The sequence below is a fragment of the Corylus avellana genome, chromosome 1 (assembly GCF_965113065.1).
Source record: "Corylus avellana chromosome 1, dhCorAvel1.hap1.2, whole genome shotgun sequence".
Classification (NCBI taxonomy): Eukaryota; Viridiplantae; Streptophyta; class Magnoliopsida; order Fagales; family Betulaceae; genus Corylus; species Corylus avellana.
The window spans coordinates 1,350,456-1,418,393 of NC_142490.1; the positions used below are offsets into that span (position 1 = coordinate 1,350,456).

The 67,938-nt window shown below is 35.8% G+C and overlaps 11 protein-coding genes and 1 pseudogene across 20 annotated transcripts in view; 8 read left to right on the forward strand and 4 right to left on the reverse strand.

Moving 5' to 3' along the window:
- Nucleotides 1–2,015: 2,015 nt before the first annotated feature.
- Nucleotides 2,016–6,329, forward strand: LOC132170659 (Transducin/WD40 repeat-like superfamily protein). Of its 2 annotated transcripts, none has more exons than XM_059581721.2 (11): nt 2,016–2,137; nt 2,211–2,302; nt 2,685–2,785; nt 3,516–3,616; nt 3,692–3,758; nt 3,878–3,977; nt 4,060–4,173; nt 4,270–4,407; nt 4,611–4,695; nt 5,169–5,218; nt 5,663–6,329. In XM_059581721.2, the coding sequence occupies exons 1-11, from the start codon at nt 2,131–2,133 to the stop codon at nt 5,804–5,806; spliced, it is 999 nt and encodes a 332-aa protein (XP_059437704.1). In that variant the 5' UTR covers nt 2,016–2,130; the 3' UTR covers nt 5,807–6,329. The 2 variants fall into 2 exon arrangements, with proteins under 2 accessions (XP_059437704.1, XP_059437705.1); XM_059581722.2 differs by having other exon boundaries at nt 2,223–2,302.
- Nucleotides 6,330–9,039: 2,710 nt separating this feature from the next.
- On the reverse strand, nt 9,040–10,337 carry WUS (Homeodomain-like superfamily protein). The gene is made up of 3 exons (XM_059584660.2): nt 9,932–10,337; nt 9,618–9,712; nt 9,040–9,405 (listed from the first exon to the last, which is right to left on the reverse strand). Exons 1-3 carry the CDS (start codon nt 10,320–10,322, stop codon nt 9,040–9,042), a joined length of 852 nt encoding a protein of 283 aa, XP_059440643.2. The 5' UTR covers nt 10,323–10,337.
- Nucleotides 10,338–17,131: 6,794 nt separating this feature from the next.
- Nucleotides 17,132–20,736, reverse strand: LOC132172056 (2-oxoglutarate (2OG) and Fe(II)-dependent oxygenase superfamily protein). The gene is made up of 6 exons (XM_059583488.2): nt 20,465–20,736; nt 19,639–20,223; nt 18,675–18,760; nt 18,164–18,474; nt 17,937–18,008; nt 17,132–17,831 (listed from the first exon to the last, which is right to left on the reverse strand). The coding sequence occupies exons 1-6, from the start codon at nt 20,640–20,642 to the stop codon at nt 17,474–17,476; spliced, it is 1,590 nt and encodes a 529-aa protein (XP_059439471.2). The 5' UTR covers nt 20,643–20,736; the 3' UTR covers nt 17,132–17,473.
- An 849-nt stretch (nt 20,737–21,585) lies between these two features.
- LOC132172096 (uncharacterized) lies at nt 21,586–22,301 on the forward strand. The gene has a single exon (XM_059583540.2). It carries the CDS (start codon nt 21,676–21,678, stop codon nt 22,207–22,209), a length of 534 nt encoding a protein of 177 aa, XP_059439523.2. The 5' UTR covers nt 21,586–21,675; the 3' UTR covers nt 22,210–22,301.
- Nucleotides 22,302–23,275: 974 nt separating this feature from the next.
- On the reverse strand, nt 23,276–27,267 carry LOC132171783 (zinc finger (Ran-binding) family protein). The gene is made up of 7 exons (XM_059583182.2): nt 26,934–27,267; nt 25,126–25,526; nt 24,971–24,998; nt 24,664–24,737; nt 24,386–24,561; nt 24,123–24,203; nt 23,276–23,659 (listed from the first exon to the last, which is right to left on the reverse strand). The coding sequence occupies exons 1-7, from the start codon at nt 27,097–27,099 to the stop codon at nt 23,611–23,613; spliced, it is 975 nt and encodes a 324-aa protein (XP_059439165.2). The 5' UTR covers nt 27,100–27,267; the 3' UTR covers nt 23,276–23,610.
- A 713-nt stretch (nt 27,268–27,980) lies between these two features.
- LOC132172763 (L10-interacting MYB domain-containing protein) lies at nt 27,981–29,755 on the reverse strand. Of its 2 annotated transcripts, XM_059584333.2 has the most exons (4): nt 29,652–29,755; nt 29,094–29,438; nt 28,331–28,589; nt 28,144–28,229 (listed from the first exon to the last, which is right to left on the reverse strand). In XM_059584333.2, the coding sequence occupies exons 1-4, from the start codon at nt 29,703–29,705 to the stop codon at nt 28,189–28,191; spliced, it is 699 nt and encodes a 232-aa protein (XP_059440316.2). In that variant the 5' UTR covers nt 29,706–29,755; the 3' UTR covers nt 28,144–28,188. The 2 variants fall into 2 exon arrangements, with proteins under 2 accessions (XP_059440315.2, XP_059440316.2); XM_059584332.2 differs by having other exon boundaries at nt 27,981–28,589.
- Nucleotides 29,756–29,992: 237 nt separating this feature from the next.
- Nucleotides 29,993–35,727, forward strand: LOC132172973 (endoglucanase 24-like; annotated as a pseudogene).
- A 2,386-nt stretch (nt 35,728–38,113) lies between these two features.
- On the forward strand, nt 38,114–42,341 carry LOC132171449 (polyamine-modulated factor 1-binding protein). Of its 3 annotated transcripts, none has more exons than XM_059582762.2 (3): nt 38,114–38,354; nt 39,472–40,334; nt 41,888–42,341. In XM_059582762.2, the coding sequence occupies exons 2-3, from the start codon at nt 39,475–39,477 to the stop codon at nt 42,063–42,065; spliced, it is 1,038 nt and encodes a 345-aa protein (XP_059438745.2). In that variant the 5' UTR covers nt 38,114–38,354; nt 39,472–39,474; the 3' UTR covers nt 42,066–42,341. The 3 variants fall into 3 exon arrangements, with proteins under 3 accessions (XP_059438745.2, XP_059438746.2, XP_059438747.2); XM_059582763.2 differs by having other exon boundaries at nt 38,114–38,304; XM_059582764.2 differs by having other exon boundaries at nt 38,117–38,354; nt 41,891–42,341.
- A 1,470-nt stretch (nt 42,342–43,811) lies between these two features.
- Nucleotides 43,812–49,742, forward strand: TAF14 (TBP-associated factor 14). 6 transcript variants are annotated; one of them, XM_059581429.2, is made up of 8 exons: nt 43,812–44,101; nt 44,712–44,800; nt 44,885–45,106; nt 45,174–45,361; nt 45,444–45,568; nt 46,120–47,709; nt 49,022–49,232; nt 49,314–49,742. In XM_059581429.2, exons 1-6 carry the CDS (start codon nt 43,985–43,987, stop codon nt 46,213–46,215), a joined length of 837 nt encoding a protein of 278 aa, XP_059437412.2. In that variant the 5' UTR covers nt 43,812–43,984; the 3' UTR covers nt 46,216–47,709; nt 49,022–49,232; nt 49,314–49,742. The 6 variants fall into 6 exon arrangements, with proteins under 6 accessions (XP_059437412.2, XP_059437409.2, XP_059437410.2 ...); XM_059581426.2 differs by having other exon boundaries at nt 46,120–47,442; nt 47,591–47,709; nt 49,022–49,742; XM_059581427.2 differs by having other exon boundaries at nt 46,120–47,442; nt 47,596–47,709; nt 49,022–49,742.
- A 1,824-nt stretch (nt 49,743–51,566) lies between these two features.
- LOC132173092 (protein SMALL AUXIN UP-REGULATED RNA 12) lies at nt 51,567–52,112 on the forward strand. Its single transcript, XM_088510905.1, has one exon. The coding sequence runs from the start codon at nt 51,643–51,645 to the stop codon at nt 51,967–51,969; it is 327 nt and encodes a 108-aa protein (XP_088367031.1). The 5' UTR covers nt 51,567–51,642; the 3' UTR covers nt 51,970–52,112.
- A 9,073-nt stretch (nt 52,113–61,185) lies between these two features.
- On the forward strand, nt 61,186–66,543 carry LOC148587839 (putative F-box/LRR-repeat protein At3g18150). Its single transcript, XM_088512422.1, has 4 exons — nt 61,186–62,373; nt 62,504–62,704; nt 63,282–63,518; nt 66,433–66,543. Exons 1-4 carry the CDS (start codon nt 61,189–61,191, stop codon nt 66,541–66,543), a joined length of 1,734 nt encoding a protein of 577 aa, XP_088368548.1. The 5' UTR covers nt 61,186–61,188.
- Nucleotides 66,544–67,034: 491 nt separating this feature from the next.
- LOC148587840 (putative F-box/LRR-repeat protein At3g18150) overlaps nt 67,035–67,938 on the forward strand; it is a 2,796-nt gene continuing 1,892 nt past the window's right edge. The window contains exon 1 of the mRNA XM_088512423.1: nt 67,035–67,938. This exon is cut by the window's right edge and continues 284 nt beyond it. Coding sequence (XP_088368549.1) covers nt 67,038–67,938 — 901 coding nt within the window. The 5' untranslated portion in view covers nt 67,035–67,037.

Sequence of the window (67,938 nt, forward strand, 5' to 3'; positions counted from 1 at the left end):
GATCCGCCGACGTCATACAACCGTGTTGTTATTACCCAAATGACCCTCACCACAGCGAAGCCGTCGCGGATTGTATCGAGTTTATCAAGAAGAAAGCGTCGGCGGACGATGAGAATGATCATCAGAACCGTGACTCTTCTGCAAGTAGTTCTTCTTCTATTCATGCCGCGCCCGAGGCCGTCATGCCAGTGCCTGTCATGTAGTTCTCCTACGTGATTTTTATTTGCCGTTTTGGTCTTTTGTTTGCGGGTGGGTGATTTGTCGTTACTGATCATATTGTCACAGGTGTGTGAGATACAGATACAGACTTGTAAATTGATGTGCATGAATTATTTCACAGAAAGTATGAATGATAAAGTTTGTTTAATTACTAATTAAGCTTTAATTTCCTTCTTTCATCAACGCTTTTTTAAATTCGATGATGATCATATAATTATATCAGGTAATCGAAATCCCAAATTATGCAGATTTCGTGATCTAGATCTGTGCAGTATAAAGTGGTGGGCCTGTTAAATCACCAACCTCCCCTTAATTAACAAGCTAAGCTTGATAAAATTAAGATGGTGTAAATTAGGATAAACGGTAAAGTTAAAGCTAAATAACCTTTACTATGATACAATAAAATGTGGGTTGTATTGGTATGTTTTATTGTACATCCTATCATATTCCAAATTTCCAATTGCGAAAGAAAAATATTAGACTTAGGTCTATGACTCTTTTAAAAGTTGTTGATGTGTCCGTACGTGATTGAATAGTAGGTTTAGCATTATTCATAGGGATGCTATATATGTGTTTGTACGTGTTTGGATAGTAGATTTAATATTACTCATAGGGAAAAGAACAAGAGAAATGTTAGTCTATTTCTCTTAATGTTCTCCACATTCGAGGTAGATATTGTTTTAGATAAGGAAAAAACTTATCCCACTTGTCCCTCATATTATTTTTAGAAAATAATATTTACATAAGATAAGGAGAGCACATAATGAACCATAATGTTTCTCAAAAAACAATTATTACATTATTTCGGAATATGATCAACAAACCCTAATAAAAGCTCGAGGACGAGTTGTTTTATGAACAGTTAATTTTGCGGATTTATTTATACACTATATCATGTGGTCCATTTTCAGTTATGGAAGAGACCACTACATAATAAATATATAAGAAACTTCAAATGAGATTATGGTAGGGTGTATATTCATCGAAGAAAGATTATGGTATAATAAGTCAGAATATTATTTTAATTTAAAAAATTAGATATATTAGTTTGGTCACTTAGATTATATCAACCACCTATTATCATGGCCCAGGAAAACTATCACGACTATTATCAAACGTGAAATCTCACCACTCGAGTCTGGCCCATTTTAATTTATTAAATTGAGATATATGTCTATGAAATTTTCACATATATTTTAAAAATGTATATAAAAATTATTAATCTTATTAAAAGGAGAAATGTTAGGGGTCAATAAATTCTCCATATTTAGCTTATATTCCTTTACAATCAACAATTTTTTTTTTTTTTTTTTTTTGACATGTTCGCACAAGAGGGAGGGAGGGGGATTCGAACTAGTGACCTTCACTTCATTAAGTATGGTCCCAGCCGATTGAGCTACCTCTTGGAAACCTTTTACAATCAACAATTGGATTTGTAAACTTATGTAAATTCCACATAAGTCAATGGTGGACTCTATAAATTATATGGTTAATTGTAAGGGAATATGAACAAAATATGAGAAACTTATTGATATCTACAGAAGTTTACAAATTCAATGGTTGATTGTAATGGAATATGGGCCAAATATAGAGAACTTATTGACCCCTCCTCTATTAAAAATATATGTGACAGTTACATATTTTAAAAATTAAAAAACAATTTGTAGGAAAAAAAAATCGAAAACAATCCAACTAAAAAGGACAAAAATATGTAAAAGGATTTCAGTTCGGGCTATGAGCTTGGGCCAGGCGAGCCCAACTCTACCGCCCTACCGCACAACTGAAAAAAAAAAACAAAAAGGAGGGTCCAACATATTTCCTGCTCCTGGTGCTCAATGCGAATATTTCCGGCGGTTGAAGACGTTGGCGGTTAGGGCTTCCGAGCTCTCACCGAATCAAAATCACTAAGAAATGGGCGGTATGTAAAGCTCTCTCTCTCTCTTTTGTGTGAGCAATTTGAAGTTGATGTTGATTTCGCTCTACATATGAAGGAACACAATCAGAGAGAGAAGACAAGGTTTCGTTGGAGCTCAGCGAGGAAATTCTTCAGAGCATGGAAGTCGGCATGACCTTCAGAGACTATGTATTTCTTTTTCTTTTTCTTTTTTTCACACAATTCTCTGATTGTTTACCCCTTCAAATACATCTGCTAGTTTTGTTAAACGCTGTGGCCTTAGCATGGTTTTCGATGTGCTGCGCGTTTAATTATCTGATTCTTATGAACACAAGCAATGGACGGCGTCTGATTTTTTTTTGGCGGTTTTTTATTGGAACCCTAATACTCTGCTTGGTTGCTGTCTAGCTGAGTTTAATTTCCATGTTTGTACATAATCAACGTGTTGTTGGAGACTACTTACTTTATGTATACAGTATCTGCTTAATGATTTCATTTTCCTTTTCATGTTCTGAAATTTTGGATGAAGAATTACTTTAAGTGTTATGTATATTTTTGTTGTTATTCACAGAATGGTAGAATTAGCTCCATGGATTTTCATAAGACATCAAGTTATCTTGTAACGGCTAGTGATGATGAATCCATTCGCCTTTATGATGTTGCCAGTGCAACGTGAGTTTAATTTGCCCTCTCTATCTATGTCTATAAGTTTTTTGGTTTGTCTAAGCACCATTTTTGGATGCTTTCTCATTGTTTATTGTATTTTGTTCACACTGAAAATTTTCCAGTTATGTACTAGCTATACCAAATTTCCCTCGATCATAGCAGTGATAGGGAATCTTTAGTTTTACCAAGACTTTTGAAGCATGATGAATACTAGATTGATCATTGCTTTTTTTGGAAAAAAAAAAAATTGAGGATAATTTAAAGTCATCCTGCTTGGTTATCTGCGCTGATATAAAATAAGAGTCTATATCGGCAAATACTCGGTAACTTTTGTGAAGCCTTGGCCCGGTAGTTTGTGAGATGTGTAAGTGGAAAGTTTTCTTAATGTGAACAACCATATACTCAAGACAATTTTTCAGTTTCTAGGATTCAAAATAGTCCTGATATTGAGTTTGGAAACCCATGGGCTTAGCTTATAAACTTATTCATTTATGGGTGACTTCGGCAATAGGTTTTATCGAGAGAAATAGAGGGAACTCTAACAAGACATCCTTGGTCCATGTTTTAGATGTCAGTCTTAGTGCTTGAGTCAATTGTGATTATAGCAACTTAAACAATTGTGCCAATGAAATTCTCCTGTTACCTCTCAAAATATTGTATTTCTGTTTTGCTTTATTTAATAGGCCTTTCCTTTGGTAGTGGCACAAGTTGTTGAGATCCCTATTTTTTTTGCCAGCTGTTTGAAGACAATTAACAGCAAAAAGTATGGGGTTGATCTGGTTTGCTTTACTCCTCACCCTACAACAGTCATATACTCTTCAAAAAATGGATGGGATGGTATGTTAATCCAAAATCACTTGTGCGTGTATGGTTTATTTAGAATCAATTTATTTATGTGATTAACATATTCAGAATCTCTGAGGCTACTATCATTGCACGACAACAAGTATTTGCGGTATTTTAAAGGTCACCATGACAGGTTTAGTTTCTCACACTACCAACATAGGCATTTTTTTTAATATTTGTTTTTTCATTCTCAAGTGACTGCTTGCTCTGAACATGTGTGTGTAAGAAGACTGCTTCTATTCTTGTTTGTAGGGTTGTGTCACTCAGCTTGTGCTCTCGCAAGGAATGCTTTATCTCTGGCTCTCTGGATCGAACTGTATTGCTTTGGGATCAACGAGCTGAGAAGTGTCAGGTGGAGGAATTTGCATATAAGTGCTCCTTTTCAGAATATGTTTGCTCTTTAACTGAGTTATTATACATTATTTGCGAGTTAGGGTCTTTTACGTGTACAAGGAAGGCCTGCTACATCATACGATGAACAAGGGCTCGTCTTTGCAGTTGCATTTGGAGGATATATCAGAATGTTTGATGCTCGCAAATATGAAAGGGTTAGTATTGATATGCAAGAGCATGAGAGAGTTAGGTTTGTCTAGATTGTTAAATCTGTAAATGACTATTATTTGGTGAAATTTGAATTCTTTTAGGGCCCTTTTGACATCTTTTCCGTTGGAGGAGATACATCTGATGCAAATGTTGTAAAGTTCAGTAATGATGGGAGACTTATGCTTTTGACAACTATGGATGGGCATATTCATGTGCTTGATTCATTCCGTGGCACACTTGTGAGTTTTCCCATCTCCAACACTCCATAGTTTTGCCATGAAGCTTTCCATTAATTGATAAAAAAAAAAAAAAAACAAAGGGTCACTACCCAGTGCTACTCCTGTTTAGGGTCATGTCAAAACTTAACTGATGATATTGTACTGCTAGCCTTGTAGACATGATTTAATCCTCGGATGTGCTTTTATGATCTCTGTTGATTCAGTTATCCACATATAACGTCAAGCCTGTTTCAAGCAAATCCACATTAGAGGCATCCTTCAGCCCAGAGGGAATGTTTGTTATATCAGGTACTGCTTGAATCCTGCCAGTTTTTTGGTTTTTATTTTTTGGAAACAGTAATTTGAATAGATTTATTCAGAACTATTTCCTTTTTTGGTTGATTGATTCCTGATGATATGCCTATTGCCTTTTTGGTCTATTGAGTCCTTGGATAATTTCCTTCCATCAACCACTGATCTTAAGTTTTGGAAGTAAGCTGCGGGATCTCATCTTACTGGTCCTGTGAATAACATGGCTTCAAATACAGAGCCCCTCGATGGCTCTGTTTTCATGGACTAGTTTCATTGGACAAAATTTATGTTCACTGGGCATATGTTCCTGATTACCTTCGATTAACCTGCCAAAAAGAAGGGACATATCATGGTCACTGGACTTGCTGTCTTTCCCACCCCATTCTCCCCAAAATCACAAGTACTTCTAACTAATCTTTTTTGCCACCCTTTTTATGTTAATTTGACTTCTTCATTCTGATTTCTTGCAGGTTCAGGTGATGGTAGTGTTTATGCTTGGAGTGTACGGAGTGGGAAAGAAGTATGTTCCATTATTCTTATGCATCTATGAAGTTACTTTCTCATTCTTTCTTAATTTCATATACTTATGTTCTCATCGTTCTTTAGCTGGTATATTAGTAGGTTTCTACATTTTCCAGAGGTATATGTAAATGTAATGCAGTATGCAGGCACACAAATGCACTCAAGATTAAGAATAAAGAATAGATATGGTGTTGACACTTCTTGGCCATCATTTTGGTTTTTGTATGTGTTCTTCTCACTAATAACATATATAGACTGAATCTGTAACTAAGTATATGGAAATGGCAATGACTGGCCCTTGGATATTTTGCTCAGATGGTAAATAGTGGTGACACTGTACGGTAATAGTGTGTTGTTCTGATTTTATGAGTGGCAAATGTATTCCCCTAATCATATCTTGTTATGTTGCTGACTTGGTAGTGCTTGTCATTGAACTGTCTAGGCTGCTAGCTGGATGAGTACCGACACTGAGCCTCCTGTCATAAAATGGGCTCCCGGAAGTCTTATGTTTGTAACTGGCTCTTCTGAACTGTCATTCTGGATACCGGACTTGTCTAAGTTGGGAGCTTATGTTGGAAGGAAGTAGAAAAAATTCTGTCATCAACGCTTTTGCAATGTGAAGTGTGAAGCAGTCGAGTGGTAAATGGTGACCATTTCTACTTGTCTACTACTTATTGGTAAGGCTTGAAATTACAGGCAACTTTCCAGTCCCTTTGTAGAATTGCTTTGCAGGGAAAATTATTGAACAGAGGAAGGCAAATGTGTTCTGTATCACAAATCATTTTCTAAATCTGAGGAGTGGATTGGGTCGGTTGCGGATCGGGATAAATCGCCGTTCCTAGTCTGATTAGTTCAGGCATCAAAAAGTCATTTTTGGAAGCCTTCTAACTTATAAGTTGTTCAGTTGGACTTATTGGTGAATCTAATTAGACAAGCCATCAAGAGCACTTCACAATATTTTTTAGTTGACGTATAGGTGTCCTTACATGTGTTACTGAACCATTCTTTTAAATCAGTGGCCACTTCTGTAAGATCTTAAATTTGAGGAAGTCTTAAAATGGGGACACTTTTATATTAAACAATAAATTGTCCATCTTATTTAGAGAACATATTTGTCCAAGGAAGAAAATGCCTGCAAATGAAATAGAATGTGGAATACCAGTGCTTAAACGTCGGGTATGCAGAATATATTCCTCAGTTTACTGCTGTGTTTTTTTAGGTGCTCATGCTACAGGTGGGAATGTTGGGGATAGTAATTTATTTTTTGGGTGAAGAACAGGGTTTGCTGTCTGCTATATGGCCTTGCTTAGAAGAAGACTCAGCTCAAATCTAGATCCTAAATTACAAATATCTTTGCATGCATTTCATTGAAAAGAAATAAGGTAAACTTTGTTCTTTTACGTAACTGAATCTTATATTTGTATATGAATTTGTACGGAAAACAAAAACAAGAATAAATCCCTTGAGGCTTTCCAAAGCTGTGCCTAGCATGCGAGTCTCCTTTCTGAGGGCTAGTTTCCGTCCCGGAATTGTGGTGCATGTGCTAATCGACAGAAAAATCACTTGTCAAATTTGAAAGAAAAGATTTGGCTTGGGTCAGTTTCAATTGAAATTAGACCCTTTAGGATTGAGACGTGTGTCTTCTGTCCTATTTGGAACACGTGTTCCAATTCAAATCCAAAAGAAAAATGCTCAAAATTTCCACTAGCCTAATCGTAATGAGGATGAGGATGAGGAAAATGGTAGCCCCCACCCTCCCTCTGAGGTATTATTATCGGCTCAACAGAAAGAAAACAAACAAACAAAAAAATAATTGGAGAAAGAAGAAGCACTAATCCGATGCTGAACATAGGAGACAAATGTAGAATGCTCTTGCAGACAATTCAAAACCTACGTACATGCACATAGAATTTTCGTATAAGACACGTGGTAGTCCTAGCCATTTGGTAAAACTTTCAATGTAGTTTAGCTAGTTCCAGCCAGAATAGTAACAAAACCAATCCATACGGGCCTTTAGCCCTGTGAAGACTCAAAAGTAGTGGAAGGGCATTGCGTATTTGAACACTTTTCCTTGTGGGCCATACAATCCCTCATATTACTGGTAAAGGGCATTGCGTACTTGAGGTCTCAGAAAGCTTTAAAGATCCTCTTGGATCCACAACTAAATCTCTGTATATCTGTCAACCAGGAATAGAAGAATTTGTCCATAGCTTCCCCAACTCCTCTTAGGACATTAGAGCCAACCCCAGCCATAAAGTATGGAGACTTGTCTAACGAATTAATGGAATGCATCCTTCCAAAATCTTGTTGATGGGGACCTTTTGAAATTTCGAAGCTTGGCTCATAAAGAAGGAGGGGGGGCCCTAAAAGACATAAAAGAATGAAGAGAAAGTTAATTGTTTTCAGTTGTTGAATGTCCATGTGGTCATGTCATCACAAATAGTTAATCTGTACCGACCAATTATACATCTATATCTTTCTTTAGTCCGGGTCCATTGTACTTAAAACAAGGCTTTGTACATAGCTATAAAAATACACGCGTTGGTTAGTGATCAGCTATGTGAGGGTAAACCCACCTATTGCCAATCTACTTAAAACACAAAAGATTTCACAATTACTGCAAATTTCTACTGCAAAGATACCAATGACTTCTCATGGCTCTAAAGAGAGCTGTCAGATTAGCACTCCTTTGTTGAAAAAAATAGTTACTAGTAGGGATACCCTGCGTTGGAAAGGCTATATATGTTTGAGACTCTTATTCTTTCACGTGGTATGAAATGAAGGAATGAACCCCATGCGGTGAAATCCTTTTCCAAAATTTGGTGCGGTCAGTTGACCTTAGCATGTGAGGGACGGAAAGATTGAAATTTATACTTCAACAACACTAAGCCTCGTTCACACCTTATTAATTAGAAGAGGGAACTGGCCGGATTCATTTTGAAATAATCCCAGCCCTTTAATTATTTGATAGCTTTTGAGAGGAAAAATATCAAATAATTTTGTGGGGTTTTTTGGTAACCTTTTCGATCTCTTTTATTTATTTATTTTACAAAAGCTTCCTGGAATCATGTCCCTGTAATTTCCTTTTGTATTTCTCTGGCCTATATATAAATAAATAAAACAGTCGCCGCATATACATACTTTCACATTCTCTGAACTTCCATCAAATATCGATCTCCTAAAAGTTCCTTATTCTTTATGCCATTACATATCATTGGCAAAATCTTTCGGCAGTGTACAAATACCCATCAGATACCCGGAAAACCTTATGCACTAGTACTGTGGCATAGGGGCGGCTCTACCCCCGAAAACTTCCCAAGGGCCCGCCTAAAATCTCTGTCCATGAATCAATTCCCCACGCGCCGTGCACATGCTCTTGAGAATGGTCAGATCATTAATTAATACTTTTTATTAACTCACTGAAGCTGACAGAAAGCCCCACAATTCTTGCATTTATATGCTGATTTTGCAAGCTTGGGGGAGTGACGTCATTGTTTGGTTTGCAAGCTAAAAACCTTAACAACGAGACCTTATAATATTCTTCTACTGATTAGTTCCTAATCATTAACTATGATTGTGTTCTTAATCCATGTTTTTATGGAATATTCTTTAGAAAGTGACAGAGGACAGAAAAGGTTAAGTTAATCACACGTTTTAAGTGCTTTTTTTTTTTTTTTAATTAGACATGTCAACTTCACAAGTACTTTGAACTACAAAAACATAGTGTCAAATTAAGGCCATGTTTGGTAAACTACCCTTTAACCTTATTATAATTGGCTGGCATATATAGAGATACCAATTAAGGCAGCTAGCAGCTAATTAATTAAGATCTCTGCGAGAGTAGGAGTTGAGGCTAAGCTCGAGGGAAGTCCGAGAACCGGTGTTGCCATCATCGCCGGACCGATACCAGCCGGTGTAGTAACCGCCGGATGAAGGCTTCATGTTGTAGAAGCCATTGATGTCGTCATCACCATGCATGGGGAACAGTGGGAGGGTTTCTATCTCTGGAGCAGCTTCTTCTTCTTCTTCGTCTTCTTCTTCTTCTTCTTCTCTTCCTAAATACTTCTCTTCCATTGATCTTCTCTTGTCAAAGAGATCAGTGTAGGATGAAGAATAGGGATCAACCCCTACCCATCCAAAGTTGTGGCTAATGGATCCACCAACACCACTTGATATTGAGCAGTCCTGTTTCAAAGAAACAAGCATCAGACACATATGATAATATTACCAAGTTTGGCTGTTTTATTGTTACACCAGATACTAAAATATGCCCTTCTCTTAGTAGATTAAAACTGCATTGATGATCAAACCGGTTGATGTTTTATGCTTCTTTCTTTTCCACTTCCATATGTTTCAAAAAAAAAAGATTGTTTTAGCTAGAATATAATTATGTGTACCCTAAAGCTCTTCTCCATGGTCAGAGATCCATATCCACAGTTCCCCATCTGCCCCAAGGGAATCACCCCAGGTGAAGAAGATGAAGCAGCAACCCCTGCAAACCCAGAGCATCCAGATTATAAAAAATTCTAAAACATTACAAAATCATGAACCTCAAATGACTAGTGATCAACAAGACACAAAAAATAGGTTACAAAAGTTATATATATATGATGACTTGTAAGTGAAAGTTAGTTTTTATTGTATGAGAGTCGCATAATAGTAAATAAAAAAATAATGGAAATTTATATATCGGGGTGGTTGGTTGGATCACCAGGAGATATGTTGGGCAAGGAGTAGTTGGTGTGGAGGGATTCTTCAGGTTTCCAAGCAGCAGTAGGAGTGAGTCCTTTTTGCATGGGGACATCAGAGACGTTGAACCTTTTCTTCTGCCTTTCACGAGCTTTGTGGTTCTGAAACCAATAAAAAACGTTCTTTCCTTCAATCTTTCCGTATTGTCTGAGCCTAGCGGAGATCCTCTGAATCTGCTCAGCACTTGGGGACCTAACTCCATTGTTGTAGTAAAGGTCCTTTAGAATTCTTATCTGGTCAGTTGTTGGAGTCCAGCGTGTACTGCTTGGCCTGCATAGGAATCCCCCTTTCCCACTGCCGCCATCCTCGTTATTTGGTTGTTGTTGTTGTTGTTGTTGTTGTTGAGGTTCCATGATAGATTGAAAACAAGAACAAAACAAAGGGAAGCAAACAAAACAGAGAGAAAGAGAGAGAGAGAGAGAGAGAGAGAGAGAGAGAGGTAGGTGAGAGTTAAAATTGGATGAAATGGTGAGAATTGCGTGTGGGGTTATAATAGTAGAGAAGGGTAAAGGGGGGGGGGGGAGGGGGGCACATGGAGGAGATGGAGAGAGAGGAAATCAGAGCAATATCTGGGAGAGAAGGACTGAAGTTGACAGAGATGGGTTCAAAAAAAGGGAAGGGACAAAAGAGGCTTAGAAAGGGAGGGGGGGTATCAGTGGAATTACGTGGATGAAAAGGCATGACCAGGTATGAAATTATTAACCACTTTGTCTCTCTCTCAGAGAAAAGGTGTAAAGTAGAATGTGAAGCATGAAATGATATAATGGATGGAAAGAAAGAAAGAAAGAAAGAGAGTGTTGTGAATGAATGAATGAATGGCAATGTAGATAAATCTGATCGATGTGGGAGTCTCATTTAGATTCATGAGGGGGTTATTCTTTTAATGGAGATATGGTCCTCTTTCTTACCAGGCCCAAACGCCAGACTAGAAGATATTCTTGTACTTACCTACGAGGCCAAAACTGTAAAAATATCCATTTTATGAACTCCGTTTTACAAACTCGATCTGCATGAGCCTTTTAACAATTAGGGTTTCTCTGTTCAAAAAAAAAAAAAAAAAAACAATTAGGGTTTCTGTTTTTTGATTCTGTTACCCTACCTTAAGCTCGTAGTACCCTAGGTAGGAATTTCAGGAATTTGAGCCTTTTCATTTTCCTTGTACTTCCGAGCCAATTGGGGGATTACATTGTGGTATGTGCAGTAAAGGATACTCTCCAAGTACGGCCTTGAAAATAATGCTAGTTGGGCTATGTTAAATTATTATTTATTTTATATATAAAATTGTTGATTTTGTTATTTAATTAATATTCTAATATTATATAAAAAAAAAATTATAATTCTAATATGTGATAGACATGCATGTTATATTATCCCCTAGGCCAATTTGTTACCCAATTGTATCTAAAAGTGCAAGTCTCTGTCAAATTGACAAAAATTTTCTTTCGCTCATGTGAAAATCACGTATATATATTTTAGATAAATGTTAATTTAATAGATTAGATTAAAAAAAATTGGTTCGGACCAATTTAGAGTAAAATTATCGAATTTACCATATGACCGATAACATGCTAACTAGCGGTTAATGTGAGCAAAAAACTTCTAATTTAAACTTTGATTGGAACTTAATATATGACTCGTTCTCAAGTTGCTGCGCTGCAGCGAGTTAAACCACCGTGCATCACATGATATTATTTGTTTGATGTGTAAACATGGCACACGCTAGTGGCTAGCTATAGTAGAAATAGTAGGAATTGCATGGATGGAGTTCTATTGCTATTGGTTGAAGCAATAGTAGGATTTGATGGTTAAATGGCAACCATGAAGCTTTACAGATTGAGATTCAGTGCAATAAATTATCAATGTTTTATGTAATACATACAGTTAATATGAGATGCGGACTTATTCAAACTACGTAAGCGCATGTTAAAAAACTCATGTCTTCTCACATTAGTTGTATGTAATACAAGCAATTGATTGTGCTTGATTCAAATCGATTCTCATGAATAATTAAAGAGATTAGCTGGTTGTATTGCATGCAACTTATTTAGTAGCATTCATCCCCATTGCAATTTGCAGCTCCTTCCCACCCATCAGCTTTCATGATCTCGTGTAGTGATTTCGATTCTATTGATTAAAAGTAGGAAGTGAAACAGATGGAGAGAAATAGAGCAAAAAGCCGGGGCAAAAATGCAAAGAAATAGAAACCAGTGTCATGATTGCCTCTAGTCCTTTATGCTACGGAGCACGCGCCTCAAGAAAAAAACGCCAAGGCGTTTAATAGGGGTGTGTCATGTTTCTGGAGAGCCTATGTATGTATGTGATGAGAGATCAATCATCATCAAAAGCTCCATCATTCTTTGCCCTTTCCCACAGCTACCTTTCTATACCCTCCCCAATTCCCAAACACCCTCCGCCCCATTGAGAGCACCAAGACCCATTTGCCCATGTATGATGTATTCCTTCCAAAAATTCCTTTTCTTTTCTTTTCTTTTTTTTTTTTAATTTTTTCTTCTTCTTATTTTCCATTACATACCCTAGCTATATAATTCAGTGAGAGAGACAAAACATGCATAACAAACAGCAGCTTTGAAAGCAAAGAGTAGCGTCACTTGGCACGAGCATTTTACGTGTGTTGGGAAAAAAGTTGCAAGCAGGGATTGGACACCAAGTTAACGAAAGGTAAAATTTATAATTATTGTCCTATTCACTAGATACTACAAGATAAGGAATCTATGTATTAGGCATAGCCTTTCAAGTTGGACCGCAATAAACCATATTTAATATATTGGAAACAAGATTGAGATATAATATTTATAATAATATTTTCCAACTAAAAAGAAAATTGGTAAAATATTATTTGTGTTGGAGTGTAACAATGTCACTCTATTCATGCTCACGGAGTGCGATTTCGAATGTCATAAAAGGATTTGACTTTTTTCACTAAACACCAATTAATTTTTAGATGAAATAGTCAAAGACCCGACCCAACAATTTAAATTTGGCTTAAGTTTTGTAAAAAGAAAATTATGGACTATATTTTCTTGGAATTTTTTCAATGGACTAAATTTAATTTCAAATTTTTTATGAGAATGTAATATGCTAAATAGTTTTTTTATAGCACTTAAGTCAAATTTATATTATTTAATAGACTCTTATATAAATATCATATATAAATAACTTATTATTATTTTTTCATTGGAGGCACCTTGAGGTTGGTGGCAGACACTTTTGGTGTTTGAGGTTCATTATTTTCGAATAACTTATTATTATTATTATTATTATTATTATTATTATTATTACACCCAAAATTAATTATCTCGATACGCGTCTCCAAGAGGTAGCTCAATCAACTGGGACCACGCTTAATGAAACGGAGGTCACTAGTTCGAATCCCCCTCCCCTCCTTGTGCGGACATGTCAAAAAAAAAAAAAAAAATTATCTCGAACTGCTTCCAGCCTTCTACTAGATCGAATGATCGATCCTCTGTTGTCTCATTTTCTTTTTCTGCTTTTGATCGAGGGCGTTACATGTGTCTGGTGTTGTTAGAAGCCTGAAAAATGAACAGAGGAGCAGTGAAAATTTAGTTCAAAATTGTTGTCTTGTTCAATATATCACTCCGGCAAATAGATGAAAAAGTTCAACAGACCCACCAGCAGAAATATTCAATATTTCCTTGAATTCTACCTGTTAAAGTCTCATAATTCCCTTTCTCTACATTCTGACTGCCTCAGTCTCTTCTTCTCTCTCTCTCTATTTGTCTCTCTCAATTTCAACTTTTTCAGATTGCATAATTTGTTTGATTTTGACACTATCATCATGAGATTTGCCTTTCCTTATCATGCATTTACATGGGGTTTTGCCCCCCCCTCTCTCTCTCTCTCTCTCTTAGACATAATAAGGGATATGTGGGTGTTTGTTTCTTTGGCCATGTAGTCACGGTCTCCTCTCTTTGATAAACTTTTAGACTAATTGATTTGCCAGTGAAGCTCTCTCTCTCTCTCTCTCTATCTCTCTTATCCAAATCCCTGTGCTGCTTACCTCATAAGGTAGTGCCCTATTGTGCCTCAGCCGTAGTGGTACACTGCCTTTTCTTTCGGGTAATCATCCCTCTTGCCCTTATTTTCTTCCCCATATCTCTTAAGATCATTTCCCTCTCTCTCTCTCTAGACTGCTACGGCCCTCATTTTCTTTCTTTCTCTCTTACTGATCACTCTAAGAAAGTAAGATAGAGACTTTCAACCATATAGAGCAAACCCTAGCCACAAGTTTTTATTGATCTTCTATATTTGGTTTTCAAATTAAGGCCATCGACCTAAATGTTTTTCCACTGATAATTTAGCACAAGCATTGATGCAGCAAAAACTTACTTAGAAAGGACATACTATATGCTCTAGCCTCTAGAGTTTGATGTCAGTGGTTACTTTCATGCAATTTAATATGCCTGTTTCATACTTGTACTGTTCAAGCGTTTTATGGTGGACCCACATCTTTTTTCATTTTGGGATGTTGGCTTTAAACTAAACCTTTTTATTGGACCACGCCTAATTTGAGTGCATATTTGCAGGACCAGAACAATGAACTCTGGTCCCCGATTAATGTATTTTTTCTTTCTTGTTTTGTTGCAGCTCAGTGGGCTGACTGACTAGGTTTAATTCAGTTGTTTGACCTCTCACTATTTATCTTTATGGCCACAAATGCATATGGAACACTTCTCTTCTTGAATTTCATAAGAATGAGTGAGGGGGTTCGAGGCCGGATAATTTGAGGTAGAGGGCTCACTTACTCGTTGTACTTAAGTTAAGGGGCGAAAAATTTATTTTTGTTTTACAAATTCGGGCAAAGAATTGTAAGAAATCCGATCCGGAATTTGGTTGTTATTGTTGAGTAATGCTATAAATCTTCTTAAAGTCCTTTTAGAGTTATCCTAAATGTGATGTGGTTTTTAAAATTATCGTTAAATTTGATATGTGATTTATTGACTTTTGATCTATTAGTGATTTTAAAAGTCACATTATGTTTTAGATGATTCTAGAAAGACTTATAGCATTACTCATTGTTTAAGGTTAAATGGGACCATGTGCAAATCATTTCATTTAAATTTTATGTAGATTAAGTACTGTCATAATATGGACTCTATTCTCACAAAATGAAACTAAAACATGGAATTTGTACTAAAAGGAAAAGGAGAGAGAAGACTTCATGAAGCAGAGATTTTCAGACCAGTCCTGTACGTTAATGTCTTGCATTAAAGATAGGGTTCAGTTTTAACAAATGGACAGCCCAAATGACACCCTTTTCACAAAATATGGGTTAGAAATATGGATCGGGATTGACTACAATTTGTTGGCTGAATTTTTGTCAATTCAGATAACTTCCACGGAGATGGAATGTGGAACCCCTACTTGTCCCAAACAAGTGAGCCTTGCACAGTTGCACCTGTCCTCTTTATACGGTGGCCGGAATTTGACAAATAGCAACTAATCCACGTCCTCGAAATACCGGAACCTAGTTTCATAATTGTAAATTATTACTGAATCCTAATTTCATGGATGTGAATTATTAGCGCTCCTACCTCTTGACTATAATTACTATTCAAAGGTTTTGCTATGATTGATCTATCAAGCGTGCTTCATGCAGGAATGGCCCATGATTTTCTTCATTATCATTTGCAAGTTTATTTAGCTAACATGAGAATTTGATAATTGGGGGTAAAAGAGGAAGCTGATAGCAAGATAAATGAGAACCAAAAGGGATTGTGGAAAGGTATGCAAAGGTCAAAGGTATCTTTCGAACACACACAGCTCGGATGATCGACAAAAGGAACTGTGTCATAGTCTTCTAGTGGCAGGTCCCATGAAGATCCCAATATGTAATCACATTACACTGTTAAATTGTAATAAGCATCTTCAATTCCAGCCTTTGAATCATTAACCAAAGAGTTCTTCAATTCCATTTCGTATCAAATAAGAGTTTGATGGTGCTCAAAATCAACAATTACTTCAAGCTGCTCGGTAGGGAGAAGCTCCTCTTGCAAAGTGAGGAAGAGGTTGGTCTTGGAGGTTCGAGGGTACTCTCACGCCCAAGTTAGTAGAGACTTTCTCAAAATGAATAACTTTAAAAAATCATAGCGTGTATACTTGATGACGCATCTTTTTTCTTTTATAAGGTTGTCGTTCCTGCCCTTGCTCTCTAAGGCTTCAGTGACTCTCGCCAATAGTTTGTTGCTGATGTGGAGATCTCCTCCTAAAAATGTATTGGGGATGGTTGCATAGTATGAGCAAGCAGTTGAGTGAGATGACTTTGGAAGGAATTGACTAGAGCGTAGTACTTGAGCGAGCAAGGGTGTACTTGGGTTTGAGGCTCTGTTGGGTTTTGTTGTTTGAGGCTGGTGGGTCTTTGTGATGTCGAAGAGCTGGCTGGGCTTCCCTAAGGGACATGCCCTCTTTTGGGTTCATTGGTATTTGGGCCCTTATATACCACATTTGTATCTTTTGCAGACCCAATTAGCTCTTCAATTTTATTTTATTTATTTTTTTAATAAATACTAATCTAAGGGCTTGAACCGAACACATCAACAGAATTCATTCTATTCATCACTCCATTATCCCCTTCCCATACCCCTAAAGCTATGGGGGATGATGGGGGATGAGAGGAAAATAATAGGGTAATGTATTATGTATAGCATTATTCCATCATTAGTAATTTAGTGTGAGACAAAATTTCCACTTCCTTGCATTACTCAGATAATATACTAAGAGACTGTTTAGAATTGTGTTTGAAAAATAGAGTTTTTAAATCAAAAAGAGCTTTTAAGCAATAACTTCATTTTTAAGTTTTTGCTAAAAGTGCGTTTTAGCCATTTTTAGACTTTTTGGACCCTTAAAAACTCGCTTTTAATTTTTTTTATCAAACAACTATTTTTTTCTTCAAATAGACTTTTTGAGTATTAAAAACACTTTTAACCTCCTCAAACACAATCCCAAATAGGCCTAAATCAAGGAAATTAATTGCTCCTGATATTCGATTGCTGTGCTGAACCATACACGTACCTGGAGAATTAATTAGAAACTTGGATGCAAGTAAAATTCAATCAAAATGTGAAAATCCTAAAACTTGCCAGAGATTTAATTAGAAGCTCAAAATGCAAGTAGACAGTGAACATTCAATCAAAATCTCAACTTCTTGATAGTTTTATCAGTGGTGAAAACCTACTAAAGTACATTAAATCAATCAGTTGGCAAATGAATTACACTTTATAGTGCCAGAAAATAAATGAAAAATAACAACTCCCAAACTACTATACCGGCAAAATTATACATACACCAAGGCATCTCAGAAAGCAATCTTTTGCATACAAGCAGTCAAAACTAATTGATCCAATCATACCAGCCACGCTTCAAGCTACAACCCAACACTGCAACCTAGCTCTCGACCGGTCACTCATTTATCAGGCCCGCACAGAGATTCCAGCTACAGAAGTTAGAAGTTTCTCAAGTGTGAACATCAGTTGCCCACATTCTTCCTGACTCTCCACCTATTTGGAGGCCCTTGTCGATTCCAGGCTGATTCACGACGGTCTATATAGGTGTCACTTCCCTCAGCAAATCCCCTCCTGGTTGATTCACGACGGTCTACGTAGGTGTCACTTCCTCTGCTGGTTGATTCACGACGGTCTATGTAGGCGTCACTAACCGGTCTCCTAAAATGCTGGTTCTTCATATAGCGTTCAGGTTTTGAAGTATTTGTCCTTCTTGTATTGTTCACTTCATAGGACAACGGTTGAATCCCCTGCAAATCAGGTTCTGCAACATACCCAACTGGCCGTTTGAATTCATCCATTCTTCTAAATGTGATTGATATCCTAAAAAAATTATAACAAATGGATACGTGAGTAAAAAACAAAACAAAAAACAAAAGGCATCTGTACAAGCAAACAAGAATTACATTGTAAGGTTTTGACAGATACCTCTTTGCAGGAACTGCAGGCACACAATGCTTAGCCACATCAGCCCCATTTCCATTTAAGACAAGAACAGATCTGAAGGAAAAATGGCGACTAAGTATTCCAAACCAAAAACAATGGAATGATAAAAAAAATACTTCGACATAATCAAATCTATACTCAGGTGACAAGCTGCAGAAAAATAATAGGGAGAGAAAAACAAGGAAAAGAATTCAACAGATCACACTTACCCCAGTGGTAGGGGGATTTCAAAGGAACCGGAAAACTCGCCAGGACCCAAAATTTTCAAGTTAGATCCAAAAAGTATATTGCATTCACTTAGAAATGACACAGTGCAGAAAGGCCGCACAAAGTCATGGTTGTCAATGTGCGGAGGTATACAGTCCCCTTCTTCATAGATGTTGACGATGCAACTATCAGGTACACAGCTAGGAGGAAGTACATGCCATCTGATCAGCCTCCTAATGATCACCTTGAAAAGAGGAGGCATAGGATCCACGGATTCATCATTGAGGATGCCAGGCGGATTACCTTTTTTATCCTGTCACCGGAATACTAAACTTTTTAGCACTTTTATCATTTATAATTCTACTTTCTTTTTTTTGATAAGTAAAGGATCAAACTTGAGGCAACATTTATAATTCTACTTTCTATGATTATACCAATGCCACCAGAGCATAATAATTAGCTAAATCCCACAATAAACCATGACTTATAGACCATATGGCAGGAAAAACTTACTGGTGCATAATTGTAACAGCAACCAAATTGTATAGTTACACGTCCCTTGCCCCTCATCCACTTACTGGGTGCTGTATATGTCCGTTCTGCAAGAAGTTTGGAGATACATAAATAACGCAGTACTTCGAGATATATATACTTACCAATGAGTTTGCAAAATTCAGCATAGAAGAACAAAACAGAACAAAAAGAAACTCCCATCCAAACCAATTCATGAAAGCAAAAATAGGTTTGACACTAAAACGATAAAATTATACTTATTTTCCTATCTCAAAGAAACATATACATGCATACAGTAAAAATTTGATCACAGGTATTTTAAGGCTTCCAGTCAACAATCAACCCGTATATATTAATAGGCTTAGTAACCGAACAATTAAGGGAAAGAAAAAAATCAGAACATAGGAAGACAGAAAATATTTGGCACTTGCATTCAGGTGAATGAAATATTCATCCAAATAAACATCATGCAAACCAAGGTATGGACTACAATTACATTTGGCCTACACCAAAGTTTGTGGATGCCAAAGAGTGTAGACTAAAGGGTGAACCTCCTACTACACAATTGTTTAAATCCCAGAGAGGAAAATAGTATATAGTTATTCACCATCAAAAAGTACTAGATCCTTTTTAACACCTGACATATTGATTGTGCAAGTGCCTCCCAATTCATACAAAAATATTACTGAAGAAAGGAATTTGTTATCGTAAAAGCCTCACCAAACAAACAGGATTCCTCATACAATTTTGGGTGCCTACACACAATGACTTGCCAATTAAATGAACCCACCCCACATATCACAAAATCCCCACTGCAAACCTTTAATGCTATAGCAAGCTTCAGTATCAATCGCAATTACTCAAAAAAAAAAAAAAAAAACCGAAAAAAACACACACACACACAGACAATTTCAAAAATTGGCCCAAGACAACCAGACCAAGTAAGCTGAAACAGCAAACTAACCTTTCAATTCCCTTTTTCTCCCCTTCTCCTCAAGCTCATACACATAATCCACAATCCTCTTCTGCTCCGCCGCACTAAAAATACCCTTGTGAAGCTCAAGCCCATCGACTATATTAACAATCTTTCCACCCACTCTTTCCAAGCATATAAAGTCTTTCTTTCGCTCCACATCCTTGAACCGAATGTATTCTCTCTGTTCCCTCGACAGGTTCGGCTTCGGCTTCTCGATAGCCTTCACAGACACCCTCAATGCCCCGGTGGAAGCATTCACATCAACCGACCGTTTCCTTATCTCCGAGGAGTCCACCACCTCGTCCTCCTCCTCTCCCCCAAAATCGTCTTCTTCCTCTTGTGCCATGTCGGCCCAGGACATTCGATGATGGCTCGGTGATCCGCTCGTGGACGGGTCTGGGTCCCCGGGTTCAGGATCCCCGTCCGCACCGTCTTTCCAACTACCGAGCGAGTTGGTCTCACAGTTGTCGTCTACGTGCTTATCATTCATCCCCTGCTCCGATCCGGGTTTATCGGGACTCGTAGCATCCAAATTCTCATCCGGGTGATCCAATTCGGCATTAGCATCGAGTTCTACAATCCCAATTCATACAATTGCAAAAGAAAATTAATACGAATAATATAACGAACAAAAACCCTAAGAAAAACACAAGAAAAGCAACAAAGAAAAGAAAAACCTAAATTTGTATTAAAAAAAACCCTAATTGCGGAAAAATAACGCTAGCCAAATAAAAAAAAACAAAAATTAAAGAACCTCTACGTACAATTCAGCTAAGCCGAAGTACCAGAGAGAGAGAGAGAGTATGGTCAGTACCTGAGTCGAGTGAGCGCACGCGATCGGAGAGCGTTTGGGCGCAGTGGTCGCAGAGGTCTCGGGAGAGGAAGGGGAGCCACGTGGTCAGGAACTCCGACGCGATCCGGAGATCGGAGCGCTTGTACGTGACCAGAAACGGGTCGTGGTCCCTCGGTTCAACCCGGCGATCGTCGCCCATGACGCTGATGCGAGTAAACGACGTAGGATTGCTTGTGGAGGAGATTGATTAGCCGCGCGGTTACGAGGGTCAATGTTACAACTGACAATGTGTGCGTGGGAGACGGTAGTTTGGGACGCTTACATTATATAGGAGAGGATTTCTCCGTTTCCTATCAGTATTAGGATTCCTTTGGTATGGGCCGCTAAACATTTGGGCTTGTTGGGCTTGAGCAAGTCCTACACTATTTGGGCTGGCCCTAACTTATTCCCCCCCAACCCCCCACAATCTCGAGGCAAAGATTCGATTTTTTTTTTTTTTTTTTTCCTTTTTTAAGAAGAATATACGGTTTGATGAAAGGGAATATTAGTCATTTATGAACAGTTTGTTAATGGGAAGATTGAAATATTTTAGATTTTTTAAGATTACCTATATATATATATATATATCTTGTTTTTCAATTCAATCTACGAAAATTGACATGAATAGATTCTAATTTTATAAACTAAGTTAGAGAAAAAAAAAAATTCATCCAAGAGGAAAAATTTGTCCATAGTGAGGTTTTTAGATTTTTTATTTAATAATTTTGATTTTGGCAAAAAACAAAAAGTGAGCTAGAGAAAAATTAATAAAATTTATTAATTTGAGTTTCATAATCTATCTGTAAGTCTCATAAATATTAAAAGCTTTGAACTTCTAGCAATCCGAACAGCAAAATTGCTATGAATTTTTATCATTTTTTTTTTTTTTTGGTTTACTTCAATAGTAATCAAGTTCCGGATCAGGACCTACAACATATAATCATAAAATTCACATATTCAAATAAATAGTGAATAACTCAAAATTTATTCCACAAAATGAGCCAGTCCGTTCCTACTTCCTAGATGAAATTGGTGATTAAAGGCCCCACGTAAAGCCCAAGCCTGCCCACATCGCATTATTTCTTTATGGAAACGTCAAGCATCCAACGCCAACCAAGAAACCTTGTCACGCCCAAAGGATAAGAAATCCAACCGCTAGAGCTGCTCTTGCTAGTTTCTACCAGCAAGCAGCAATGGGCACTAATTTCCTCCAACCCCTCGCTTCAAAATCAGCACCATCAACCACCCTCATCTTCACCAAACCTTCTATTAAACCCAACCAAATCTTCCTGCCTCGTCTCCAACGATCGCTCAGAGTAACTCCCACCAACACCAGCAGTACCGACAACAACGAAGCTAATGGAGACGGTGCTCGGCCACAGGCTCCTCCGCCAAACCCAGTGGAAATCAGGTTCAAGCGAAGGTCAAGAAGGCGTTCAAGACAGCAGAGGGAGGAGGATGCTGCCGGCAATGGGCGGGTCATGAAAGCGCAAGCTTCAGCTCCAGACCCTCCGAAGAAGTGGGAGGACATGAGTTTTGGAGAGAAGGCAATAGAGGTGTACGTGGGCGAAAAGGGTGTACTGTTTTGGCTCAACAAGCTTGCTTACGCTTCCATCTTCATCGTCATCGGAGGTTGGATACTATTCCGGTTTGTGGGTCCTGCGCTTAATCTTTACCAGCTGGACTCTCAGCCTTTGGCTCCTACTTCCGTGTTTAAGGGTTCGTGATTAAAACCCACAATACAAGAAAGGCGAAATTATGATCTTAAATTAAGACTGAAATTTTGTAGCTTTCAGATAATGAAGTGGGAATTGGCGTATCTACTACTCCTTTCTCATCTTTTTACCATCTCTTTTGTTACATATCTTTATTTCAAGCACACAATAAGATTAGGATCATTCTTCAATCGGATCACAGAATGAAATGGAGATTACATCTTTATTTCAAGCACATAAGATTTCGATCGTTCTTCAATTGGATCACAGAATGAAATGAAGATGATTGGTTCAAATTTTATTTAGTTGTCATTTTAAATTTTAAATGACGTAATATGTGAAAATCTAATTTAAACCATGAAATTAATTATCTCAATTTCCCATAAAATGGGGAGAATTCTATTCTCCATAAAAAAAACCACTACATCAAATTCTCATTCTATCTCAGTAACAAATAAAAATATAGGAAAACTTCAGTTTAACCTCCTAAACTTTTACATAATTTGACAAACTCCCAAACTTTTAAATCTCTCCTTTTGAGCCTTTGAACTTTCAATTGCTCTTAATGTGGACCCTCCGTCAGATTTTAAACGTTACATAACATTTATACCCAACTTTCGTATAAAATTTTAACTTTACCCTTAATTCCAGGGATATTTTGGTATTTTTTATATTTTTAACGGCTAAAATTGATAAAAGAGTCCATATTGAGAGCAATTGAAAGTTTAAGGATCCAAATTGAGAGATTTAAAAGTTTATAAGGAGTTTGTCAAATCCCGTAAAAGTTCCTAGGCTAAAGTAAAATTTCCCCTAAAAATATTGTTCCGTCGGAAATAATTCGGATCTTTACTAGCCTTGTCCAATGGCCACTCAAATCAACATGAAAAATTATGCTATAAACCACATTTTTATAGCGCATGGGTAATGCAATAAATCAAATTTTTATCTCTCAATTATCTCATAATATTGATTTGACAGTCTCAACCAACCCCTAAATTAATTAAAAAAAAAAAATCCAATTGTTGATATGCATACCCCGAAGATAGGAAGACAGAACTTAAAAATAAAAGAAACAATATGGAACAAAACTCTGAAGCTAGCTTGGCCATTATAAAACACCAATCCATGACTATTATCATCAAAATGAACATTGAACATGGGACGGTAATCACACAACTCACAACAACACTCTCGCAAACAAATGAAAGCAATCTAAGCTGTAAATTACATCCTCAGGGACTGAAATACTAATCCTACTGATTTCTAGAATGACTATGACTATCTTATGGGAATACAACAAGCTTGTAACAAATTTTCATGTTCCCGCCAGCATAGTACATGATGAAAACCAAAACAAAACCTCAACAAGTACCCCTCAAAGATATGATAATCCGAAAGACAGAATATTTGTGGCTACGCGACGTTGACAGGCTGAGAGAGCGCATGTCTTTCAGTCTTACACCTGTAGACAACAACGCTTCCAACATTCAGTCCAATACTTCAATGATCATGCAGGCATAAATGCCAAACAAATTTTATACAGGCTGCATTTCTTTGTCACTTGAAAAATCTTAAAAGATTATAGAAAATACTTTTTTTTATAATTAATTGGAGGTGAGGACATAAAATTTGAGAAATTGTACAAAATTTCTTTGAAGTTAAGAGTTACTGAAGGTAAATATCTGGTTGTTACAACTTTTTTTTTTAAAAAGAAGATAACCCAGTGATTTACAGGGTGGCATATTCTCAAGCACATTAAGATAAATAAGAACTCGCAAGGTATCCTGTGACATCTACAAATCTTTTCATGCGTAGAAAAATCAGGATCAAATATTTCACAAAGCATCATTATATTGCAACATTAGTAAGATGCTCCCACAGCAGCCAGAATCCAAGTACAACTTAGCAGGTTCAGATTTACTAACCTATTGCATTGTAACCGGGATGCATAATTATGGTTGTTGCAATTTGTACACATCCAATCTCCTTCGCGCCATTGTTTGGCTCTGCTTAGTGAAGAGAATAGAAGTATTAAAATATTGATCACAAGAGAACTTGCGGAAGCGCACACAATGATCAGGTGTGTGCTCGACAGACCTAAAGGCTCACAAGAAATCTAAGTAGCCAAGTAAGTGATCCATATACATGGTATGCACGTGTACAAGGAGGAATCCAGTCAAAAGTTTACCCTTTTCCAAGCAGTGCAGGTGTAGTTGCTTGCTGTGGAAACTGCATCGGCACTTGCAAATTCGGAGCAGTACCTGAGCTTACATTTGAGTAGGGAGCATAGGGTCCAGTATTAGGGTCAGCACCAGTCCCTATCATTTGCTCAAAACCTGGGTATGGTTGCAGCTGCATATTTGTCTAAACATTCAAAGAAAAGGAAAAACCAAGTTGTGCATGTTAAACCTAGGTTAAAACAACAATATATTAATCTAAATACCACACAAGAAAATGAATCCTTACTTGTCCCACATTTAATCTCTTGTTATCCCAGTCATGCACCAAGTCATCAGATGCCAGTCGCTTTGTTCCAAGTGCTTTACATCCAAAGAGAGGAAGAAGATAACAAACAACATCAGTTACAGATTATTAACTCATCCACATGGTAACCAAACAACAAACCCGAAAGTTTGTTGTTCAATTCTGTACCCAATCACAAAATGAAAGCCTTTTCCTTTTTTTTTTAACCACTAAATACAGAAAATCTATGATCAGATGCTACTTCTAAACATATCTGTTATCGCTACAATGACCGAAAGGGAGAGCATACCTGGTGGGAAAGCATTGCATTTTTTGCACTGGAAATAAGAAAAAAGCTGGATAAGATACATAATCATAACAAATAACAAACATCTGGAATCTTATATGTAATGAATACGAAAAAGAATGTTTAATTCCTCGATTGTTCTGCTACCGCAATCACACCTGGGCACGTGAGGAGTAATTATGGAAGCCACAGTTGCATATCCAGTCACCATTGCGCCATCCTTTAGGAGCCGAAAGATGCTGATTAGCAGGTTCTGGATACGGAAGTCCAGAATTATGGTTACCACCCAAGGGCCAAGCAGAAGCAGGTTGAACTCCATATTTATCAACCCCTCCTACAGACCAGTTGGAGCTCAAAGGAAGAGCCTGCTGGGGAGTTCCATTGCCAAACAATCCCATATTCATCTTTTGTTCTGGTCCTCCTTGGGCCCTGGCAAAATAATGTGAATAAGATGGGAGAGAAGCTCCAGGGATTGCAATTGCTGGCATTGCTGCTACCTCCTTCGGTTGCCCACACTTTTTGCACTTCTCTCTTGATGCATAATTGTTGTTAGTGCAACCTATTGATCCATTTCCACACACACCCAACCCACAATGCAGCAGGGGAGAAAGGAAGCCAAGTATACGCACACCACCCAGTCCATCCCATACGAAAATATACATACAAAAAACACAAACGACTCAACCTAATTGATAGCAAGTTCTGATCTTAACTTGACAAAAAGATTACAAATTAAATAAGCAATCAGTAGAAAGGGTCATAATTTCACTCAACAAACAACTGCCCATATATTAACAAGTAATATAAAAAGTTGATGGCATATAGGGAGACCAAAATTATGAATTCTCAGACATGTCCCAAATATTACAAGAGCATAGAAAGAGACAATCATTGAAAAATAATTTCATTATCTCACTTTGAAAAATAATTTCGTACCACTCTGTGATCAATCACTGCTGGATTGGTCGATGACACCCAAAAAAGAGCATCAAGAAAGGTAGGATCAAGCATAATGTTTTATGAAATGAACAGCACCCGCCCTCTCCTTCAAATTCAAGAGTAAACGAATATTGCAAACCGGAGAACATAAATTTGAGACAGACCCTTATCTACTAACAAACATGCTAAAAAGTAAATATAAATAGTTGTTCTAGATTCTGTCTTTGATACTTTCCATGTTCATGTCATATGTCTTTGTTGAGATACCTAACTAATCACTTGTAAGCAGTCAGAATGTTTACAAGTCCCCGGTTCCGAGTTCCAGCTTACTAAACAACACTCTTCCATTTGTTAGCTGGTAAATCGAGAAAAGTAGAAGATGCAGAATACTACTTTGAATCTAATGATATAGCTTGTTTCGAAGAAAAACTCACACCCACTATAAATTATTAATCCTCTACAGGATTTAAACATTAAACAATTAAAAACAAAACTATACCAATAAAAAAGCAACAAAAAATAAAATATTTTGGTAGATCAGGATCCTCTACATTTCCTTAAATCCTAACTATTATTTCAAATCATATGGTTCATATTATACCATTTCAGCATTTATCGCATATGAAACATGATGAATTAAAGAAAATTTAAGAATATCTCAAAACCTGAATTCAGCATATCAGATGTGATAAATGCTGTGGTGGCAAAATCTGAACCATTTAACTTAAATAATGATTAGGTTTCAACTCCACAAGACAATCTAGAGGATCTTAATCCCACAACCAAAAAGCCCTAGCTGCAGAGTCCAGCGTACAGCGTACTCCTAAAAAACCTAAAACCCAAACCAACCGCAATAATTTTAATCCCTAGCCCAAACCAAAACCTTATCCAGAGCCTTCGAAAAACCCTAGAACCCAACCATGCCCCAACATCCATTGACAAAGCAATAACAAATATGCGAATGGAGGGAAGTCAAATTCAAAACAAACAGACAAAGAGAGGACAATAGACGAAGAGCCAAACTAACCGGTACAGATCCAATCGCCGATACGCGGGAACCACTTGGAGTCGGCGGGGGTTTTGGTGTCGACGAGAAGCCGAGGCTGCTTGCACCGGTTGCAGAACGACCTGAAGGCGTAGTTCCTGTTCTTGCACCCACTGCACTCCCAATCGCCTTCTCTTCCCTCCCCCATTCCCTTTCTCTCTCTCTCTCTCTCTCTCTCTCTCTCTCTCTCGCAACGCCGATACGAACTGTAACTCTTTCGGTTTTACTTGTTGCGGCTCATCCACGATGGTCTTTGAAGTCAAAGGAAAGGAAAGGAAAAGAGGGAGGAAAGGAATTTCGTCACCCTCTCTCTCTCTCTCTCTCTCTCTGTCACGTGGCTCACCCACGAGACTGGTAATTGTGCATTTGGTCCTTGCGAATGGGCCTTTACAAACATTTCGATTTTCCCTACTTTAAATGGGCTGGGCCCTTGACAAGCATGGATTCTAATCATACTAATTTTCTGATTCAATTCAAATATTTATTATGAACATAAATTTTATTCAAATCAATCTATAAAAATTAAAAAAATGCATTTTTTAAAATATATATACATTTTTTTTTAAAAAAATATATACAAAATCATATAAGTTTAATAGGTAAGTAAAAAAAAAAATCTTTCAACCCAATTTAAAAAAGTGTTATTTTTACCAAAGTAGTGTTATTTTTTACACTTATAATATCACGTGTTTTAAAATTTACATATATTTTTTAATTTTAAACTTATATATATAATAAGAGTAATTTTAAATGCATTTTTAATAGAAAATGAGATTCTTACATGCATTTTTAAAAAATGCATACGAAAATTACATACTTTAAGAGCATATGTAAATTTAATAGATAAGTAAAAAACAATCTTTCAGCCTAATTTAAAAAAAAAAACTTTAATGTTACTTAAAATAATCTTTTCTTTAATGTTACTTGAAATGATATTACTTTTCACGCCTATAACTTCACGTGTTTTAAGAAAACAACTTAATCATAAGAAGTCATTCATATTGCATAAAACATTCACATATGTCCAAAACTAAAAGTAGCAAATTCATGCTATATATATTCCTAGTGAATGATGAAGAGCTAGTTCTTCCATTCCTGAGTTTCATTGTCCAAAAGTCTAACAAAAACCATGGGTGACATGATCACAAGCCACAGCTATTTTGACTTCTTCACCCACTGCCACCCCTTGCATCATTGAACACCGGGAAGCATGGCCTTCAACCAGGTCAAACGTTTCTCACTTTTCAATGACATGAATGTTTTTCTCCAGCATAGGTTCTGAAACAAGTCCAGAGCTGCATTGTAAGTGCGGCGATCAACACCTTGCATACCATTTATTATTGCAATGCAATTATTTGCAGAATGTGGGTCATCAGTACTTTTACATGCTGCAGCTCCCTTCGAATTCTCAGCTCCTTTGTGATGTTTCTTGTTGGCACCTGAAACCTGAGGCTGCGCTGCCTGCGCCTGGCGCTTGTTGCATCCATGTGAGCGTGGAAGATCAATGCTGCCAGACCTGCTCCAACCAGTACTTGCATAGGCATACTGCCCAGTGGCCTTTGGCTTTGTAAATATCGTGCATAGCTCTTCATATATTGGACACCCCCATTTCCTGTATGGCTTAATCTCAGGATACGCCTGCATTGAAAATATGAATTGAAACCAGGGAAAACCCTTCACAAGATACAATGAAGCTCAAATGTTACTCATAGTGGGTGTAGGCTTATCCCACATTACTTATATATAGCCTATAGGGCTTTAGTGTATAAATGTAAACTATATGCCAAACAACTTAATATCTTGTCTCTTTCTCTTGTTTATTATTATTATGCACTCTATACTTATCTAAGCTCGCGCATCTTCATCACTCAATTTATTGTTAAAGTAAAGAAATATTATAAATTAGTTGACTTCGTAAACTTTAAAATTTTAGTTTTTCCTAAAAAAATTAGATTGACATGAAAAATATAAATCTTTCGATCAAATGCAAATACTTTAATAGATAGAAAAAAATGTTTGATAAGTATTTGAAGTATCCACAAATAAATATTTTTTTATAATTAATTAATATAATCAAATGTAACAATAATTAAACCAAGAGAGAGAGAGAGAGAGGGGGTCTAAAGAGAAGTAAATATGTACCTGGATATATTCTGCCCAGATAAGATCATCAACATCCACCATCTTCCGACGATAATCCCAACCAAAGCCACCGTGGTTATATAAAGGTTTTACAATGCGGAACCGTTTTCTTAAAATAGTAAGGTGTTTTTTCAGTTCCTTTTTATCATAATTTAGACCTGTCTCCTGATTGAATTCCTTGCAGACACGATCCCATGCCTTCTCATCAAATCCACTGACACACACGTCCAAGTGGTCATTCATTTCCTCAATCAGCAATTCTACAAATATCTTCTCCGTGCGTGGTGGCCAGTTTGGCCGGGACCAAACATCCTCTGATTGCTCTTCACTTGTCTGGTTATCAATCTAAAACATGCATATTCTTCTAGGAATTAACAAATAACAATGTTTTCTTTTAAGAAATTTCTTTACGATTCTTATATCATGTAAATGTTAGTTTAATTGATTGGGACGAAGAAATTCTGGCTTAGTTTTTAGGGAAATCCTTAGCAAATGTAACCATCCAGTATAATATTCAAATTTGGACATGCTTGTTGGAAACAGTGACAGTTGACTAACCGTTTTTGAATCAGAGCCGCGGTTGCTTTGCTTTCTCGACCTTTTCTCGGGCATCCTTGGAAAACGAATTGAATACGATGAAACCACGATCCCAGAGAGAGAGAGAGAGAGTTTGTTGCTTAGCGAATGGAATTTTTTCTTTTTCTATTTCTAGTGGCTTTTTTGAATTTTGAGTGGAGAATAATAACCATTAGAAGCGGGAAGCGAATGCGCGGGATTGGAAAAACTCAAAATTTTGGGCACGGAGACCAAAGATTATGGTAGTTTCAGCATTTTTTGGTTATTCTTTTTTTCTCTCTCAATTTTGGTTAAATAATATTTTTGACTTTAAATTGTTCAAAATGAAAAGTAAGGTCAAATCACAATTAAGTGAAATATTTATCTTCACAATAATGTTAGTTATTATGAAGATAACATTTTTAAATTATTAATTAAGGCATTGTCAAAATCCGAAAGAGAAGCGGTAAAAATGGAGTATTATATTTTCCGTTAACATAGGTCTCTAGAGTAAGATCAAACCACATTAGCATAGAGAGATTAAAACTTACAAAACCCAAGAAGCACAGCATAAATACAAAAAATAAAGCAAATAGTGGAGAAATACAAATCCTTTAAAACAACAAAAGATTTACAATAGAAAAAAGCAAAAAAAATGATTAAAAAAAAAAAAAAACACCTAAGTGACAATAGCATCAGCGGCCGGATAGGCAACGAAAAGGTAACAGATGGGCTTTGATCGATGTGTGAGATTCATGCACTGACACGTAAGCGGCTCAAAGGAAAAGTAGAGGATAACGACGAAAAGTTAGCCTGAGAGGTCAAAGAGGATTGTGAACTAGCGCATGGGAGGTTGAGACTAACATGAAAGCATATCGAGCTTTGAAGAAATTCAATATGAAAACCAGGGTGAATCAAAACAGCACGCGGCGTGCTTTGTGCAAAAAAAAAAAAATTACACAGGCGTGCTAAGCACGCTGTATGCTGTGAATCAGGACTCTATTGACAGCACTAGTTTTAACCTTAGATCCACATCAGCCATTTTTAAGTAGGCTGATGTGAATGACACGGTGTTAAAAGGTGGTGACGTCAAAGTGGTTATGAAGGTGTCGATGATACTTATTATGAAAGTTACAATTAGATGGCGCCACCAAGGAAAACAAACGGAGGCAACAATCACAACCTAACCAAAATTGATAAATAAAAAAAAAAAAATTAAAAAAAATTATTATAATTGATAGGCCAAATTGCATGTCATTCAATTTCAAACAGTGGACAAGGGCTATAAGATTCGCTTGCTTCAAGCAGCTTATAACACAAAGAAAACTGTTACATTTATTAAATTTTATTTCAAAAAAAAAAAATCTCAAAAGATGCAACATATTTCATAAGATTTATTATTTTAAAAAATTTGATTTTGATTTTTGCATTTCTCAAAGTTGTCCAATGAAAGCAACTCGTGCACTCCACACGCGTCCACGATGTAGTGGCCGGGGTCTAGCAGCCGACTTTCCTCCGCAAAGAGACAGAGGGAACGCAATCTTTCATTTTTCCAGTTTCAGCGGGAACGACAAGCCGGCCTGTCGTTTTCTCGCATTTACAATTACAAAACCGCAAAGATCGACGTCGTCCGGCATCCTTAACGGTAGCAAAAGATGTTTCATCGCGCATGGTATTTCAAAGCATCAAAAATTGCTTTCCTTCAATAGTCGGCGAATTCCCATTTCACTGTTTGGCTCTTTGGATTACAATTCACTCCTGAGAAACCAAAGCAAGAATTGTGGGAAATTGAATGGGAGATGAGGCAGCCGAGAAAGCAAAACCCGAGGGCTGGTTTTGGTGGTTGATTGTGTCAGTGATTGGAGCTCTGGTTGTCACCGCGGGTACACTCGTGATTGGAGCTCTGGTTGTCACCGCGGGTACACTCACAATTCTAAGAAATTTTCGTCACTCGGGGCCGCCTTCAATCCCTCACCACCCCGGCGCCATTGTTCAAAAATACGCCGACGCTCTTGAAACCGCCTTGCAATTCTTTGACATTCAAAAATGTACAACAATTCCGTAAATCTAATCATTTAACCATTATTTCCATAATGTTATATCAATGATCTTCTTGAAAACTTCCCCAAGTACTTATCTCCTGATCACAATTTGTTGATGCAGCTGGGAAGTTGGTAAATAATAGGATTGCATGGAGAGAGGACTCGGGGTTAAGAGATGGGAGTGAGGAAGATTTGGACTTATCGAAAGGAATGTATGATGCTGGTGATCTCATCAAGTTTGGATTCCCCATGGCTTTTACCGCAACAGTGTTGTCATGGGCGATTCTTGAGTATGGGGATTAGTTGAAGGCAGTGAAGCAATTGGGACACGCTCAGGACTCGCTGAAGTGGATCACTGATTATCTTATCAATGCCCATCCTTCTTCAAATGTGCTCTATGTTCAGGTTGCCCAAATGTGTTAATTTATTCCTACTTTTGAGTTTATCATAATACGCTGCTTGATAGCATATATCATAATTTGTAAACTAATGTTACATAGATTAGTATGTAAATTCAACTTCTGTTTTTAAGGATTTAGCGTTTCTTTCATCATTTCATTGCTCTTGGAGGATTTATATTCCATAGTTCTAAAATATGGTAATGTCCTAAAATGGTTGGATTTACTTTTGATCCGACGGCAATGCATTTCCTTATTAAAAAAGTGCATACATTATTGTGAAAATGTGAATAATGTATTGGAGTAATGCTACTCTCCACACCAATTAATCACGCCTGTTTTATAATGGCTTACGTGATGTGTTTTATGTGGCTAAAATGATAAATGAGTGTGAAAAATAGCATTACATTGTAGAGAATAGTAATCTTATTATAAGCTTGCAGGATTGTGAGAACCGCAGCTCTTCTTCTTTTTTAGCATTATGGTTAGTTCTCACTTATATATATGTATGCGCTATATAAAGGAAGCCACCCGCAATAAACTAATGTTTTTTGTATGTTTTTCAGTATAGTGTGATAACCTGCATTTATAGATGTGGCTGTATAAGAAAAATTTATCCTCTGAATTGTTGTGTGATTCCTTCTTTGTGTTGTTGAAGGTGGGTGATCCTGAATTAGACCACAAATGTTGGGAAAGACCTGAATCCATGACAGAGAAAAGACCTCTCATGCAGGTTAACATGTCATTCCCGGGAACAGAAGTTGCAGCAGAAACTGCAGCAGCTATGGCATCAGCATCTCTGGTTTTCAAGAAAATCAATTCAACTTATTCTAGGGGGCTCCTTATGCATGCCCAGCAGCTGTTTATTTTTGCTGATACTTATAGAGGTTCATACAGTGTCAGCATCCCCCAAGTGCAGAAATACTACCACTCCACAGGATATGGAGATGAACTCTTGTGGGCAGCGACCTGGCTCTATCATGCAACTGGAGACCAATCATACCTCAAATATGTAACTGAACAAAATGGGAAAGAATTTGCCGAGTGGGGGAGCCCGACTTGGTTTAGTTGGGATAACAAGCATGCTGGAACTAAGGTTTGTATTATGATGCAGTTTATTGTTTCAATTCTAGATTTCAAAGAAGTACTTTTTCTCTTAGGCGCATGTATTGAAGTTTCATCATAATGCATAGGCTAATCAAAATTACTATCACTTGTTTATAACTTCTTTTTGATTTGCTCCATTACTTCTTATCAGCTTGAAGTTATAAAATCTTCTTGAAATGTTGTTTATTTAGAGCACTCTTTGAGACCATACAATCCCCTGAGTGATACTAATCATGTCATAGTAAATTCCATCTACTATGTAGTTTTGTATATTGGGGAAGCTTAATGAAAAGAGAGAAGGTGGCTCAAAGTTGTGCATGCAATATGGGTGTTGTGGAATTTAAAGCAGGATGTATCTAGTAATAGCTGACACCAAACAGTTGCATGAAGACTAAAGTAAACCTATGTTAATATTTTTGCAATTTCTGAGCAGGTTCTTCTGTCCAGGATAAATTTCTTTGGTGCGAAAGATGTGTCAATTGCTGAGAATCTTGATCTCCAGATGTACAGGGAATCAGCTGAGGCCATCATGTGTGCATTACTTCCTGATTCACCGACGGCCACTTCCAGCAGAACAGATAGTAATATTCTTTTCTTTCTCCCCCCCTCTCTCTCACACGCGCGCATACACATAGATCAACATGTGTATATCTAAAAAGACCAGCAGGGATATTCTGTAAAGCTTGTTACTTTGCTTTTCTTCTTCTTTTTTTTCGTGTGCTTGTCTTTGGCCGCGGTTCAAGAGCCTCTGATTAACATAGTTACCAATGGCAAATATCCTCCTCTTGCCACTCAATCATTTTTTTAAGGTACATTCAAAAGATAATTCGGCGGTTGAGACCAGTTAATCTAGTTGAGGAATCTGGCATATTTTTGCAATGAAAGTTCTACTCTCTCTCTCTATCTCTCTCTCTCTCTTTCTTTTTTGTATACGTATTTTATAAATTTATTTTGTAGGATAGCTGTCAATCAAACAGCTGAAAATTTATCATATCACAGCCCACTATGTGGATCTCCTTGCAGGGCTTTTTAGTTTTCAGGTTGTGTTCCTTTACTTGCAAGCTAAATTACACACAAATATCACTGATATGATCATCAAAATGTTATTTATGTATCATATACCCTTCTATTTTCATAGACAGCAGCATTCATTCCATTTGCATCTTGAAGTGGAATATGTCCTTTTGAAGTAGGTGGTTTGATTTGGGTGACCGAGTGGAACTCACTGCTCCATCCTGTGGCATCTGCATTCCTGTGTGTTCTTTATAGTGATTACATGCTTACATCCCAGACTGAAACTCTATATTGCCATGGTAAATCCTACAAGCCAGAAGATCTTCGCAAATTTGCCATTTCGCAGGTATGCAATTTGTTGGAATAAGGTGCAATAATTCTGCATCATTTTTGTTTTGCTTCTAACCCCACCCCCACCCCCCCCTCCCCCCCCCTTTTTTTTTTATGAATAAGCAATTTCATTAAAAGCAAAACAAACCAAAGACAAAGTATCACCAGTTACAAGCCCTACCAACGGGCTAAAACACAGCCTGCCAAAACCAATCAAACTAAAAGAAACCACAAAGCTGTAGAAACATCTTACAGCAAACCAAAACAACCAGACCAAAACAAGCCCTTACAGAGGACTAGAAACTAACCACAAAAAACAGAGACAACCAAACCAGCAAAAATGCAGAAACTGCATCAACAGAGCAAGTCTGCAGTCAAGTTCCATGGAGAACAAAGCACAAGGTTCTCCCTAGTTTTTGGAAACTTTCCTTTCCCAACTGCTCTAGTTCGAACTTCCCACAGTATCTTCTTCAAAATCTGCTCCTCTGTGCTTGGATGACCTGCATACTTGAGTTCATTTCGAGTGTACCAGATATTATACACAGCAGAACCCAAAACCAGACAGCAAAGCAACGCTTTAAGAGTTTTACATCCCCAATTACTACATCCCAGCTGTAGAATATCCTCCCATATTACAGGAGGGTTAGCCACTCTGCAGCTGGACATACAAAACCTCCAAATTCTATAGCAAAAACTACATTCAAAAAATAAATGGTCACAGCTCTTCAATTGGTTTCTGCAGAAAGAGCATTTGACATCTCCTTTGTATCCCCAGTTTAGCAACCTATCACCAGTAACCATTCAATAATGGCATCTTTTTTGTTTTGCTTCTAACCCCTTCTCAACTACATTCAGGTAGATTATGTGTTGGGCAAAAATCTGATGAAGATGAGCTATCTTGTTGGGTATGGGAGTAACTATCCTCAATATGTACACCACAGGGGAGCTTCAATTCATGTTGATGCTGACACTGGCTGCAGCGATGGGTTCAAGTGGCTTAACTCTTCCAATCCCAACCCAAATGTAGCCGTTGGAGCACTAGTGGGCGGGCCCTTCCTAAATGAGACTTACATTGATTCACGAAACAATTCAATGCAGGGTGAACCAACCACATACAACACTGCTCTCATCGTCGGCCTCCTCTCTGGCTTAGTAACCAGTTCTTCAGTAGTTGAGTCTTTTGCATAAAAGACATCGTTGGAAAGGAATTAATCAACTGATTAGCTGAAACAGATAATCTGTGCTTCCCCTTTGAGATATTCCGAGGCCAAACCAAACCGGCAAAAAGTGAGGCTCAACACGTGGAAGGTGAATTATGGAGACGATGTTAAAACTCAAGAGCTATATTGTGATAAATTATCAATTACTCCAAAAGCTTAAGTTGATATTCTATGATCTAACACGATCACGGGTCTTCGGTGCTTTAAGAGAGTTCAGCCCACAGTGGATATACATATTAGAACAAGACATGTGATAAGTAAATGAAAAGATTATTTCTTTGGTTTATACTTTGTGTACTGATCTGCTGCTACTCCCTGAACAAGCTTCCTGATCATCCCATGGAGGGTACAAGTTCCACATTTCCCTATACACAGTCCATTTCAATATATGGATTTGTAATGAATGTTAGTGCAATTTTGAGAAGGAGCGAAGGAAGTGAAAGGATGCTATATAGTGACGCCTCTGCAATATTGATTACCGGGCGTCTCAATATTGGCCATTTGTAAGGCAAATTATTGGAATATAATTTCTATTTCCAGTAGTCAAAAAAGTGTTAATATTGGGATAAAATTGTCCCCATATTTAAAAATTGGGATAAAATATTTTTTCCTGTTCTCCATTTCATTTCTTAATTCCAATTTTTATGTCTCTTTAAAATCTCAAAGAGTAGTGCTACGGAGACCAAAAAAATAAAAAAATTATTCCTATCTTGTCGGTTAGACCATCTGATTTGGTGGTCGCAACCACCAGATGACACATCAGAAGGGTTGTGACCACTTCCAATGGGCCTGTGGTGGGTGTAGCCACCTCCGAAGTTCGATTAGATGGCCAACCACTCCAAGGGATACTCGGCCACTAATGATGAGCTAAACCTTTTTTCATATTTTTGCTGATGTGATAGTGCTAAGTCAATCAAATATTTTGGGTTATCACAATACCACTGTCAGGTCAATGAGTATAGAAGGTGTGAATTTTTTAGGAAGTGTCATTACCATTTTTAAATCTCAAAATAATTCCACACTTAAATACCATAAATTAGGCTCGATGGTCTAATGGAGACATTTTTATTTTTTCTAATATCATCCAATTTTGTTGTCTCTACGAAAGATGGCAAAATGATAAAGACCATTCAACTATAGGATTATTATACTAAGGCCTTGTTTGAATGTGTGTTTGAGGAGCGTAAAAGTGCGTTTAACACTAAAAAAAATTATTTAAAGAAAAAAGTACTCGTTTGGTAAATAAATTAAAGGGTTAAATACGTCAAACCCCCCTAAGGTTTACCAACTTTATTTTTCCCCCCTGGGGTTTCATTTTTATCACAGGACCCCCATGAGGTTTTGATAAAGGACCAATTTAGTCAATCCGTTAGTTGACCGTTAAGACTGACACGTGAACCAATCAGATGTTGACACGTGGCACCTATTTAATTTTCTTTAAAATTAAAAAAATATATATATTGAAAAAAAAAGGGAAAAAACTGGGCCACCCCCTTGGCCATTAGCCACCCCCAGTTTTTTCCTTTTTTTTTTTTATTTTTTTTTTAAAAATACATTGTTTTTTATTTTAAAAAAAATTAAATAGATGCCACGTGTCAACATTTGATTGGTCCACGTGTCAGTCTTAACGGTCAACTAACGGATGAACTAAATTAGTCCTTTATCAAGGGGTCCTGTGATAAAAATGAAATCCCATGAGAGAAAAAATAAAGTTGGCAAACCCTAGGGGGGGTATGAGGTATTTAACCCTAAATTAAAAAAGCTTTTAAGAGTTCAAAAATTCTAAAAATAGCCAAAATGCACTTTGGTAAAAACTTAAAAATAATTTTACTTAAAACTATAATTTTCAAACACAATCTCAAACATACTCTAAAAAAATATTAATTAATATAATAAAATATCTCCATGCTAAGGTAATGGAATACAATAACTAAGGTCAACTCCAACATCATCACATGATTAATATCCATTATTAATGTCTATCGGATTCTTACCACTATCTTTTTAGTAGGAGACATAGAGTAATTTGAAAAATCTTATACCTCCATAATAGGGTAATTCGAGAAATTTCAATTCTCCAGTCAATAAAAATTTAAAACGCAAGTATAATAATATACCTATGGCTATTCTATTCTTGAGACTTCTAATAACATATAATCCCAATCTTAATAGAACTCTTAATAATAAATAATCATAATCCTAATAAGACTCTATGAGTATGAGATAAGAATTTTACCCTCTCCGGCATTTATTAAAAAAAAAAAAAAAAAGTGAAGAGAAAGAAAAAGGAGAAGAAAACAAATAGACATATTTGAAGTACCTGCCCAACACATCTGCATTGCCTCAGATTCTTTGTTGTTGTTGTTGGTTTCTTTTTTTTTTTTTTTTCCTCTTTTCTTTGCAGGAACGCGTGCCTTGACAAGGCCAACACCACCACGACAACCTCCTCCAATCATCATTTCCTGGAGTCAAATCCCAACACCCAATCATCCCCCAAGCCTTTCCTCTAATCACAAGGCGTCCTTTTCTTTCTCTCTCAGAAACGGTAACTTCTAAGGAAAAACGGGTTTATCCCTATCCAGTATCCACCACAAGGTCCGGTTTGTCTTGAATTGTCTTTGTTCTCTTTTGACGTGTGAGTGTTTTTCATTCTGGGTTTTTTGATCTAGATCGGAATGTGATTTTAAGGTTGATTTTTGTTGATGGGTAAGCCGTATTTAGGGTTTATGGGTAGCGTTCTTTTTGCCCATGTGATCACTTTTGGTTTTGTAGGTTCACTTGGTAGAATGAATTTGATATCTTGATCTGGGTTTGTTTGCTTTCATTTGGGTGTGCTTCTTCGTCTTCTTTTCATCACTTCCCGTGAAAAAGAAGAAAAACGTTTTAAGTTTGAATGGCTTTAGATTTACGATTTATATGATGCATTGTATTTTGTTAAAGCAGTTATCTGTATGGCTAATTAGGAATTTGAGCGGATTGGCCATAATTAAGTGACAACGGTAACTTTGAGAAACGAACAGAAGCAGTGTTATTGTTTACAAATCTTTGCTGGGTTTTGTGTAGCACAAAGAGGTGCGATGGAGATGCGTAATAAGGTGGTAGTTTGAGTGGGGATCACCAATTTATTCAGCTCTCGTGTGCGATTATGTGTCATTTACAAGTCTTGAAGTAACTTATTGTGATTTATTATGTGTGTAATATGTGTAGTCTTTACCGTAAATTAGCTATAATACCTTAAGTTTGTCTAGGCAGACAATGCTGCCAATTTGAAGCTTGCAGGCATTGTACATTATATGTAATGTATTTGTTGCGGCTCATTGTAAGAATAGTAAAGGTTTGGTTGAAGTGGTTGAATGTGTTCAATGTGGATAAACTTAAAGTTTCCAAAATGTATATATTGCTATATTTCAAATGCTTTTATCAGATAAGATTTGCCTAGTTGTGTTCATCCAGAAAACAAAAAAGAAAATATGTCTTCTTTTGTAAGATGGAAAATTTGATGCATGAAATTCTTTTTGATTAGTAGGACCTTTTTTTTTTTGGCTTCATCTAGCTTGTTTGGCTAACTGGCATGTTGCTTACAATTTGTTTGAGCTTCATGGTGCATTATTTTGATTATTGTTATTGCTATTAACTTGCTAGGATCAGATAAGATCCTCCGTGTAGTCTGTGAATGGAGTTCTGATGTTCATTTCTGTATAACTTTGGACAGGGAATGGCAGCAGAGAACGATGTTGACTTGTCAACTTTGAAGTCTCAGTTAAGCCAAACACATGAAGTGTGGAAGCAGGAGATGGAACGAAGCCAGTCCCAAGTGGATGTCCTGCAAGAAAAACTATTGGAGGTTAAGGCTTGTATGCAGGGATCTGATGAAGATGCCAAGCAGGAGTTAGAGGTTCTTTGGCGGAGAGTTAAAACTACTGCAACATTGTTAAGCTACTTGAAATCAAAGGCTCAAATCATGGCTATTCCTCATTTAGCCCATACATCATGTGGCATCAAACAATTAGAAGGGGTAGGGTTCGTTGACAAAAAAGGTACACCATTGTCTGGTTGGTCAAGGAATATTGATCTTTCCTCATTTGATGGTCCAGATGAAGAAACTTGGCTTGGAATTAGTAGGCAACATGTTTCACAGGATGAACAAGATGCAGCTTATACTGGTGAACTACTCAAGTCTGTGCAGATAGTCACAGATGTAATGGAAGCTCTTGTTAAAAGGGTCATATTGGCAGAATCTGAAACTGCAATTGAGAAGGAGAAGGTAACTGTAGGTCAGGAAGAAATTAAAAAGAAGTCGACCCAAATTGAAAACATGTCATTGAAGTTAGAGGAGATGGAACGTTTTGCTCTGGGTACAAACTGCATACTGAATGAAATGCGACAGAGAGTTGAGGATTTGGTTGATGAAACATCTAGGCAAAGACAGCGAGCTGCAGAAAACGAACTGGAGCTTTGTCGTGTGAAGCGGGACTTTGAGTCTCTGAAATCCTATGTTAGCAGTCTCATCACTGTAAGAGAAACACTTCTTTCATCGGAGAAGCAGTTTCAAACTATCGAGAGGCTGTTTGAACGGTTAGTATGCTTTATAGAAAGTTAAAAAAGAAAAAGAAAAGTCTGTATATCTTTTGATACTTCCAATTTAAAGATGATCTGATTACACTTTTTTCTTGATCGTCGAGAGTTTTTTTTTTTTTTTCTTCCTGATAAGTTTATTGTCAAGAGCTTGCTTCATAGTATTTGGTTGGTTGTGCTAAATGCTTTCTTTTGCATTTCTGTGCTTCATAGAATTCCTTTGTTTTATTGACGCTTGCATCTTCTGTCTTGTGTAGTTTATCGCATATTAGTGCTTTACGATGTCAAGGTAATTAAAATTATTTTTTTGTTGGACTTGCATCCCACCTTGGACCCATATCTAAGATTGTTAAAAATCATACATAGTCTATTAGTTGCTGATTGGTCATAATTAGTTTTGCTTTAGCATCCATATCTAGAACTTCCGAGCTATTTGATGGGTAATGAAATGAAAAAGTGTATAAGGTTGGTACTGACGTACTGTTGGATCTTATGATTAATTCTTTATGATGACCCTTTTAGAAACTAGCTTCTTCTTTTTTGGGGTTTTCATTTACATTTTTTTTACGTTGGTTTTTCATTTACATGACCAGGTGGACATCATACTAGCACAATGATGCATCTAAATACTAATACTTAATCATAACTCTTTGATATGAAGGCGAGTTTCATCTCTCAAACGGGAAAGTGTCCCTTTTGCTCATGTATATTGCTGTTGTTTTTCTCTATTAGCAAGTAGCAAATTATTAATGAATCCATAACATTGTTCCTTTGTGCTTGAATGTGTTCAAGATGAGATACTCTGGTACTCCTACTTTCTCTTTGTTTCAGTGTGTTGGAGAATACACTCATGTGTCATGCTAGTTTTGTTCTTTATTGGGGTCTCCTTCCTTTTTAGAGAGGTTGCTAGGTATTCTGATTGATGCTTTAATTGTCTATCAAATTAAAGGTTTTACAAAGGTTGCTAGGCTCTGTTTAGATCTAGGAGAAGTTGAAAGAAAGGGAAAAATATCATTAAAATGCTTAATAAAGTTTACTGCAAACCAGTCTACATTTTGAGTTGCAACTTGAAAAAGTTTTAAGTTGTGGAAAAGAAAATTGTGATATTAAGCCCCCTCCAGAAAAATCCTCTCCTTTCCCTCTGCTTTCCCTAAATCCATATAGATCACCTGTGTATATTTTGCTTTGGTTTGGGCTTGAAAGTTTAGGATCAGGCTAGCAGTTTTACCTTTACATGGTGTTGTAATTAAGTTTTTATTTTTATTTTTTTATTTTTTTTATTATTATTATTTTTTTTATGTTCTTTTATAACATTTGATTAAGTTCTTTCTACATGTTACCGGTGATTTTGCTGGTTCTGGCTCATCTCGGCAAGCTTGTTTGTTATCTTTGCCTGGCATGGGAAATTAACTCTTTCAGAATGCCAGTAATTTGCACCGTCTTGTAATTAATTCAAGTTTCATTACTTCCTATTGTAGATAGTTCTTATTCTAGCTCCCCTTTATTTATTTATTTATTTTTTTGTGGTTTTGTTTGCTGATGTTGCCGTGAAGCAGGCTAGTTGCAAAGACGACACAGTTAGAGGGTGAGAAGACGCAGAAAGAGGTTGAAGTTCAGAAACTTATGGAAGAGAATGTGAGGTTGAGTGCTCTTCTTGACAAGAAAGAGGCCCAACTTTTGGCCATGAATGAACAGTGCAAGGTAATGGCCTTGAGTGCTTCAAATATCTAATTTGGTAAGGCTAATCTTGTTCGCCCTCGGCTTGCTCGCAAGGTGGTTGCTTCCATCCCTACATGCTGAATCCCCCAGAGAGGACTGTTGGGTATCAGCAGAAGAGCTGGATCAGAGCTTTGTATGGAATCCATCCTTCGATTTGTAACATAGTGACAAGCCCTGTGAGAACTCAATATCCAGTGCTCTAGTTCTCTTATTTGGTGCTGTGCTGCACTGTTGTTGAATTGAACCAGAATGTGATTTCTCTTGGAAAGAAAACTTGGTGTTGTGTTCTTCAGATGTGTTAGAATTTATGCTGTAAATGGTTGTGATCGCAGTTTGTGTTCAATCTTCATCCTTCGTTGCTGCCACCTTGACCTGATAATAGTTCAGGATTATATGCTGTCTGCCTCTTAACTGACCGTTATGGAACTGCTTCTTCAGATGGCGACAAAAAAAAATTGTAAAACTAAGGTTGAAATTCTAGGAAATATGTGATCTAGGTCTAAGAATTGCAAGGGCTTACAATTTCAAGCATTCAGGCCATTCATAATATAGACGGTCCAGATCGAGCAACATAAGCATTATGAAAAAATTAGACGAAGTAAATGAGTGTATAGATTGTCACATGGTCATATCATTTAAAATTTGAAATGATACAGCACCATATACATTGTCGTCAAATACAATTGATGCAACGGGATTTTATCTTTCTGGGCTTGGGCAAACAACTTATTGTGAGGGGTTAACTAGCCCAAGCCTAACCGGTCAAATAATATTATTTTCGCAGTAACAGGGGAACAAAGCTAGACTGTAAAGTACCTAATCATTAATCTCACTGAAATTGGATTATAATCTTGCTATTGTCAATAATATTTTTGAAAGGTCCATGTCGGAGCCAGTGAGGAAGCACCACGCTCCTTTGATTATGGAGACAATTGGCGAAGTCTGGCATTGTCTTGCAACACACAGAATTATCAATGAACAAATCACACCGACCCCAATCAAGGATGACATGTGGCAGAGTTGTATGAGAAAAAAAGAAAGAAAAAAAAAAAAAGCCTTCAACCGAAAAGAAGGAAGATAAGTCATTCATGAATTAATCTAATCAAACTCGCTCTTATTCTTGAATCTTTCTATGAGGATGATTGATCCAAACATGAGCATGAGAGCATATAAAATTACATGTACCTTCGTCAGAAAGAGACACCAGGGTGAATCGAGATCCCCAACAATAGTTAAGAAATTACCTATCAAAAATGGCTAAAATCTTGGCCATTGAATTTCATCCAAAGATCTATATCCTATTACGTGTATCACTAATTAAAAAATAATAAAATATTATTTAAATTAAAAAAAAATATAAAACAAAATAATAAAATAATAAAAAATATATGGAGTGACGGGCCGGCGGCCACCCCATTTTTGCCCATAGCCCCAAGGGCCGGTTGGGGGCAGCTCTTAAGCCCGAGTCACCTGCTAAGACTAAGCCCGTATAGATCCTTAATGAGATTCAATATCCAAAATTTTAGCCATTTTGATGGGCAATTGGCCAGATGGGGATCCGTGTCCAATATAAAGAAGTACTCTTCCTTCTATATTTAGGGTAAAGCTAAATACAACGCTGCGTGCAATTTTTTTTTTATTTTTTTTTAATATTAAAAAATTGAAATAAAATAAAATAAAAAATAGCCTCACGTGCTTAGAATCACCCCTATATTTATTAGTTATCCGGATAAAAAACAAATATTAATAATAATAAAAGGTGCTCTGACATTTGGGTTTCGGAACTTCCGAGGAAACAAAGAAAACCAGCTAAAACCCTAACCCCTCTGTCAGAAGAGAAATGCTATTTTCAGAAACCCAAATTGACCAATAAAAATCCTAATTAATCCCTGTGTTGGTCACTCTCTCGTGTTTGGAGTCGAACCCCTAAAATGTCCCTCACGATATCAGCGAGAAAACAAGGGGAAAACCAGCCCGACGATGCTGCTTCGGCCGCAAAGCCACCTCGCATCAAAATCGGGAAGTCTGCCGAAGATAGCGACAAAAAGGTAGCATTTGGTTCCTTTTGATAATCGAAAGCTCAGAATTGTGAATGATTCCTAATTGTACTAGCCCTCGCTTTGAGCTTCCCCATATTTGTTATTTAACGTTACTATTATTATTATTATTATTATTATTTGGCTTTTTGTTGTTCTTTATCATACAATGGGTTTTCTTTTGGTATAGGGAAAGAAAATGTTGGGTTTTTGCATTTTATTGTGGATGTACCGTAAATTGTAAGTTTAGGGTTTTGTTTAAGGTTTCGATATATAGTGCTATTCGTTTAGTTCTTATAATTGGTGTGCCCGGTTGGTTTTGTATAACTATTAGCAACAAACTAGAAGATGTTAAACCTTGCATTTTATTATGCATAGGGTGTTTAAATTCTTATGTTATTCTAGCTACATTTCGTAGAAATTTCTACTTATAAAAACAAAATCGTACAAACTTCTGTAATTTGTAAATTTGTGTTGAAATTAATGGATTAGACTGAATGATGTGGAAAATTTGTGTGTTTGTCTTGTACTTAGATTACTAATTTTCATCTCTTAGAGTTTTGTTCTTCAAATGGTATATAATCCTGATTTGGATTTTCTTTTTCCTGTTTTTCTGTCATAGGGTGCAAACAGGAGGGTTAAGGATGTTGAAATTTGCGTTCCAATAGTGTATGGAACAACTGCATTTTATCTTGGTAGGAAGGCCAGTGAGTAAGCGCTTACCTTTACTGGGGTCCTTTTTAATGCCATTAAAATATTTGAATATTTTTTTTATAATGTTTATTCATCTATTAGGTCTCAGTCGCATAAGTGGACAGTCTATGTACGTGGGGCAACAAATGAGGATCTTGGTGTGGTGATAAAGCGAGTGATATTTCAATTGCATCCTAGTTTCAATAACCCTACGAGAGTGGTTGAATCACCCCCATTCGAGTTATCAGAATGTGGATGGGGTGAATTTGAAATTGCCATCAGCCTTTTTTTCCATAGCGATGTCTGTGATAAACATTTGGATTTGTAAGTTACTTGAGGGTTACTTATTGATTCACTTTAGAAGGCGGTTACTAATTTTTGGTGCTTACAGGTATCACCATTTGAAGTTATATCCTGAAGATGAATCTGGCCCCCAGACAACTAAGAAACCTGTTGTGGTTGAATCATACAATGAAATTGTATACCCTGATCCATCCGAGAATTTTTTGGCTCGTGTGCAGAATCATCCAGCTGTCATTGTGCCTCGGCTGCCTGCTGGTTTTAACTTGCCCGATCCTGGTAAAATTCTTTTACTCTGTCTGCTGTTTCATAAACTTGCGCTTGTTTGAATTCTACTTAACGTTTAAGTATTTTATTTTAGCAGTGTCAATTGAGACTAATTATGAAAAGGAGAAAGGTGATACCAAAGATCATCCATTTAGTCAATGGTTCATGAATTTCTCAGAGGCCGACGAGCTTTTGAAACTTGCAGCAGCTCGTCAGCAGGTTAGAATGAATTGCTTGCTTTCTGTATCATACTTGCAGTTATTTTCTAAAAGTATCTTATGAAAAGATTGATTTTAATTAAAAGTATTAGCACTTGTAACATGGGAACCATTGCTGTGGGTGACACACATGTCTGCACAAGGAAGATTATGCCTGGGAAGGTCTCACACTGATCATGATATATATATATAGGATTATTATCCTTTTATATTGGGTTGTTCACTCATTCATTATTTGCATTTCTATGCTAAATGCTGTGTTATGAGTAGGGCTTTAAGTGGATGGTGAAGCATGATTTGGATGAATGTTTTGTGTCTCCTACTATCTTGGATAGTTGTTTGGTTTCTCTCTATAATTTACTTTTTGGTTATGAATTAGGGTTCGACCGTGAGAGCTATTTGTCCTTACGTGTACTATTGATACCACATCAATGCTTGTGCCTTCTTTTTGGTCTATTTATATGTTCACTTCAATAGTCTGCTGTACAAACTGTCTTAAACTTTGGAAACTTGGAAGTGCATGTTGTTTCGACAGTTTTTCCTATGTGATAGGTACAAGCTCATATTGTTAAGCTGAGAAGACAATTGAGTGTGATGGATGGGCTGCCTCAGCTGTCAAAACCACCTGCTGGTTATGAATTTTCATGATCATGGGCTGCCTCAGAGTGATGGATAGTGCATGTTTACCTGCGTATATAGTAGAAGATGATACATAATTATGTAATGTGGATTAGCTCACTTTAGGGACCCCTGTTTCTTTTTAATCTCTATTTCTGTAATAGCCAAGTGACTGATGTTTAGTATATTCAAAATGGATGGTTGTGTAGCATTGCAAAACGAGAGTAGTGTATATATGTGCTTGTATGGGTTGGTCTATCAAGGTATATCTGTCAGGATATATTCGTCTGTCTATATATGGATAAGTCACTTGATATATTCGTCTTAAATGCCTTGGGAGCTGGTATTATTATGAAGCTGAAGCCAAGACATTCAAGATATGCTTTCAATTTTAGATTGCATGCAGAAGGGCCATTTTCTTGACAAAGTTGGAACTAGCAGAAAAAAAATGTGGTGCAAAAGCGTGGGTTTTCCAAGGAGTTAGAAAAGATGGAATGTCCTTGATTCCATTTGCTTGCTATTGTCTCCAATATTTTCTTATTAGCATTTTTATTTTTGAATTATAATCTTCATTCTAGCCGCCCCCCCCCACAAAAAAAAAAATCTGAAAATATATATTTTAAGCCCGAGGCCTAGGGGCAGAGCCGGAGGGAGGGCTATGGCCACCAAACATTAGGGCACACTAAATGATGGCTATATACTGCTTGTTATATTCTCGCATGTTTGCTTATGCTGCTGTTTTATATTCTCTTATCCCTAAAATTTTACTTTAGACCTAATAATGAGAACCCCTTTGGTGGAAAACTTGCTTTTGAAGGTTTGGAGTTCTATTTTATAAATTTTTATCTTTGGGATCAAGAGAGCTCCCAGCTGGGTATGCCTCCTAGCTATAATGGTGGGTTTTAACACACTCTTCTTTCCAATTTATATGCCCTATTATATTAGAAGGTACAAGTTTTTTACTAACTTCTAGCTATGTCATTTCAAGTCTTTTATATGAAATGAGAATGATTGTGCAACAGTCCTTATCTGATCAGGTACTACAAAAATCACTGAATTTGGGAGGACTGAAATTTCTTGGTGTAATTTATTTCTCATTGATAGTTTAATTCACATTTAAAATAGGCTAAAGCGTCCTCTCTCAGTTAATGATTGTGATGTTCATTCATACTGGGCATATGAGATGGAAACTCAGGAGCTTGGTGTGTCTTGAAGTACTTACAAGGAACAGTTTCCTCTTATGAGAAGAGTTTCCAGGTAATTTTCCCTGCGTGTGAATCATGTAATGTGGAATGTTGACATGGCAATCATTCTGTGTTGATTTACTAGATATTCACTATATGTTTCTACCTTAGTATTAAAATGCTTAAGGTTGCGCATGTGATCTTGATGTCTTCTACTGCAGTGCAGCATAAAATGCGCATGTGATCTTGATGTCTTCTACTGCTGTGCAGCATAAAATCACTCTGCATGATGGGAAGTTGTAGAGTACATGATTATGTGAATAGCTACAAATGCTTTCAGGTACCTCTGCAAGCCCCTTGTTGCTGAGGATTTTGAATAAATCCTGATGGGGCCATAACTTTTGGTTTCAATCACATCATCTTTTATTTTTATTCCATTATTTCTCTCTTCATATGATTTCATGTTAGGTTTCAACCTTATCTTCAATCTGTAAGGAATTTATTACGCCTAGGGTTGTTTGGAAGCAACTGAATGAAAGTATGACTTCTAATGGTGCTTAAATAATATCTTTGGCCCATTTCCATATGACTTTGCTTTCGAAAGAGAAAGTGAGGGCTTATTATCCAAATTGGGTTTGTTTGGCTGATTGAGACGCATGATACTTAGTCCTCCAGTAGGATGTCTTGCTCAGTGTTAGGTGACCCTCTTACTGGATTGGTGGATAACAGGTGTTTGTTTAGTGAAGTTGAATTGTAACAGGATTGTGGCAAAAAAAAAAAAAGAAAAAAAGAAATTGAATAGGATGTATGAAACAGAAGAATTGTAATAGGATGATATGAAACAGTTGGAAGATGTGGGCTTGGGCTTGGTCTCTTAGGGTTTTTGACATTCTACTGGTTTGTGTTGCTTTTAAACAATGTGTTAGGATAACTTGTGCCCTATTTTTTGCCCTGGGTTGGGATTAGAATAACCCTGCAGCTAATAACTTCTATTAGAACTTTCTTTTGAAAAATGATGTCCTATTATTTTGGGGTCTACTTTAGCACTTAACTCGTGTGTATCGAAAATATGGTTGAATTGGCCTCTCAAAGCACCACAAGGATTTGATATTCTTGTTGAATCTTTTTGCAATCGGAGTTTAGATTCCTCTAGTGTTCTGAAATCATCTGGAAGAGTTTGAAACTGTCTTGGCTGGTCATCTTAATTGCCTTGTAACTTAGTGTAAGGGGGGAAAAGAAGAAAGAAAGAAAATGGTTTCGGGAATGCTTCCATCATGCACAATGCATGTGGATAAGATAAGCATTATGCATGTTGCTTATATAGACCACCAACAAATATGTTAGTGCAATGTATAGAAAGCATATACGAAGAGCACTGAATAGCATTATGCATTAACGAAGCTAATCTGTTTTCAGAGGCTCTATAGCATTACACATGTGCTTATGTAGACCACCAACAAATATATTAGAACCTAAGATAGTTTTTTAATTTTTCACTTTAAGAGCAATGTATACAAAGCATAAATGAAGCTAACTTGTCAAAGAACCTTTACAGGAATATGTGCGTAAACAAATTTTCTGGCAGGTTGTTTGAGATGGTTAGATTGGTAAGCTGATGGTGTTGTGTGGTATGTACTGTTTTGTCTCTATAGGCTTTTGGGGACAAGAGTCACATGGCGGCCACATGTTCATCTTTTGACTGAGGGTCACCATCTTTAAGCAAGTGCCTTCTGTTGATCAGCTATTATGAAGCGTCTCAGTGACAATGATGTGTTATCTTCTGAATTCTATCCTTCATATGCTACCCCTTTCGTTCAGAGAATGTGGACATTCCTTTTGCTTCTTGAATCCAGATTGAGTTGGGTAAGGAATAGTACTACTCAAACCCATATTGCTTTAGTTATAGTCACTAAATTTTTTATCAAGTTTGTAGTGGCATTCCAGCGTTCATCCCAAAAGGAATTTCTACAATGATGGGTGTGGTGTATGCATGCAAAAATGCGAATTTGTTGGAATGCGACAAATAAATGCAAAAGGAAAGTAGGAAAGACAGATAGGCTGCCGACTGTATGGTTATGGAAGAAGGCTTTTTTGGCCTCAGAGCATGGGAAACGAATTTCATGTTATCAGAGTGAGGCTGGACGTAGTTGTACTGTTCCATTTTAGGATGAATATGCCTGTTTTCATCTTTCCTATATCTTCATTGAGCCAGCAAGTTGTAAAAGAGTTGTAGGTCTAGTACTATTCATCTTGATTGTTGTGGTTTTAGGTTTTGGCGGGGCCACATGTGTGGTCCTCTAACGTTGATACATTTTCCAGGAGTGGCTGCTGCATGTGAGAGCATTGCTAGAGATATAAATCAGGCTTCCTACATTTGTCTGTTTCATATCGAGTTCCTACTCAGGTCTGTCCCATTTTGCATTTATTTATATACCTAATAAAACATCGAACAAAATCAATTGAATTGAGCTATGTGCCGTCCATGTCGGCATAAATAGAATTTAGGCTGCCACTACGTGGGTCCGAAGTGTAGTGCTACTGGACCAAAATTTTTGGGAAACTGTTATTATCCTTTGAAGTAGGCCTCCAGCCTTTTATGTGCTGGCAATGCTGGCCTTTGGAGTTTCTCTTTTGTGGATGAGAAGGCTAAAATCCCCCTCTCGGATTGCAACTTGACCGACTGGAATAGTGAGAAGCCCTTACAATTGTGAAAGGCCTCTTAATAGGGCTTACTTATCTGAATAGGCGCTTAAGTACGTGAGTCTCATCGATAGGCTCTTGCAATTGTTTGCTCGATTTCAACTAATTAATTTGGGTTTAAGCTTAAGATTTGAAATTACTAATTATATACTTAATACCATAAGTTCATGTTGCAAGGGGAAGAAGAGTTAAATATGTACATGTAATATGACATCACGTTGTTGGAGAAAGAAATTATTGCAGTCCCCAAGATGTAGTTTAATTGGTTGTGGACTACGCCTCATGAAGCAGAGGTTATTAATTTGAATCTCACTCATTTTCCCTTGTGTGGACATGAAAAAAAAAATAAAAAATTGCAATTGAGACAAAAATTTGGTCTTGTTATGGTCCACCGAATACCATAAATTCATTCCTAGAATGTGCCTAAAGGGATCCGGATCGGGGCGCTCCATGTTTTGGAGCACTTGGGTGTTGCAACATGGTATGCGAACCTTATCCATAAACAACCCTCGCACGCTCCTGGCACACCCATAATGTCTGGGCCGAACCCGTTGTCCAATAACACTTCAACTGCTGAACTACTTCTCCACTTGCTATCCTGCTCTAACTCAACCAATATGTCCCGTGAGAATGATGCACTTAGTTTTGAGAAAAAAATAAAAATATTGACCCTATACAAGAGACAACTAGGAGTATTATGGACTGGTTTGAGGAACTTACTTTAAAGAAAATTTCGATATATGGCATCAGGGACAGAACCAAAATTTCTCATCAAGCGGGAGTTGGAGTATATGTGTGTGTCAGGTCAAAAATCAATCGATAATTCTATTAGCTCCGCTTGCTGGCCGTAGAGTAGCAATTAAAATGGAGTGAGCCATTTAGTGCGTTTAGCCCTACAATTTTAGATCAAATGTGCTTTTTTAAAAAAATAAATTAGAAAAATATTTTGTTTGGAAGTGTTTTTTTTTTAAAAAAAATGAAAACTAAAAAAAAAAAAAAAAATCCTAGGCTGCAAGCAATTTGACGAACTTGAAAAATATTTTGAAAAAGGAAGTGAACCGAAACCGTAACAGATTTGATTAATGTGAGAAAAAATGTAAGAATGTTTTGTATGAAAAAATGAAAAAAAAAAATTTTTGTTTTATTGTAATTTTTTTTATTTTAATTATAATAAAAAAAGTGATTTATGTGATGTAAAAAATAAGAATGTTGAAATGAATTTTTTTGGGTCCTTTTAGCAAACATGCTCGTTAAAGCAACTTCAGAAGAACTCAAAAGAAAATACAGTGAGAAAGAGAGGGGGAGAGAAGGGTCCCATGTTGTCAAGAGAGGACGCAACAAGGTAGAGGTAGGGGCAAACATCAATGGGGTTGCAACCTGTGTGCCCTTGTTCACAGTTACCGCCAAAAGGACTTTGTGGTCTCTTCTTTGCCCCCACATTCCACATGACTTTGTTTCTCACACCCTCTCTTCCCCCTACTCATCTCTCCATAAATACCTCTCTACCCCTCTTCAATCCTCCCCCACCACCCTCCACACTCCTCTCCTTTCTTCACCCTTTTTTTCAAGGCAAATGCAGATGGCTTTTAAGAAATCAAACAAACTGCCTCAAACAACGCCTTTCAAACAAATCATCAAGAGATGCTCAAGCTTTGGGAAGAAACAGAGCTTCAACCAGGAAGAAGGGCTTCCTTATGATGTGCCAAAAGGCCATTTTGCTGTGTATGTGGGGGAGAACAGAAGCAGGTACATTGTTCCCATTTCATGGCTCACTCATCCGGAGTTCCAAAACCTTCTTCAAAGAGCTGAGGAGGAGTTTGGCTTTAATCATGACATGGGTCTTACCATTCCTTGTGAAGAAGTTGTTTTCAGGTCTCTAACATCTCTCATCAGATCATAAATAGGGTTGTTTAATGGAAATATAACAAAGATCATGAAGCCACTAAATGCCTTCTACGGAGGAGATTCATGGGGTATTGTTGATATAACTTATTGACAAATTTTTCTACTTGGATTTTTGTAAGAATTGATTTGTGTTGTAGTTTTCCTCCGTGATGCGTTTTGTGTCAATTGAGAGAACTGATATAAAATGAAGAGATTCAATGATTCATGGCTACTTCCTTCGATGATATGTACTGTGTCTACCTGTGCACTTGCTTACGTGTTTGATGAAGAAGGTTTAGAATATTTCATGCAACTATTTTAGAGATCTTCAATCAGATTACAAAAAGTATAAGTCTTCCGGATATAATGGAAAAAAGTTACCAAGTCATATTGAAAAGACCGCGCAACTAACAACACCACATGCATTTGTTGCCAATTTGCCATAAATCTCGAAAATCCATGATGTTTTTGGTGTTTGAAGTTTGCACTAAATGTAAATTTCATGAAAAAAAAAAAGAAAGAAGGAAAGGTAAAACCTTATATTCTTTTCACATAACCGAATTCTTAATTTACATATGAATTTGTACTCAAAACAAAATTGACAATAAATTAATTTGCTTCCAATCAAGGCTTATATAGTATATATGTTTCCTTTCCAGTGAGACAAGCAATATTGTCAATTTGCCATTTGTCGAATACTCAAAAAGTCTTTGCTTTTTTGTTGATAAAATGTTCAATCATCCGACCCTAGGCTTTTTTTTTTTTTTTTTTTTTTTTCCAAGTATCTTAACTCTCTTTCCCTCTTTCATATATAAAAAAATAAAAAATAAAAAAATTATATACCAACTTTTAATTTTTCTTTATTCTTTAAAGATGATGTGGCATAATCCCCACCTATAGTAAAAGATCATGCCACGTAAACTTTAAAAGTAAAAATAAAAATAAAAGAACGGTGCATAATCTTAATCAAAATAATAATATAAATTGTGGTGAACATTACTTTCATGACATCTTCAATAATCACCATGATGCTGAAATAATTCAGATTACATACTCTTTTGGGGTTTACAATATATATATATATATGATATTTTATTTTATTTTATTTTATTTTTATTTTTATTTTTTAAGTTGGAAGGCTTTAAAAGTTTATTTTTGTGCTAATTTTGGGACACATTAGTTTGCTAAGTGAGCCGCTTCTCATTTCCAAAAATCTTCATTCTCTTTTCCATTCGGATCAAGAACAAAAATAATTCTCTCATAATTAGTGACAGAGAGAGAAGGGGACCGGGGTAGGCCATGGGCCCCCCCAAAAAATAAGGAAAACAAATTTTATAAGTAAAAAAAAAAATTGGCCCTATTCTTAATTTTTTTGAGCCATACCCATTAAGTTTTTTTTTAAAGTTTTTTTTTTTTTTTTTTTGGCTCTTATTTTCAAATGTCCACTTTTTTTGCCCTTACTTTCAAATGCCCACTTTTTTTGGCTCTTACGATAATCTTTAGTTCATGAAATATAACCAAACTATATATATAATGAAAAAATTCTAAAGAAAAAAAAAAAAATTTGGCTGACACCTCTCATAAAATTTTCTAGTTCCGTCCTGCCTCTAATCCTTTCTCACAATTGAGTAAAACAAAAAAAAATAAGTAAACCATCAATATATACATTACAAAATAAATAAATAAACAATATTACCCTAATATATATATATATATATATATATATATATATATATATATATATATATATATATATATTAACAAGTTCAGTAGTTTACGCCTGGTTATCATGAAATTAATTAAATGCATGCACTAGCTAGACAACATTAATTTCCACTCCCTTGGTCGTAATCATAAACAGGATTATAGAGCCCTTGCAACACGCATCCTATCAAAATTGACAAAATAGTAATCTTTAACCCCATCTTCGCATTTGGTGCACATGCAAGTGGGTCTCACAATCCCACCAGCTTTCATTAGGTAATTCTTGAATCTTAATCCCTTCTCCCTCTCACGCCAAGCATAATGTGATGGTTACCTAATTAAGCGACATATAAGTTTACATTTTTCTTCTTAAATTATTTAGAGTTACATACATATGAATGGCTCACATTGTTAATGATCAAGAGATAAATTGTAGTTATCTTATCTGAACATGACTATAATAACACTTATCTATTGAGAGCGGCATAAGAGAGCTCTAGACGGTAAGAGCCGCACTTTCAAATTCGACTGAGCCATAACTTAACTCAACCCACCAGGACATTAATAAAAAGAGTAATGCTAAGTACCATCTTTTTATCCTCCTAAAACCCTTCTAAAGCTGATGTGACTTTCAAAATTACCATTAGATCAAAATTCAAGTATGATTCATCTAAAATTTACTGATGATTTTAAAAGTCACATCAACTTTAAGAAAATTTTAGGAGGATAAAAGATAGTACCTAGTATTACTATAATAGAAATCAAAGGCGATTAATATTAATCAGACATGTGAAAATGATCTATTATAGAGATTCAAACTCGTACTCTAATACAAGTTCCGATTACTTTAGAATTTCTTTGTTAATTGTACTGTCGAGAGAAAATGATTAGGAGCTAATAATTAGCTTGCGATTAAGTTGGGGACAAAGCTCACATGTGAACAGTGTACGAAAGAGGCCATCGTCGCTGGTTGCTTTATAGTCTTCCACGTCAAGCCTTCCACGTCAAATCAATGTCGCTTTTCATTATCCTTTTACATTTTGCCCTTGTGCATTCTCTTACTCAACTCCGGGTCCTTGTCTTTTTCCATACAAAAGGTACACGGCGGCGACCAGACCTGCCTTCTTTACTTGCTGAGACCTTAATAATAGAGTGTAGAATTTGTTTGGAATTGTATTAAAAAAATTTAAAAGTATTTTTATTATTTAAAAAATTGTATTAAATAAAAATTGACATGTTTAGTAAAAATTCTAAAAAAAATATTTGTTTATGTATTTCACACTAAAATATCATAACACATTTTTGAAAAAAACTTAAAAATAATTTTAAAAATAAAATTAAAAAATTAAAAAATTAAAAGCTCTATTTCTCATTCAAATAGAAATATATTTTTAAATAGACAAACTTTTCCTTTAAATTAGATTAAAAAAAATTTATTCAAAATGACATGTATCACATTTCATGTGAAAAATATATATTTTTTAAATAACACGTAAGAAGTATATGCTTTTTGAATAAAATTTATTTCTAACTTTATATAAAAAATACGGATAATTTTTATAGAATAAGCATTTTTCTTCAACCCAATTTAACGAAATCTATATTTTTCTTAAACCGTCTACAAAATAAGGGATCACAATTATCGTTACTAAAAGTTCCTTATTTCAATGAGAAAATCTGTATTTATTTATTTTTGAAGTAGTCGCTTCTTTTCTGAATTCCGTGAAATTCGGGCTGAAATTTTCAAAAAATCTTCGACCTATTTTCTTGCGCGTGGATTTCTTTTATTTTGAAAAGATAGGAATTGATTATGGGACACCCGGGCCCTCCTAACTCCCTCTTAATTTTTGTTCGAATATATGAAGAAAAATATGAAGAATATCCTCATAAGATACGAATTGATTTCATAAATATTGACTCGGGAAAATGCTCTGATTCATGGAACTTTTTTTTACCTTCAAAATGCTCCCAAAGCTTCATCACTTGCTTAACTTATTTTTACATACTCTAGAAGAGAAATGAAAACTAAATAGATTTTTTTTTTTTTTCTTTTTCTTTCTGTTCTTCGATAAATCCATCCAATATTATATATATTATTCATAACTGTCCCACCTCTCCGATCTTTCTAGAACCCAACAAACATTTGAGGTTCTAGATTGAAGTTGAAGAATTAAAATCCCAACATGAACAAATTCATTTATAGTTTTGCATGGGTGATATTAATCATCATCGCCAGATACTTTGTTATTATTCGTCTCTTTCTAACTTTCTTGGTTCGTTAAGGTGAGTTGTAGGACATGCTTGTCCGGCTCATGCACGCAAGGAACCATTGTCTTTTCTCTTCTCTCTCTCTCATAGCTCGTGGCCGGGGCTCTCACACAACTAATATTGGGCACCAACCTTTTGTCTTTGCTAAAGAAGATGAAGAAAAATATCAAAAATGTCTCCCAAAACGAAAGCTATTAATATATATATATATATATATATATATATATATATATATATATATAACTTGCTGGGTTCATTTTCTTGGCTCCGTTAAACATTTTTGTTTTAATATTATTCATCTTATTTTTTTATTTTTCTAATATTTTATTACTTTTTACATCATATCAATTATTTTTTATTATTATTTAAATAAAAAAATTACTACAGAACAATTTTTTTTACTAAACATTATTACTTTTTCACTTTTAAAAAAAAAAAAAAAAAAAACCATTTTTACTTTTTTTTTTTTAAAAAAAATCAATAAATTTTTGTTAGTAAAATTTTTTACCATTCTTGTATTTCCTTCTAATTAAAGCAGATTTTTCAGGCAATTTCTGCAATGGGAGTATCTCTGTAATGGGCCTTTTTTGGGGGTGGGGGGGGGGGGGGGGGGGGGGAGGGGGGGTCTTCAAACATTCTGTTGGGTGTGATACATTGACCACCTCAGTCGAAAAAAGAAAAGAAAGGAGATTGATATATTTTAATACACACTGACCCTCCACCAAGAGTTTTATTTCGTTCAACTTTTTTTTTTTAATAATTAAGGAGGGTCCTTTTCACTATGTAACCAAATCAATGAGGGCAAGTAAGGAGATCATGAGAATGCTTCCCAAAAAAGATTTTGCTATATTGTGGGTGAAGGAATTTGTATTTTTGTGAATTTTCTTAACTTCTGAACTGAGTATATGTTAGTGACTGTTAGATATAATTGGGGCTATTTAATTTTGGGTCAATGGTGAGCTTCAGATGATTGAGGGCTAGGATTACTGTGAGTGAATCAGCCTCCAAATTTCCAAAATGAAGCTTTTGAGGCACAAAGACACTGTCAGCTGGACGGCAAGAAGGGCACCAAGAGCTTCACATTTGGTTGGATTGCAATGGGTCAAGATTGGATCTTGCTTGGACAATTGGGGCATGCGCATAACTAGAAATTTAGGTTTGACGAGGACAAAACTAAAAAACAAAAAACTTTTTTTTGGGGGGGGTAAAAAGTTTCCTTTTAGGGGAATATGGAAATAGAAGTTAAATCACTTGAGAATTTTTATCATTTTACCTCTCATTTCCTTCTGTAGAGTTTTTATTTGTGATTCAGGCAGCCCTCACAAAGAAGGGCCGAGTAGGTGGACTTGGACCTGCAATCCTCTATCTCTGGGGCTACCCAAATTGTGTGCAATTAAGAAAGTTCAGGCTTGAAACAGAAAAGCAAGAAGAGAGAGTTGATTTGTTAAGCAAATGATTTGGGTGCCTTGTCATACATAATAAAATTTTCATGTTAATTTTTCAATGCTATGTTCTTAATTTTTAGTTACTTCCAAAGATTCTAAATTAATCTTAGGGGATGGATAATGTAGTATGTATGTGGCGGTGGAGCTATTGATGTTGTCTCCTTGAGTTGAGTTAATTGATATTCTTAACCTAATTTTCATGTGATTTGGCTTATGAAGATAGGAAGCATCCTATTTATAGGCTAGTCTTAAATGTTGGGCCAGCTCTAAGTCATGATTCAATTAGAAAACTCGCGTTACATCCTCTATGCATTGGAATGGTCGTGTAAATGAAATGTGAGATAATTAAAAGATGATTGAAAAATGAATTAATTCTATTATTTCCATAAAGTATTTTGTGATTTCAATTGAGAGGATGATACATCATCATGTAACAACAAAAATGAGTGTTGTGGAAACATCAAATCTATCCCTTATCTAAAAAAATTCAAAATTCAAAAAAATCATGAAATAAAGAACATATCAAAAGATATAGATAAATATCTATTTTTAGAACACTCACTTTCGTTTTTTCATGTTGATGTGTCATCCTTTTAATGAAGGATACAAAAATTTTGATTTGTACTAAGGTTCCTATAAAAGTTATTCCCTTCGTAAAGTGTTTTGCTTATTTAACAAATTAAAAGTAATTAGAAGATCACTCGGAGAGTTTCATACTACTTTTATTATTATTATTATATATCCATTTGATATAATTTTTTTCATTATATTGTTCTGGTTGTCTGTAGCATGTCAAGTAACTCTTACGGAAATATAAAACCTAATAAGACTAGGGCTCACATCTTACATGAAAAATAAAATAAAGACGGAAATAAGACCAACATGGTAAAAAGACCAACCCACATAAACACCAAGGAACCTAACACAAAACATTAACCCAAATTATTAAAAACAAAAATACATAGTTCAACTAACAGTGTAGACCGCATTAGCAACCTTATTAGCAGCCTAATTCTCAATAAAAACTTTAGTTAGATTTTTAACGAGGGCCGCATGTCCATTTAAATTATGAATCCATTGTTCAAAGAGATCAACATCTTTGAAAACTTTGCCCTTCTCCTGAGAAAAAAAAAAATCCAAACAAAAAAATTTATATATATATATATTGTTTACACTTTTTAAACAAAGTTATGTAAAAGAGAAATAAAATAGACAAAACTAGTACCGCTGTTCGTTTCCAAAACTTGCCAATCGATAAGTAGATGGATTTTGCTCCAAAACAATCAAGTTTGATAATGTCCACGAAATTTCCTTCGTTAAAATGGTTAAGAAGAAAACCGTTCCCTGCCTTTGATAGAGCTATTCTCCACTTTTGATTCTTATGGCAAACACAATAATAAGGACCCTAAGGTCCCTAACACAAAATATTAACATAAATTATTAAAAATGTAAGGCTGCTAATGAGGCTCCTAACGAGATCTCTACTATTAGTTAACTAAAAGTAGAGACCTCGTTAGCAGCCTCATTAGCAGGCTCACTAGCAGCCTCATTCTTAACCTCATTACCAAACTCTTTAGCAAACTTATTAGCAGCCCCATTCTCCATAAAAACTGTAGTTAGCTTCTTAACGACAGCTCCGTTGTAATTATGCATCCATTGTTCAGAGAGATCAACATCTTCGAAGACTTCGTCTTTTTCCTAAATATAATATTTCAAACAAAATAAATTTTATATATAAAAAAATTGTTTACATTTTCGAAACAAAGTTATGGAAAATAGAAATAAAATAAACAAAACTATTACTGTTGTTATTTTCCAAAACTTGCCGGTCGAGAAGTCTATGGGTTTTGCTCCAAAACAGTCAAGTTTAATAATGTCCACAAAGCTTCTGTTCTCAAACTTGTCACGACCAAAACCGTCCCCTGCCTTTGACAGTTTGATTCTCCATTTGTGCTTCTGATGGCAACTTGGGCACTGAAAAAAATACAAATACAAATCAAACAAATGATTAAAGTAGGAAAACTACAACACATCAAACGATTAAAGTTTAATAATGTAAGCATTTATTTTTAACATGAAAGTCTTCGAATTCATAGCTAAGAGGAAAGGAGTAGGAAGTAAGAAAGTTGATTGTTTTGGAGTGGGGCGGAAGATTGATGATTTTGATACGAATAAGAAACTACTTATTTATAGTGAAGTTTGAATGATTATTTTGTTGAACAATGCATCAAATGGGTGTTTTGGTAAATGTATTTGTTGTGAGTTTTTTGTTGTTGATATTATTTCATGAAACTAAAATTTCGAATTTATTATTATTTCATGATTATTTTGAATTTCAAATATTCCTATTATCATGTTTTAATAGTCATTTATTTTAAATAAATAACTTTTTATCCGGTTATCTTGTTTTGATCTGTTATCACCACTTCATCACTATCTCCTATTATTATGTTATATGAGATCATGTGTTTTCAAGTTTCAACCGATGAGATAATGTGTTTTCAAGTTTCAACTGTTTTTTCAACGTTAGATTTTTAAAATATATGTAACCGTTATTTCAATTTTTTTTTTTTTTTTTTTTAAAAAAAAAAAAATTGCTTCTGAGATAATATGGAATTATATAGATATATATTAATTCCCAGCAGTTTTATTATTTTACAGATAATTTTATTTTCTCTCTCTTCCTCTCACGATTATTAACCGCTGTTACAAAAAAATTTCTGTTCTGGATACTATTCAGAGTTTTGCAATCTGCACACTACATCAGGCAGTATTGTATCCTGAGAATAAGATTGCTTTGATTTCCTTTTGCAAGACTTCTAATAAAAGTGGGAGGCAATGTTTATCTAAAAGAAAGAGTCACAATTGCCTTACTGTCCAGATTTCATTTACTTCTCATTCTATTTGTATTCTATGTTTATTTTTCCCTACAATTCCCACATCTAGATTTCTAACATTGTGACATAACAAGAACAGCAGTACGACGGTCACGCAATTGGAACTTACCAAGTACTGCTTTTACTTGTTCGTACAAATGGGTCTTTGATTTTTACTCAGCCTTGTGAATTTGGATGGCTTTTGAGTATTGGGTTGTTGTGAATTTATATGGGTTTTCGTTATTTGCTGCTAGTTTCCCTGCTTTTGCAGTTTTTTTTTTCTTGTTATGGGGTTGTTTCAGCAAATTGTGAATTCTCGTGATATTTGTTGAACCATTCTTCCTCCAGTAGTGACTGGATTGTTGGAGAATGCTTGGAGGTTGGGGTTGAAGACCCAGAAATGGAAACAATAATAGCTTTTGGCTACCACGGTACGAAAGTGGTTTTATTATTTTAGTAGAAAGGTAAAATTGTAAATATGTGTACATAATTAGGTAAAAGCGTCAATCGGGATTATATATATATATATATATATATATATATATATATATATATATATATATATAAAAGCGGTTTCCTATATATAAACGCACCCGTAGTAGGACTCCTATTTCGCATCTGTTTAGGAAGAGAAAGCTGGGTATGTTATATATATATATATATATACATAAGTGAAGGCCTCCTCCTTCACAAAACAACTTCACAATTTGAGTTTCCGTTGTGTCTGCTGTGATCGAAAGCCGGACAATTGCAAGCAACACGTCCAACTGCCCAACGTGGTACGCTGAAGGTAGGCGGTCTTCCAATGAATTTATTTTCTTTTACCGTTTCTTTTCTTTTTCCATTAATTGAATTTATTTGATTGGGAAGAATTAAAAATGATTGGTGTTTATTAAATTATTGTACTAGGACGTTTCTGGGAAGTTTTCAACGGATCATAAAATGGACCGGATATCTGAATTGCCGGACTCTATTCAAGAGCAAATTCTATCTTTCGTTCCCATGAAACAAATACTTCAACTTAGTATATTGTCCAAGAGATGGCAAAACGTGTGGACTTTATTCCCCATTCCAGAATTTAAGCAACCCCATTTTGTTTATAATTTGCATTTGCGAAAGGTTCCAGCCAACGAGCAAAAGCAGGAAATCCAGAGAAAGAAAGAACAGTTCAAAAATTTCGTGGAGAGAACTTTACAAAGCCGATATAGGCAAGGGCTAAGTATAAACAAGTTTAGGCTTCACATGATATTGGATGAATCAGATCGCGCTCTTGTGAATCGTTGGATTGACTATGCAATTGAATGCAATGTAAAAGAGCTGAATCTAGACGTACACATCGATCAAAAAGGGTACGAGTTTCCTACGAAGAAGTATCAAAATTATGAGTTGCCTGAGAGGGTTATCGTAGCAAAATCAATAACTGAGCTGAAACTATACAGGTGTAAGCTGAAGTCATTTTACAGTGATATTAACTTATCCTCTTTGAAGAAGTTGGTTTTGAGAATTGAGGTGGAGAACCAAATTGTCCAAACTCTAATTTCTGGTGGTCGTGATATAGAAGAGATGACATTTGAATCTTGTTATGGGTTGAAAAGTATAAAGGTATCGGGTCTTCCTAAACTCAAGGCTATTGAGCTGGTAAGAAATCCTGAACTTGAGAGTGTTGCGATTGGACCATCAAATCTTGAATCTTTACTTCTCAATCTTATGACACCATGCCAAATCAGCATAGGACAATGTGAAAATCTAAAGAAGTTAGAATTATTTTCATGCAACATAACCGACAAATGGTTGCATGACGTTCTTTCTAAACATCCACTCATTGAATGCTTGGACCTACAATCTTGCAGTATGTTGAAAAGGATTAAAATTTCAAGTCATCGCATGAAGAGTTTGACCTTTATTAGTTGCTTCAACATGGTTGAACTTGACATTGTTACTCCTAACTTGCAAATACTCGAGTATAGTGGTGAGGTTATAGCCTTTTCTAGAAATGCTTCGAGTCTATCGGAAGTTAGTCTCAGATTTTCAGACGAAAATGAGGATGCTTTGGATGTTGAAAAGATTGAATTCCTTGCAAACTTAAGTCATCCGAAACTATTAAATTGGAGAACTTTCAACGCAAAGGTATACTAGTTTAGTTTAATTTATTTGATTCTTTTTATTCAATTCGTTTCCTAGTCTATGTTACTTGTACATCAATTGTTAGCATATATTAGAAAAATCTAACACATGTTTTATTGTTTACTTTGTGAAGAGTGTGATTACTGCAAAGGAATTGAGAGAAATTCTACCATCCCCATTATATAATGTTAAGCAATTGAGGCTGAGAGCGTGTTCTCTACCTACAAGACAAATCCACGAACTTGTGGATGCCATGTTGTGGATTTGCCCTTTTCTAGAGATTCTCTTTATAGAATGGGGATACAAAGAGACAAATGACAATATATCCTTCAAGGTATTGTATATGTTCATTTCTTATTGTTTTTTTTTTTTTTTTGGCTAAATGGGGTCGGCTCTGGTGTAGTGGTTCCTCTTGCTGTTAAGGATCTTCCGGTAGATATTTTAGGTGTATTAATGGTTTGGGAATTCCATTATTGAATTGTGCATGAGTTATGCTATGACGCTTGTTATTTTATTTTATTCTATTTTTGGGGGAGGGGTTGTTGCATGGTAAGATTTTGTAATTTTTATCAAAATCTTATAAGACTAATATTTTTAGTCAAACTTGAATATTTTAATTTATTACGATCTAATTATATTTTAGCTAAAGTAAAATAGTTAATTGACAAATTTTTAAAAGAGTTGTATATTAGCCTATTCCATCTTTCCGCATTTTGGGACAATTCTTATATATTATGATGATTTGTAATTTTGCATTAACGGAATTTTTCCTAACTAAAATTCTTTGTCATTACTATTAAGTTTTCACATTCTAAATTCAGTTTGAGCACCTTTCTTTTGGGCCCAAAGTAGATTGATGTCTTCTTGTTGGCATTTCTAATAGTGTTCCTAACTGTGTGCTTATATTGCAGTTCTCATACGGAAATCCTATTGACAAATTGGAAAATCTCAATTGTTGCAAACTTCTTCCAGATCTATGTTGGCGACATTGCTTAAAGACTATCAAGATTGAAAATTTTAGAGGATCTATAGAAGAAGAGCCTCTAAACAAGTATTTTTTCGAGAATGCAGAAATATTAGAGAACCTTCATTATATGAAAGGATCTGCATTGTCTTATGATTTGATGAGATCAAGAACTGTAGAGAATGTGCGTACGGAAAGATTATAAAAATAGTATCTTTTATAGAATGAATAGTTCTTTAAATTTGTTTAGCATATTGTGACTTTTGAATGGTTTTATATAATCATTTGACTTGATTCTTCTCGTGTTTGTTTCTACTTTAAATAAATATTATAGATGATGAAATGTCTTGCTAGATTTACCTAGGCATTCATCAACTTATCATACATAATAAAATTTTCATGTTTATTTTTCAATGTAACTAGTAATACTATATATGTTCTTAATTTTTAGTTACTTCGGGAGATTCTAAATTAATCTTAGGGGATGGATAATGTAGTATGCCTGTGGTGGTGGAGCTATTGATGTTGAGTTAATTGACATTCTTAACCTAATTTTCATGTGATTTGGCTTATGAAGATAGGAACCAGCCTGTTTATAGACTAGTCTGAAATGTTGGTCTAGCGCTCTAAGTCATGATTCAATTAGAAAACTCACATTACATCCTCTATGCATTGTAACGTTCTTGTAAATGCATTGCCTTAATTCATAAATATAAGTTTAAATTGGTCAATGGTCAATTCATCTATTCACTGTGGAGATGGTTGAAAAATGAATGAATTCAATCATTTTTCTAAAGTATGTAACAACAAAAGTGAATATTGTGGAAACATCAAGTCTATCCAATATCCGAAAAATTTAAAATTCAAAAAAAATCATGGAATAGGGAACGCATCAAAAGATAATGATATATATATATATATATATATATATATATATATATCCATTCGATTCAATTTTTTCTCGTCATAATAAGTTCCGGCCACATTTCTCATAAAAAAGCTCCATCATTTTTTTATTATATTGTTCTTATTGTTTGTAGCATTATAGGATCGGATGAATATATATATATAGACAAATTTGGGCTACAAAATACTTGGGGCCGGTTAAAAGTTCTTATGTCTTCCCCATTTCCAAATCACCATCTTCAATGATAATGAAATATAATAAAAATAAGGGCAAAGTCCACCTACCCCCTCAAACTACCATTAAATTGACAATGTCTCATCTAAACTTTCAATTGTGACAATGTTCCCTCCCCCGGAAACAACCAAAACATTGTTAATGTCCCCCTAAGGCTAGCAAGAAGATAAAAATGCCCCTATATATTTCTCAATAAGACAAAAATATCCCTATAAATTCAAAAAATAAATTTTTTAATTTGTTTTTTTTTTTAAACGAAAATTTTAATTTATAAAGAAGGATTTTTTTTTTTAAACAAAATTTATTTTTTAAACAAAAATATTTAAAAAAATTTTGAAAACGAATTTTTTTAAAACAAATTTTTTTTTAAATGGAAATTTTTATTTAAAAGATACATTTTCTCTTAAACGAAAATTGTTAATTTTTTTAAAAAGACGTTTTTATTTTAAAAAGTTATAAACAAAAAAAAAATGATCATTTTTTATAACACAAAAAAATCGAAATTTTTTAAATTTTTTCTCAGTTTTTTCTAGAAGTTTTAGTATTTTTTGTTTTTATTTTATAAGGGTAGTTTCGTCATTGGGGGAACATTGACAAATTTTGGTAGTTTGGGAAGACATTGTCACAATTGAAAGTTTGAGGAGGACATTGTTAATTGGGTGATAGTTTGAGAGGGGGTATATGGATTTTTCCCTAAAAATAAAAATAAAAATAAATAAATGCCTAAAAGACGCACTTAATTAATATGGCTTTGTGAGTTTGTGTTTCCAACAACAAAGCACCTAATTGAGAGAGATGGTAAGATTTAATAGTCCATTCGGCTTGTTATTACCATAATTAATATTATTATATATTTCACTTTTAGTCACGTGTCGTCTTATTTTGGGATCAGGATTCCCTTCCATTGGAGGGAAAATTGGAGATTTTTCAATTATTCATCCTGACCGTTCAACTTTCATCCAACAGTCCACGTCATGCCACGTGTCTCACTCAATTTTAAATAATAAAATATTAATTAACTTTTTTTTAAAAATAAAAATAAAAATAAACTAATAAAAACTATGGGGTGGCCTGACCACCCCATTTTTGCCATAAGGGTGGCCGGACACCCCACCTGAGCCAGGGGGTGGCCGAAGCCACCCCGATGGCCCCTCGAGGTGGTTTGGCCACCCCCTATAGCCAGTCCCATCAAATCATAAAATTTCATTTTATGGGTTTGGCACTAGGGGGTGGCCGGACCACCCCCTAGGGCCACGGGGGTGGCTGAAGCCGCCACCAACCGGCCCTTGGGGGTGGCAGAAGCCACCCCCATGGCTCAGGTGGGGTGGTCCGGCCACCCCATAGTTTTTATTAGTTTATTTTTATTTTTTATTATTTTTAATTTTATTTAAAACAATAATTAATTAATATTTTATTATTTAAAATTGAGTGAGACGCGTGGCATGATGTGAGCTATTGGATGAAAGTTGGACGGTCAGGATGAATAATTGGAGAATCTCCAATTTGCCCTCCAATGGTTGCATGATTTTTTTTTTTTTTTTTTTTTTTTGGTCTCTGCCTCTGCCACACTGCCCTCTCGTTCACTTCTCTCCCTCCAAATCTTAGGTAAAAATCTCATCTCTGTTGGTTATTTTTCTTAAATAATTACGAAATTTTGTGCACCTTCTGTCCCCATTTTTCATTTCCTCTGATGAAATTGGCTCAATCAGCACCATTATTGAATAAGCTCAGAGACTCATAGCATATTGGGTTTTTTCTTTTTCAATATTTTTCTCATTCTCATTGTCAAGTACTTCTTTTACTTGTTTGTACAAATGGGTCTTTGATTTTTACGCAGCCTTGTGAATTTGGATGGCTTTTGAGTATTGGGTTGTTGTGAATTTATACGGGTTTTCGTTATTTGCTGCTAGTTTCCATGATTTTGCATTTTTTTTTTCTTGTTATGGGGTTGTTTCAGCAAATTGTGAATTCTCGTGATATTTGTTGGACCATTCTTCCTCCAGTAGTGACTGGATTGCTGGAGAATGCTTGGAAGTTGGGGTTGAAGACCCAGAAATGTAAACAATAATAGCTTTTGGCTACCACGGTACGAAAGTGGTTTTATTATTTTAGTAGAAAGGTAAAATTGTAAATATGCGTACATAATTAGGTAAAAGCGGGATTATATATATATATATATATATATATAAAAGCGGTTTCCTATATATAAACGCACCCGTAGTAGGACTCCTATTTCGCATCTGTTTAGGAAGAGAAAGCTGGGTATGTTATATATATATATATATACATAAGTGAAGGCCTCCTCCTTCACAAAACAACTTCACAATTTGAGTTTCCGTTGTGTCTGCTGTGATCGAAAGCCGGACAATTGCAAGCAACACGTCCAACTGCCCAACGTGGTACGCTGAAGGTAGGCGGTCTTCCAATGAATTTATTTTCTTTTACCGTTTCTTTTCTTTTTCCATTAATTGAATTTATTTGATTGGGAAGAATTAAAAATGATTGGTGTTTATTAAATTATTGTACTAGGACGTTTCTGGGAAGTTTTCAACGGATCATAAAATGGACCGGATATCTGAATTGCCGGACTCTATTCAAGAGCAAATTCTATCTTTCGTTCCCATGAAACAAATACTTCAACTTAGTATATTGTCCAAGAGATGGCAAAACGTGTGGACTTTATTCCCCATTCCAGAATTTAAGCAACCCCATTTTGTTTATAATTTGCATTTGCGAAAGGTTCCAGCCAACGAGCAAAAGCAGGAAATCCAGAGAAAGAAAGAACAGTTCAAAAATTTCGTGGAGAGAACTTTACAAAGCCGATATAGGCAAGGGCTAAGTATAAACAAGTTTAGGCTTCACATGATATTGGATGAATCAGATCGCGCTCTTGTGAATCGTTGGATTGACTATGCAATTGAATGCAATGTAAAAGAGCTGAATCTAGACGTATACATCGATCAAAAAGGGTACGAGTTTCCTACGAAGAAGTATCAAAATTATGAGTTGCCTGAGAGGGTTATCGTAGCAAAATCAATAACTGAGCTGAAACTATACAGGTGTAAGCTGAAGTCATTTTACAGTGATATTAACTTATCCTCTTTGAAGAAGTTGGTTTTGAGAATTGAGGTGGAGAACCAAATTGTCCAAACTCTAATTTCTGGTGGTCGTGATATAGAAGAGATGACATTTGAATGTTGTTATGGGTTGAAAAGTATAAAGGTATTGGGTCTTCCTAAACTCAAGGCTATTGAGCTGGTAGGAAATCCTGAACTTGAGAGTGTTGCGATTGGACCATCAAATCTTGAATCTTTACTTCTCAAGCTTACGACACCATGCCAAATCAGCATAGGACAGTGTGAAAATCTAAAGAAGTTAGAATTATTTTCATGCAACATAACCGACAAATGGTTGCATGATGTTCTTTCTAAACATCCACTCATTGAATGCTTGGACCTACAAT

What these genes read in the sequence shown, in the direction of transcription:
- LOC132173092 (XM_088510905.1), top strand. Translation starts at nt 51,643, where the DNA reads ATGCAGATGGCTTTTAAGAAATCAAACAAACTGCCTCAAACAACGCCT.
- WUS (XM_059584660.2), bottom strand. Translation starts at nt 10,322, where the DNA reads ATGGAACCTCAACAACAACAACAACAACAACAACAACCAAATAACGAG. An exon ending in CTTGCCCAACATATCTCCTG is followed by an intron (nt 9,713 to 9,931) that starts GTGATCCAACCA and finishes CTGGGTTTGCAG; the next exon opens with GGGTTGCTGCTTCATCTTCT. An exon ending in CCATGGAGAAGAGCTTTAGG is followed by an intron (nt 9,406 to 9,617) that starts GTACACATAATT and finishes TCTTTGAAACAG; the next exon opens with GACTGCTCAATATCAAGTGG.
- LOC132171449 (XM_059582762.2), top strand. Translation starts at nt 39,475, where the DNA reads ATGGCAGCAGAGAACGATGTTGACTTGTCAACTTTGAAGTCTCAGTTA. An exon ending in ATCGAGAGGCTGTTTGAACG is followed by an intron (nt 40,335 to 41,887) that starts GTTAGTATGCTT and finishes GTTGCCGTGAAG; the next exon opens with CAGGCTAGTTGCAAAGACGA.
- LOC132172763 (XM_059584332.2), bottom strand. Translation starts at nt 29,705, where the DNA reads ATGCCCGAGAAAAGGTCGAGAAAGCAAAGCAACCGCGGCTCTGATTCA. An exon ending in GCGGCTCTGATTCAAAAACG is followed by an intron (nt 29,439 to 29,651) that starts GTTAGTCAACTG and finishes TGCATGTTTTAG; the next exon opens with ATTGATAACCAGACAAGTGA. An exon ending in TCTGGGCAGAATATATCCAG is followed by an intron (nt 28,590 to 29,093) that starts GTACATATTTAC and finishes TTTTCAATGCAG; the next exon opens with GCGTATCCTGAGATTAAGCC.
- LOC132171783 (XM_059583182.2), bottom strand. Translation starts at nt 27,099, where the DNA reads ATGGGGGAGGGAAGAGAAGGCGATTGGGAGTGCAGTGGGTGCAAGAAC. An exon ending in ATGCAATGCTTTCCCACCAG is followed by an intron (nt 24,738 to 24,970) that starts GTATGCTCTCCC and finishes TTGGATGTAAAG; the next exon opens with CACTTGGAACAAAGCGACTG. An exon ending in TCCCGGTTACAATGCAATAG is followed by an intron (nt 23,660 to 24,122) that starts GTTAGTAAATCT and finishes TGTTGTCTACAG; the next exon opens with GTGTAAGACTGAAAGACATG.
- LOC132170659 (XM_059581721.2), top strand. An exon ending in GCATGACCTTCAGAGACTAT is followed by an intron (nt 2,303 to 2,684) that starts GTATTTCTTTTT and finishes TGTTATTCACAG; the next exon opens with AATGGTAGAATTAGCTCCAT. An exon ending in AACGAGCTGAGAAGTGTCAG is followed by an intron (nt 3,978 to 4,059) that starts GTGGAGGAATTT and finishes TTTGCGAGTTAG; the next exon opens with GGTCTTTTACGTGTACAAGG.
- LOC132172096 (XM_059583540.2), top strand. Translation starts at nt 21,676, where the DNA reads ATGGGCACTAATTTCCTCCAACCCCTCGCTTCAAAATCAGCACCATCA.
- LOC148587839 (XM_088512422.1), top strand. Translation starts at nt 61,189, where the DNA reads ATGGACCGGATATCTGAATTGCCGGACTCTATTCAAGAGCAAATTCTA. An exon ending in GGAGAACTTTCAACGCAAAG is followed by an intron (nt 62,374 to 62,503) that starts GTATACTAGTTT and finishes TACTTTGTGAAG; the next exon opens with AGTGTGATTACTGCAAAGGA. An exon ending in GATCAAGAACTGTAGAGAAT is followed by an intron (nt 63,519 to 66,432) that starts GTGCGTACGGAA and finishes GGGTTGTTTCAG; the next exon opens with CAAATTGTGAATTCTCGTGA.
- TAF14 (XM_059581425.2), top strand. Translation starts at nt 43,985, where the DNA reads ATGTCCCTCACGATATCAGCGAGAAAACAAGGGGAAAACCAGCCCGAC. An exon ending in CCGAAGATAGCGACAAAAAG is followed by an intron (nt 44,102 to 44,711) that starts GTAGCATTTGGT and finishes TTTCTGTCATAG; the next exon opens with GGTGCAAACAGGAGGGTTAA. An exon ending in CTTGGTAGGAAGGCCAGTGA is followed by an intron (nt 44,801 to 44,884) that starts GTAAGCGCTTAC and finishes TTCATCTATTAG; the next exon opens with GTCTCAGTCGCATAAGTGGA.
- LOC132172056 (XM_059583488.2), bottom strand. Translation starts at nt 20,642, where the DNA reads ATGGGCGACGATCGCCGGGTTGAACCGAGGGACCACGACCCGTTTCTG. An exon ending in CGTGCGCTCACTCGACTCAG is followed by an intron (nt 20,224 to 20,464) that starts GTACTGACCATA and finishes TTGGGATTGTAG; the next exon opens with AACTCGATGCTAATGCCGAA. An exon ending in CCTGCAGTTCCTGCAAAGAG is followed by an intron (nt 17,832 to 17,936) that starts GTATCTGTCAAA and finishes TAATTTTTTTAG; the next exon opens with GATATCAATCACATTTAGAA.